Source organism: Solanum lycopersicum, chromosome 5 (genome assembly GCF_036512215.1).
Source record: "Solanum lycopersicum chromosome 5, SLM_r2.1".
NCBI classification, from domain to species: Eukaryota; Viridiplantae; Streptophyta; class Magnoliopsida; order Solanales; family Solanaceae; genus Solanum; species Solanum lycopersicum.
In genome coordinates, this window is record NC_090804.1 from 50,421,904 (window position 1) to 50,493,992 (window position 72,089).

Genomic DNA, 72,089 nt, shown 5'->3' on the forward strand with positions numbered 1-72,089 from the left:
ATTCATTCGGACATGATAAACCCTCATGATTTCGAGGACGCTTGTATGTTATATTCTAGTTTACATAAAGGTTTTAGTTTGTGGAGTACGTTCCACAAGCGTTTCTTTCCCATATTATTTCACACATTGCATTGGTGTTGTTTTGGCAAGTTTACGTTTAATGCTGTGTTAAACTATGCCTTTCATTTGACGATCTTAATAATAGATGGTTGATGGTGAAATCCTATGATTTTATGTTGAATATATTTCATATTAAATAAGTAAATAAAAAGTTTAAATTTTTTGGTAAAATTAACCTAGAAAAAGTAAGGATGACGTAAGTAGGCTTATCTGCGCCCTCTAAGATATCAACGACGCCGATCTCATCTTTGGTATAGACTCCGCTCGTGACAAAGTTTTTATCAGAGAACTAGGTTAAATTAATAGGCTAATAAGTTCACATCAAACATATTGAGTATTTTCCAAGTCACAGTAGTGAAGTACACCACTATCCTGAATTAGAGACTGCATGATGCATAGTTAAAATTCCCTTCTTCTGATCTTATCATGCCTTATCTAATGTCTGATTTCTTGGTATTTAGTGTGTATCTATCATTAACTCTTGAGATTCAGAAAGATGAATACGATGAGAAACGCAGGTGGAGAGATTTGAGATGCAGCTAATGGGGTAAACCAATTTCCTCTCCAAGCTCCAACTAATGGAATGGAGATGTTTGTTTACCAGACTAGGTTGATAGATGAAGAAGTGAGGAATACAGTGGTACAGATGGCCCAAGCCATAAGTTTACAAGCTCAGGCTATTACAACCTAGGTGTAGTAACAAGTTGTTCCCAGTGAGAACCCACCTTAAAGAACCATGGCTAGCAGGTTAAGGAACTTCACAAGGGTGATCCTCCCATTTACACTGGATCTAAGATTGTTGACAATCTCAAAAAGGATTGTAGGGGAGTCTATGCTTCATGATACTATGGACCTTTCCAAGCTTATGGTTCGTGTGCAACAAGTGGACAAAGACAGGAAGAGGAAGCATAATAGGGCAAGGAACATGTCAAGTCAAGCTGAGAAGAATTTTTCAATGAAGAATTATACTTAACCTGGGATAAGTGATATACCGTGGTTTCACGGTATAATGAATACTTTTTCCTTAAGTTTAGTGTGTCCGAAAGTCTTTTTATGCTAGTTTTTATATGAGTTTCTCTTTGTTTTGCAGGAAATCAGTCCAAAGTTGAATGCGGATATTTTGAGTGAAGAAATGCAGAAGAGACAACCTAAGGAGCTGATGACGGTCTGTCGTGCTTGTGACGGTCCGTAGGTGGCAGCGTAGAGAAGCTGGTGAAGGAAGATGGGGAAGTCTGACCAAGTGTGGGGTTACGTAGCTTGTGACGGACTGTGGTGGCTATGACGGTCCGTCCTGCAGATCTTCATGAAGTTCAGAGAAGTGATCCAAGTACCCAGATTCCAAGAGTTGAAGTTTTTTGAAACGAAGACCCTCGATGGACCGTTGTGCCTATGACGGTCCGTCATACTTGCCGTTGAGGGGAATGAAGAGAGCAGCAGAAGAAATTGCTAAGTATGGGACGACGGAGTCCATGACGGTCCGTCGTGACCACGACGGATTGTCGCGAGGTCTGTCGACCCAGCCGCGTTTTGGCAGATTTCCAGCAATTAGAATCCTTGTTTAATTAGGTTTTTATTTTTTATAAATAGTTTGAAAAACCTCGTTTTTGAGGCTAGACTCTGCTAGATTAGACATCATATTATTAAACTTTGTGTATTAGCGTTTTGTTTTGGAGATTCTTACAAGTGATTTTTGGTGATTAATCAAGCAAACTTTCGGACTTTATTCTTTCTCATTGAAGTAAGTACATGAATTCTTATTTAATATATTTGAATATTGTGTTTATGGCTATGAGTAACTAAACTCCATAACTAGGGTTGAGGAACCATAGGCAAATAATGAGATAAACCCTAATTAAAAGAACAATTCTAGAATAGTCTTGCATGTATTAATAATTCTTTCGTTTAGAATTCTTTTTAACGGATGGCCAACATTAGAACTCGTCTTAATGCTACTTACCGGACCAAGGAGGTAGATAATGGGAAAAGAATTATTAACATAGATTTAGTACATACAATTTAATAGGCTAGTATTGATTGGTACGAGGTAATAACTTAGTCAAATATCGAATACGATGCTTAATATGAGGTAAGGATAAGGGTTAGGATAGAAACACACGTAGTCAGACCAAGGTGCGGAGTGAGATTTTGTAGATGCCGGACCATGGATTTAAAAATACATAACTTATAACTTTACATGCAAGATACTAGGAATGAATTTTTATAGTTAGAGTTATCAAGTTATGAACCTATGGGGAACACGTAAACCCTAGTTACATTGATTAATTGATTAAAACCCAACAATAAAAGCTTTTAAGTGTCTCTTTCAAGTTCGTTGTTTATTTTCACTTATTTAGAGATAGAACCCCCCTTTTTTATATTTTTACTTTCCGAGGAAGTTATTGACCAAACGATAGTAATAATAGGTTGAGTTTAAGTCTAGACTATTTTCCTCGTGGGAACAATCCAAACCTCACTAGTTGGGTTATTTACTTGACACGACCGCTTTACTTCTCATTTGAGAAGTAAGTTTGAGTGTATCAAATTTTCGCCGCTGCCGGGGATTTTAGCTTTTAGATTAACTTGAACTTATTACTGTAGTTTAGTTGATTTTTTCTTGATTTTACTTTATTTTATTGTTTTTGATTTCCTTTCAGAACTATCCTCGTTGTATGTCAAATACACGTAGAGGAAGAGAACCATTTTTTCCCTATGATCGTGAGTTAGAGCGTACACTACGCAATATGAATTGAAACTTGGGAATAAATGATGATGATCAAAACCAGAACATCCAAGATCCAGTGGATGTTCATGGTCAGATGTTACCCGACGCTCCGGGTGAACATCAACAGGGGATAAAATCCCCTTCCACAGCCCCAAGCATACTACAGAGGGTATGATAACATAGCAGACTCGGATAGGCCACTTGTCTTGCCCCCCTCTACCCACAGGCCACACTTTTGTGGTAACTAGTAGCCTGATGCAAATGCTCACTGCCAGAGGTTTGATTTCAGGGCTACCTTCTTAGGATCCACATGCCCATATAGCAAAGGTAAGGGCAGTGTGTAAAAGTTGTGTGGGGAGGCCTGATTTTGATCTAGATGTAATAGGTCTCAGAGTGTTTCCTCTCGCACTGACTTAGAGGCTGCTATGTGGTTCACTGAGCTCCAATACAACTCAATCTTCACTTGGAATCAACTAAGGGATGTCTTCTTAGCACGCTACTATCCGGTCTCCAAGAAATTAAACCACAAAGACAGGGTGAACAACTTTGTGGCACTACCAGGAGAGTCAAATAGTAGTTCTTGGGATAGATTCACCTCATTCTTGAGAAGTGTTCCAAATCCCCGTATAGATGATTCATCACTGAAGGAATACTTCTATCGGGGACAGGATGATAACAATAAAGTGGTGTTGGACACTATAGCAGGTGGATCTTATGGAGAATGCCCTTATGCTGAGATTGCAGAAAAACTAGAGAAAATCTCCCGAAATAACAAAGCTTGGAGTACTAGGAAGTCCGATACAGGAAGAAACACCTTCGCAGTGCAGTCCACTCACAACCCAGCCACAGATGATATTCGTGAAGAAATGGCTCAGATGAGAACTGATCGTGGGTTGGTACTAAAACATGTCCCTGGGGGTGCAGAAAAGATTAATGCAGTCAACTACTTGGCTAAACCACCACCTCCAAACGATGAGTGTTATTATGAGAAGGATTCCTATGCAGTAAATGTACAGATGGTGGGCTTCCGACTAAGTTCCCAAGTCTCTAATCAGGAGAATTGGCGCCAAGGTCAAGGGAACCAAGGTTGGAACTATGGTAACTACAATCGTGAGGGTCATTATGTCCGATATAGAAACTACAATCGCGACAACAATTTCAACAGGGGTAACTATGGTAATATAAACGAAAGATATGGACCCTATGTTCCCCTTCAAAATCGTGAAGTTACTCCTAGGGATGGTGGAGGTAGTATGTCGCGAGTTGAGGATATGTTGCATGAAATGATGAGGAGGTTCGATGCTAGTGATGAATAAAGAGTTGAGGAATGATTTAGCGGGTATTGGGCAAAAAGTTGATACACATGCAATATCGATTAAGCAACTTGAGTTACAATTGGCCCAATTATCTGCAACTGTGAACACACGGCAACCGGGCACTCTTCCTAGCTACACTGTCCAAAATCCAAAAAATGATGGACATTGTATGGCAATTACTACTCGAGGTGGCAAGAAAACCATTGACCCACCTATGCAATCTAATGACAATAGGGTGACAAAAGATACTGATAAAGTGGTAAATGTTGATGCTGATTAAGAGGATAACATTGCAAAAGATGTTGAAGTGCCTAAAAAGGTAACTCCTATGCCTAGTGCACCACCCCCATTTCCACAAAGATTATTGAAAAAGACCGAGGATGGCAAATGTCGGCGTTTTATAACAATGTTGAAGCAGCTCTCTATCAATGTCCCTTTGGTAGAAGCTTTAAAACAAATGCCCGGTTACGCCATGTTTATGAATGATCTGGTCACAAAGAAAAGATCGATTTCTTTTGAGGATGATGATAGAATGCAGCATTGTAGTGCTATTGCTACAAGATTGTTGGTCCAAAAGAAAGAAGATCCGGGTGCGTTCACTATTCCTTGTAGAATCAGGATATTACATTTTGTGAAAGCATTATGTGAAATGGGGTCAAGCATAAATCTCATGCCTCTCTCGATTTACAAGAAGTTGGGTTTAGGTGACCCAAAGACCACTGCGATGCGGCTAATGAGGGCTGTTCGTACAGTAAAACGGCCCATAGGGATACTTCATGATGTGCTAGTAAAAGTGGAGTCATTCATATTTCCGGCTGATTTTGTTATTCTTAATTGTGAGGTTGATTTTGAAGTGCCTATTATCAATGGGAGACCATTCCTAGCTACGGGAAGAGCCTTAGTAGACATGGAAATAGGGCAGATGAAATTTCGGTTTAACAATGAGGAAGTGACCTTTAATATTTGTAGGTCCATGAGGTAGAGTGGTGAGCTCCAATCGGTATCTTCTATATCCTACAACATGGGTTAGACATCTGAGACAAAAATAGAAGAATGTCTAGGTGTCGAAGCATTAGCGGCAGTGAAAATGAACTTTGATAGCAATTGCATTGAAGAATGTGAGTCATTAGTCGCGGCTCTTGACTGAGGTGATGTTCGATTTAAACCGAAGAAATTTGAGCTTGATATGAAAAATCGCGAGTCCCCACCCGCGAAACCATCGATAGAGGAGGCTCTAAAAGTTGAATTAAAAGCTCTCCCACCTCATCTTAGGTATGAATTCATAGGAAATTGTGACACTTTACCGGTAACCATTGTATCAGACCTGGATGAACAACAGGTTCAGAGTTTGGTGAAGGTACTAAAAAGGTTCAAAAGAGCTATTGGGTGGACCATTGCGGACATAAGCCGAGTATTGAGCACCAGAGACGCTTGAATCCTCCTATGCAAGAGGTTGTGAAGAAGGAAATCATCTAGTGGTTGGATGCCGGAGTAATCTATCCAATCGCCGATAGTAGTTGGGTATGCCCGGTTCAGTGTGTACCTAAGAAAGGGAGAATGACTGTGGTCCCCAACAAAAATAATGAACTTGTTCTAATGAGACCGGTTACTGGATGGAGGGGGTGTATAGATTACCGTAAAATGAACTCATGGACTGAAAAAGACCATTTTCTGATGCCCTTCATGGATCAGATATTGGATAGACTTGCCAGAAAAGGGTGTTATTGTTTTCTTAATGGGTATTCGGGGTATAATAAGATTTCTATTGCACCAGAAGATCAAGAGAAAACCACTTTCACTTGTCCATATGGGACTTTTGCGTTCAGAAGAATACCGTTTGGATTTTGTAATGCACCTGCTACCTTTCCGAGATGTATAATATCAATATTTTCTGACTTAGTGGAGGATACTATAGAAGTTTCTATGGATGATTTTTCTGTTGTTGGTGATTCATTCGAGCGGTGTTTGACCAATTTATCTAAGGTTCTTAAGAGATGTAAAGACTGCAATTCGGTACTAATCTGGGAAAAGTGTCATTTCATGGTGAAAGAGGGTATTGTGTTGGGTCATCGCATTTCAGAAAAGGGCATAGAGGTTGATCGAGCTAAAGTTGAGGAAATAGAGAGACTTCCCCCGCCGATATCTGTGAAAGGTGTGAGAAGCTTTGTTGGGCATGCAGGTTTTTACCGGAGATTCATCAAAGCATTCAGTAAGATAAATGAAAAGTTAGTGTCTACACCTATCATTATTTCTCCGGATTGGAACAGTCCATTTGAGGTAATGTGCGATGCTAGTGGGGTGGCTCTTTGTGTAGTATTGGGACACAGAAGAAACAAAATCCTTCACCCAATTTACTATGCTTGTAAAGCCCTAAATGAAGCACAGAAGAACTACACAGTGACTGAGCAAGAACTCCTTGCAGTAGTCTTTGCTTTTGAGAAATTTTGCTCCTATTTTCTAGGTACTAGAGTTATAGTGCATACTGACCATTCAGCATTGAGATATTTGATGGTAAAGAAGGATGCGAAACCTAGGCTGATTCGTTGGGTATTACTGCTAAAAGAATTTTACTTTGAAGTGCTGGATAGAAAAGGAACTGAAAATCAAGTTGCTAATCACTTGTCTCGTCCAGAGGATGAAGCTATGAGAGAGTTAGGGGATAAGACTGACATTGATGATACTTTCCCCTATGAACATGTATTGGCTGCTTCACAAGACTTGATTCCATGTTCGCAGATTTTGCGAACTATCTGGCTAGTGATATTGTTCCATCAGACTTGTCCTTTCATCAAAGGAAAAAGTTCATGTATGATGTGAAGTTCTTTTGGGATGAACCATATTTGAATAGGAGTTGTGCCGACGGGCTTATACGGCGTTGTGTGCTAGAATGTGAAATGTTTAGTGTGTTGGAGGCATGCCATTCCTCACCTGTTGGCGGATCTCACAGTGGTACCCAAACCGCTCACAAGATATTACAATGTGGTTACTATTGGCCAACACTTCATCAAGATGCTCATGGGTTTGCTAAAGCATGTGACAAATGTCAACGAGATGGTGGTATTTCAAGAAAGCAAGAGCTCCCTCAAATCCTCATTCTTGTGATTGAGTTATTTGATGTTTGGGGTATTGACTTTATGGGCCCTTTCGTGAGTTCTCATGGAATGAAGGGAAGAGTGTCACTGCATTCTTGAAAGAGAATATAGTCTCTCGTTTTGGCACCCCAAGGGCCATTATTTGTGATGGGGGCTCCCACTTCTGCAACAGATTGTTCAAGGGGTTATTGGAGAAATACGGGGTTCTCCATAATGTGGACACTCCTTACCACCCTCAAACTAGTGGGCAAGTTGAAGTGTCGAATCGGGAAATAAAACAGATATTGTCAAAAACAGTGAATGCTAGTAGAACTGATTGGTCAAAGAGGCATGACGATGCTCTTTGGGCCTACCGGACAACATATAAGACTCTCATAGGCCTGTCTCCATACCAACTTGTATATGGGAATGCTTGTCATCTTTCGGTTGAGTTAGAGCATAAAGCCATGTGGGCTACGAAGAAGTTAAAAAATGGATTGGAGTGAAACTGCAGAGCGACGATTAAATGGTTGAATGAACTCGATGAAATTCGCCTAAAATCCTATGAGAGCTCAGCACTATACAAAGAAAAGATGAAGAAGTACCATGACATCAAAATTGAAAAACGAGAATTTATGGTCGGGGATTTGGTTTTTTTATTCAATTCTAGGTTGCGCTTATTTCCCGGGCAAGCTCAAGTCCAAATGGACTAGTCCTTACATGGTTACCCAACTATTCCCTCATGGAGCAGTTGAGTTGGAAACTAAGAAGGGTGGTGTGGTTCAAGGTGAATGGACAACGCATGAAAATCTATTTCGGGCATGCTGAATTGGCAAATGAAGTGATAGAGGAATACCATCTTGATGAAGTTTGAGTAATCGAGTGTCCCCAGTCGTGCCGCGACATTAAATCAGGCGCTTGTTGGGAGGCAACCCAATACGTATCATCTTTTTAGTAATGGTAGCATTTTTCTATTAATGGGTTTTAAATTTACAGGCACATCACCAGGAAATTCTGCAGAAAATTACTCTGCAGCGGTCACTGACGGACACATCGACGAACCGTTGCACCTGTGACGGATCGTCGTATTCATCCGTCATACCAGGTACGTTTTTTCTATTTTTTTGAAAGTAGGGCACGCATGACGGAACCAACGACGGGTCGTCACAGGTGCGATGGACCGTCGACGGGGAACCATCGCGTCATTATGAGGTATACCCAACCCGACCCGGCTGGACCCTTTTACCAAAATCAGACCGTTTAAACTACCCTCCCCTCCATATTTCACCCCATTACTCTCTTATTTCTCCCATTACTCTCTCTTTTCAACTTCCCCATTCCCTCCCACCATCATTGCCCTCTCACAATTCTCCAAAGCCCTAAAGTGTTATCTACTACTGGAAACTGCTGCTGTGAGTGTCTACCTTGCCACCTATTACTTTTGCATCTGTTTTTCTCTATTTCTAAGGTATGTGTCTCTAATTTATACTCATTTATCTTGTTTTTTTTACTAGTTAGCATTAAGATAAGTTTCTCATAGTATTATGTTTAATTTATACGATTCTGCCTGACCTAGGTTACAAATACTCGAAATTACCATGTTTACCACCCTAGACGTAGGTGCTTTTGCATTGCTAGTTTCCCAGGTAGTTGGGGGAGACACATGTAGGTCCGAAACACCAAAGGTTGATGTGGGTTCATCGAGGATGCTTAGGTTACCTTTCGTTCTGTCTCTGTCATTCAGAACGAGACGCCGATGACGGACTGTCGTAGCCACGATGAACTGTCGTAGGGTCTGTTGCACAAGCCCTAGCACCCCTGTCCTACTAGACATATGTGACGGATCTTCGTCCTCGCAACGGTCCGTCCTGCATAACTCTCATGCTAGACAGAGACCCTGTTTCCAGGGGTCTCTCATTTTTTCCAAGTGTCCTTCCACAGACACATGTGACGGACCGTCATACTCATGACGGTCTGTCCTGCATGACCGTCATAACTGTTAGAGACCCCTCTCCTAAGGGTCTCCATATTTTTTTCCAAGTGTCCTTCAACGGACACATGTGACGTAGCGTCGTACCCACGTCGGTCCGTCTTGCATGACAGTCATAACGGTCAGAGACCCCTCTTTTTAGGGTCTCCATATTTTTTCCTAAAAGTGACCTACGACGGAAATCTACAACGGACCATCGTAACTATGACGGTCCGTCCTGCACACACCGTCATGCTAGTCAGAGACCCTCTTTCAGGGTTCTCTATTTATACAGAGTACAAGTACACCACGACGGACCTCATGACGGTCCGTCATAGTCACGACGAGCCGTCTCACCAGGCCCATCATGTGTCACTGTTTATACAACATTTACATATTATTTTAACTGTTTTATTTCGTATGGTTTCGCTTGTCGTGTTTGCCACTACTCGTACTAATAGTGATCCTTTGTAAGTACTACCTTATATGGCACCCAAGCAAGACCAAACCTATGCACGCGGGTGATCAAAGTCTGTTGCCCCGTCTGAACGCTTGATCATTGGCTCTGATGATGAGCGGGACCCTCATTATGTGCCCCCAGGCACTTCCACACCTTCCCGTGCTGCACGTGCTCCTAGAGCCGCAGCCAAGACGGTGGCGTCCAGCGTAGTCACTGCCTCCCAGTCTGATGAGGAGCGCACACTTACCGGCACACCCTCTGGGTCAGCCACAAATGAGGAAGGAGCGTCTGGCTCCTTAGGAGTATCATGGTTCGAGGAAGCTTCAGGCTCTGCTGAGGTTCCCACACCCGCCACTGCTGCAGTGTCGGCCTCGTCTGATGAGGTTGACAGTTCAGACTCTACATCCGGTGCACCAGCTCAGGTCCCCACACCAGCCTCTGACCAGCAAAACCGGTGGTGTGTCGACGGCCAGTTTCAAGTTTAGTCCAACGGCAAGTTCTTGACTAATAAAGGAGTAATGACTCGGACACGCACCTTGGAGTGGAGGGTACTTACAGGGAGTCTCCCAACGATGCCGGAGATCCACAACCTCTTCACCAAGCATCGCTTAGAGTGGACAGCACGTCCGTTGGGACGACAGCGAGGAAATGGTCCGAGAGTTCTACGCATCCTACGTAGCGACTCTCCGATCACAGATCGATAGGCGGGCTGCTCCTGCTAAACAGGACCCACTGGAGCAGGTTCGAGTCCGGGGCGTGCAGGTTTACATTTCCCTGCCAGCCATCCACCAAGTTCTATACGGCGAGAGTGCAGATGCTACTCGGACCCCCATCACTACCGAGTTTGACTACCGCTGACAGATAGTAAAGGATGGACAGTTCTTGCGTGAGCCAGCACTGAGAGAGACAAGCAAGTGGTAGATGGTCGTGCACCAGTCAGTAGATGGAGAGGGTGCCGATTGGGTCACTGAGCCGAAGGGGGCCATCAAGAAGGACAACCTCACGTTCATAGAAAAGTTCTTATGGCTGATCGTTCATCACTGCCTCTCCCCCACAGCTGCTGATAACATCGTTACCTGGGATCAAGCAGTGTCGATGGCGGCAATGATAGCCGGATTCAAGGTGGACTACGCATGGCTTCTCAAGGCAGTCATGCACGAGAGGGAATTCAAGGTCACTACTACCTACCCCTTCCCGTGAATGATCTTTGCCCTTTGCAGGTCCGCAGGTGTGCCCATATGACATGTAGATCAGCTGAAGACCCCGCAGGGCACTGTTGACGTCGGTCTCATTAGAGACGAGGCCTATGAGTTGGCTCCACGCAGAGGGCCCCGTCCAGAGCTGCCCCAACTTGTTAATGATCTTGCAGATACGGTAGCCCAGGCCCGCACAGCTACACAGGCGTCCACTGACACTACTCCGGTCTATTCTATCCCGGGTAGTAGCACAGCCCCGAGCTCCTTTTGCACAGCCCCTCTACCGGCACTGGTCCCTCTTTCTAGGGTCCAAAAACTAGAGGCACAAATTGCCACTCTTCAGCATCATATCCAGGCGTGGATGCATAAGTCGATCACTGAGTCTGGAGAGCTTCTAGAGCGGAAAATGCAGCAGTTTACAGAGCGGAAGATTGCTGAGGTTAACCAGCGCCTGGACACCTTTGAGTTGAGAGTGTTAGCCCGACCAGCCCCTCCGGTGGATGTGTCGACTCTTCATGCTATAGTCGACTATCTTCGTGTAGACATCGACACGATCCTAGAGGCGAGGGTGCCAGAGTCTGAGGCTCCTTCTGTCGAGCCTGCTGAGGACACCGTGCTGGCAGCCCTGTTTACTACTTCAGAAATTCCACCACCTCCCCCTCGAGAGAGTGCCAAGAGGCGTAGGGGTCGAGCACAGGATGAGGCATGAGCAAGGAGAAAGGAGCGCCGAGAGATGGAGGCTGCGAGGAGAACCTCACTTGCTGAGGGGGAGGCGCACCAGATCAGAGCATCACTGTTAGCGGCTGGGGCGTCTAGCTCCCGCACTATAGATACAGCAGGAGGTACTACTGATGGTGCGATTGTTGCTGAGGACACCACTGAGGGTGTCCAGATTGCAGAGGACGTGGGTTCCGGGGAATCGGACCCACCATGTTGTTGATCGTCGACGCTTTGCGCCACAGGTTTGCTTCACCTACCACTCAAATATTTAGATTTTTTATGCATTGGGGAAAATTGCAAGCTTTTTTTTAGGGGGTGGGGTAAATCGAAAGTGAGTGTTAGGGTGAAGTCTTAGTAGCCCAACTCACTATCCTCTTAGGGGTTTTCTTGCCTGTGTTCTTTTTCCCCAAAAGACTGATTACTTTTTCTGTTGAACCTGTATGTTTATATCTTTTGTACATAGTTTAACTCTGAAGCATGATGGCTAAAATCATATCTTGAGAAAACTGGAAAAATATTGCATGACTAGGCATAGTAACTGATAATTGTGTGGCTCTAAGCATGAAATAGAATTACACCATTGCATTACCCTAAGTCTTTAATTCGAACTAGGTATTTAATAATCTGGTATAGTGATTAGATGTAAAGTGAGTGTGAGGAATTTTGAATAGTCCACTATTGGTAATGATCTAGAACTTGCCTGGTTAGTCCTGCTAAAAGTAAGCTGTAACAGACAATTAGGAAAGGATCATAGGCCCTTATTAAAGATAGCCAATTTCCTAGCCTAAATAAAAGAAACCAAATGAAAGTTATCCTTCTTTGATCCAAGTAATCTGAGCTTAAAATTAGACCTTTCTTTTTCACGCCAATTGATCTTTTCTGGAAACAATATGTTGGCCCTGGTCCCTCCTTGGACATGTGCACCTCATCTTATGCCAAAGCATAAGTTGAGGGTGGCTAATGCATAAAAAACCTTCGTTATCGCCCTGACCTAACTTTGGGTATTGTGTACCTTGACTCATGGCAAAGCCATGAGTTGAGGGTTGCTGTTTTGAGAAATGCTCTGGAAAGTGGGGTTGAAAGAACAAAGAGAGAGAAAGAACAAAGCTAAAGTGACTCAAGAACTCGTTGAAAAAAATGAAAAAAAAGAGAAAAAAAAAGAAAAGAGTCACTTACACAATTGAAGAAAGAAGGGAAAATAGCAAGGTGAAAGAATGGGAGAAAATGGGTGAGATAAAGTGATCAAAAGTGGAAGGTTTAGCCGATATATCAAGGAGGGCAAAAAGTCACTAAAGTATACCTAAATATACCCTACCTGACTCTGAGCCTATGTTACAAGCTAACAAAGTCCTATCGTGATCCTAAGAGTTGTATAGCGAACTTAAGGCAGCGAAAATAAGGGCAAGCTTATGGCATTAAGTATGAATGAGTGTGACTTTGTTCTGAGAGCGAGTGTTGAAAAGTAATCTTTATACTCAAAATGAAATCATTGTGTGAAAAATGAGGATTTTGTTTTGAAGTGAGGACACTAGTTGCAATACCGGAATTGTTAGCACCTCGGTGAGAAATTTAAGAGGATAGGTGTTAGTGCATTGTGAGTCTGTGTCATGTTCTAATCCCACAAAATCAAGCCTAATAGTGATAGCATGCATAGATTTGATTAGATTAATCAGGATTGATAGCCAAATGATTGCAAAGGATAAAACATGAATACTATTGTACAAAGATTGTGTAATGAGTCATAGTGCGTCGCTTGAGGACAGACAACGAATTTAAGTTGAGGGTGTTGATATACCGTGGTTTCACGGTATAATTAAAACTTTTTCCTTAAGTTTTGTGTGTCCGAAAGTCTTTTTATGCTAGTTTTTATATGAGTTTCTCTTTGTTTTGCAGGAAATCTGTCCAAAGTTGAATGCGGAGATTTTGAGTGAAGAAATGCAGAAGAGACCACCTACGGAGCCGATGACGGTCCGTCGTGCTTGTGACGGTCCGTAGGTGACAGCAAAGAGAAGCTGCTGAAGGAAGATGGGGAAGTCTGACCAAGTGTGGGGTTACGTTGCTTGTGACGGTCCATCATGTCTATGATGGTCCGTCCTGCAGGTTCGTCATTAAGTTCAGAGAAGTGATCCCAGTACCCCGATTCCAAGATTTGAAGTGTTTTGAAACAAAGACCCTCGACGGACCGTTGTGCCTATGACGGTCCGTCATACTTGCCGTTGAGGGGAATGAAGAGAGCAGCAGAAGAAATTTCTAAGTATGGAACGATGGAGTCCATGACGATCCGTCGTGACCACGACGGTCCGTCGCGAGGTCCGTCGATCCAGCCGCGTTTTGGCAGATTTCCAGCAATTAGAATCCTTGTTGAAGTAGGTTTTTAGTTTTTATGAATAGTTCGAAAAACCTCGTTTTTGAGGTTAGACTCTGCTAGATAAGACAACATATTATTATACTCTGTGTATTAGTGTTTTGATTAGGAGATTCTTACAAGTGATTTTTGGTGATTAATCAAGACAACTTTCGGACTTTATTCTTTCTCATTGAACTAAGTAAATGAATTCTTATTTAATATATTTGAATATTGTGTTTATGGCTATGAGTAACTAAATTCCATAACAAGGGCTGTGGGAACCATAGGCAAAAATGAGATAAACCCTAATTAAAAGAACAATTCTAGAATAGTGTCTTGCATGTTTTAATAATTCCTTTGTTTAGAAGTCTTTTGAACGGATGGCCAACGTTAGAACTCGCCTTAATGCTACTTTCCGGACCAAGGAGGTAGATAATAGGAAATGAAATATTAACATAGATTTAGTGTATACTATCTAATAGGCTAGTATTGATTGGTACGAGGTAATAACTTAGTCAAATATCGAATATGATGCTTAATATGAGGTAAGGATAAGGGTTAGGATAGCAACACACGTAACCGAACCAAGTTGCGGAGTGAGATTTTCTAGATGACGAACCAAGGATTTAGAAATACATAACTTATCACTTTGCATGCAAGATACTAGGAAAGAATTGTTATAGTTAGAGTTATCAACTTATGAACCTGTGGGGAACACGTAAACCCTAGTTACTTTGATTAATTGATTAAAACCCAACATTAAAAGATGTTAAGTGTGTCTTTCAAGTTCGTTGTTTATTTTCACTTATTTAGTGATAGAACCCCCCTTTTCTATATTTTTACTTTCCAAGGAAGTTATTGACCAAACGATAGTAATAATAGGTTGAGGTTAAGTCTAGACTATTTTCCTCGTGGGAACGATCTCAATCTCACTAGTTGGGTTTTTTACTTGACACGACCGCTTTACTTATCATTGAGAAGTAAGTTTGAGCGTATCAATAAGCTCTGGTTTAATAACGGAATCTCCCACCAAGTTGAGTCAAGTTCATCCAAGGTTCTATTTTCTTCTCAAAGATTGATCTTTGTTCAGGGTACCATCAGTTGAGGGTTAGGGATAAAGATGATACAAAGATGGCCTTTTGTAACCATTACAGTCATTACGAGTTTCTAGTTATGCCATTTGGTCTCCTAATGCACCTGTTGCATTTATCAATCTCATGAAATGAGTCTTCGAAGTGTACTTTGACTCTTTTATCATACTACTCATTGATGACATGCCCATCTACTCTAACACAAAGGCAGAGTATGAACAACATCTGAGACTACCCGTGCAGGTACTTAGACAATATGGGTTGTGTGCCAAATTTAGAAAGGGGAATTCTAGCTTAGATAAGTGAACTTCCTGGGTCATGTTGTGTTCAACAAAAGGGTTGAGATAGACCCCATAAAGATTGAGGCTGTTAAGAACTGGCCAATACCTCTTACTCCCACAGATATACATATATTCTTCGAATGGTCATGTTATTATCGTAGGACCGTGTAAGGTTTTTCTTCCATTTCTGCCCCACACACAACTTTGACGAAGAAAAAAGTCAAGTTTGAATGGGTTAAGGCTTGTGATAAGAGTTTCCAGGAGCTTAAAGACTAACTCACTTCAGCCCTGGTGCTTAGTTTGCCTAAGTTTTGTGAGAATTACGTTGTTTATTGTGATCAATATAGGGTTTGTCTGGGTTGTGTTCTTATGCAAGATAGTAATGGTGCTAGCTTATGCATCCAGACAACTCCAGGTTCATGGAAAGAATTATCCCACTCATGACCAAGAGTTTGCAGCTGTGGTGTTTGCATTGAAAGAGTGGAGGCATTTCTTAATGGAGTGCATGTTGATGTGTTCAAAGAAAAAAAAAGTCTCCAATACGTGTTCACACAGAGGGAGTTGAATCTACATCATTGGAGGTGGTTTGAGCTGTTTAAGGATTATGACATGAATGTCCACTGCCATCTGGGTAAAGCTTATGTTGTAGCTGATGCTTTGAGTAGGATGAGAATGGGAAGTACTGCTCACGTTGAGGATGGGAAGAAGGAGTTGGTGAAAGATGTACACAGACTGGCCAGACATGGTATGCGATTGGTTGACTCTACTAGTGGGGGTGTTTAGTTCATCCTAGTTCTGAATCATCCTTGGTAGTTGAAGTCAAGAAGGGTCAACATCTTTATCTGGGGTTGATGTAGTTGAAGGACTCAATATTGGTAAAGATGTATGAGTCTTTTATTTATCAAGGTGACGGCATACTTAGGTACGAGGACTGGTTGTGTGTACCAGATGTGGATGATTTGCGAACAAAAATTGTTTCAAAGGTCAATGGTTAGAAATATTCTATACATCCAGGTTCCACAAAGATTTTCATTACCTTAAGCAGATCTATTGGTGGAATGGCATTAAGAAGTACTTTGTTGAATATGTGGCCAAATGTCCTAATAGTCAACAGGTTAAGATAGAACATCTTAAGCCTTGATTTCTTAGTCAGATGATCGAGGTTCCGACTTGGAAATGGGAGGCCATTAATATAGAATTCGTGGTTGGTCTTCCGAAGACTAAGAGAAAACAGGACTCCATATGGGTTATTGTGGATAGGATAACTATGTCTACCCACTTTATCCCTGGAAAGTCTACTTACAGCACCGAGGATTATGTAAGACTATACATTGATTAAATTTTGAGATGGCATGGGATTCCTTTGTCTATTATTTCAGATAAAAGAGCTAAGTTCACTTTACATTTCTGTGGATCCTTCCAAAAGAACTTAGGCACACATGTGAACATTAGTAATACCTTTCATCCTCAGACTGATGGGCAGGCAGAGCGCACCATTCATATATTGGAGGACATGTTGAGAGCGTGTGTGATTGACTTCAAAGGATGTTGGAACAACCATCTGCCTTTGATAGAATTCTCTTATAATAAAAGTTATCATTCAATCATTAGTATGGCACCATTTGAGACACTATATGGTAGAGGGTGTAGGTCTCTAGTTGGGTAGATCGAGGTTAGATAGTCATCTATTTTGGATCCAGAGATCATTCATGAGGCTTTAAAGAAGGCCAGGGTGATTAGAAACAGGTTAACTACTGCTTATTGTTTGCAGAACTCATATGCAGACAAGAGAAAACAGACCATAGTGTTTTATGTTGGTGACCAGGTCTATTAAAAAATATCACCTATGAAGGGGGTGATGAGGTTTGATAGGAAGGGGATGTTGAGCCTGAGATATGTTAAGCCATATAACATCCTACGGCTTGTGGGTGTGGTAGACTATGAGTTAGCATTGCCTGCTGAACTAGCTTCTATTAATCCATTCTTTCATGTATCTATGTTAAATAATGTCCTATGTGATCCGGCATCGATTCTACTTATTAAGGTTTGGGGTTGATGAAGACTTGTCCTATGAGGAGGTACCTGTTGAGATTTTAGACAGACAGGACAAGCGGCTGACAAACAAGGCGGTTTCCACAGTGAAGATATTATGGAGGAACCATCTTGTTAAGGGTTCTACGTGGGAGGGAGAGGCCGATATGAAATCATGATATCCTTATATTTTTAGTCTCTAAGGTTAGACTTCCTACTCTTAAGTCAAAGATTCCTTATGTCTCAATTTTTTGTTACTATTACTTCACTGGGCATAGTGATTATGTTTCGATATGACTAACGTTGTGCTAGATTATAAAAAGTGTCATTCGGGAACGAATGTTCCTAAGGGGGGATAATGTAACTACCCTAAAGATGGACATGTTAAGTAATGCTTAATCTATCTTGAATGCCTATGATTAGACCGGGTTCACACGAATTGATGCGCATAGAACCATACCTCTGAACCATTGCGACACCCAAGCCAACTAACTCGTGGAGTTAGTTATGCTTGGAAACGTTAGGTCCTTCAAAGTAGGGTTCGCGAATATGAAGATTTAATCTTATGAGTCTTTACCGGACTTAAAAATGGGAAACCTTAAGTTAGGATGGACTAGGTGTAAAATTGTCTTTTTCCAGGAGAAGGGTAGTATCATAATTATTTAATTAATAAGGTGGAGGGACATTTTGGGTAGAAAGGGCCAAAATTTTTCATTGAGTAAAATCTTACTCCACTCGGGTTCGAACATATGTGGGAGCAAAGATTTAACTTGATTATTTATATTGGTAAACTAATTTAATAAATTAATATTTAAATTTTTATTTACGAAAAAGAAAAATTAGCTTATTATTATTAATTAACCAATTAATGGGGCGGTTTTGGTCGGGTCAACCCAGAGCCACCCGTTTTCCCGATAAGACGTCACGGGTTCGATCCAAGATGGAAGCGACGCCCAAGTGAACTAAAGTGGGGTTTAGAATCTGATATTTTTATGTGAATAATGTTCCTTTAACGTGTAATGAAATTAAATCATATTTTACAATTTAACAAAATCTTATTTTTGAAAAAGTCTAAAACTAAACTCCTAATCCAAAGGAACCTTTCACTTCTCACGTCTATCTTCTAACTTTCATGACAAAACCTTTTTCTCTTCACGTTCTATCTGCTAAAAAAGTATAAGAAGAGAAAACACTACCAGAAGTTCTTCACGCTTGAAGAAATTACAAAAAAATTATTTAAACAAGCTAACCAAAAACGTGAAGCAAAGAGTAAGATTTCCGTCAAGTTTTGTTGAATTTGCGGGATTTGGACGTGTGTTTGGAGAGCGTATTGGGCAGGAAGTTTGAATGATGAACAACAATAAAGTAAGGTAAGCTTTTCTTTTTTGGACTCTTTCTCCAAGAGAATTTCCTTTCCACGAATTCAACAAATTTTTGAACTAGAGTTTTTCCCGTTCATGTCGAGTTTCTTGTCCCTAGTATCCTTTTGATTTCAATTTGAAATAGGTTAGAGATAATGTTGTTTGTATGTTTGATGTTAATTTATATATGGAGAGTGATTTTCATGATAATGTGTTCAGAATTGTAAGCATGTTAATATATGTCAACCGAAAGTATGTGAAAAGAGATGTTTGTGCAAATGTTTATGTAAATAATGATGTAGGAAAAGTGATGTAACGTTTCTGGATTTAATGGTAATTCTTTTCTTAATAAAGACATGAAAATTATTTACTTAAATATGCACCAAATTATTCATGAAACGTCCTAAGATCTAATATACAAATGATGATAAGAAAGAGGTGAAATGAACAAATTTCTAAAACTTTGTAGGTTGGGTTCGGCCAATTAAAGTGGTATAAAATTCAATGAAAAATGAATGTAAAACAATTTAAATCACTAAGTATTGAACACAAGACATCATTACATCAAAGCTACAAAAAAAAATCAACAAAATATTGAAAAAAATGTATTGTAGGTCATTGGGAATTGTACCCATGACCTTACCCAAAAAAATGATCTTTTAAAAAAATGGATTGGAGGCCAACTTTTGAAAAAATGAACTTCGTTTAAAAATATTTTAAAATGTGAGGTACGTGGAGATTGTACACATGACCTCACCAAATGAAAGTTTCATAAATATTTTGATACAAAAATTTAAGGAAAAATAGATGTGGTGAGTGGGGATTGAACCCACAACCTTTTGAATGGACGAGGGAGTTAGCAGCAAAATAAAGGAGAAAAATAAATGTCGATAGTGGGGATTGAACCCACAACCTATTGGATAAGTGAGAAAGTGAAGATATGAGTTAAAAGAAAAATAATTAGCTTGTAAGGGATTGAACTCACAACCTCCTTGATTTAAACAAAAAATGAGAGAAGAAAATGAAAGGTAATATTATGGGGTTGATGGGGATCGAACTAGGGTCCCCCAAATCTGAAAAAATGCAATTAATCAAGTTTAAAATAAGATTAAGTGTTGTCTAACAAATTGAAAATTTGTTTACGTTGCCCAATTCCATATAGACACATAAGTCATACGTAAATAAATATTTAATGAATGCTTCCTCTAAAGAACAATATCAATATCTTGTCATATCTACAAAATGCAAAAGTCTTGTACCATATAATCTTGGGAAAGTATGAATCACATAGACAAACTATGAATGAAGCCTCATGTTTTGTATATGTGGACTCATAAGTCTAGCATACCTTTTATAGTTAATGAGCGTAAGATGTATGTGACAAAATGATGTAACCCTAGAAGGGTTAATTACGAGTATGAAATATACTAAATGGCCAAGTGCATTGGCATATATGAAATGACCATTCACGTGAAGGGGTGAGCAATTATGAAAAGAAAATGTGTTAAAGTTAATGAATGAGGTGAAAATATGATAAGAGGCTAATCTTAAAGATGAGAGTAATCTTAAATGAGCCTAAGTAAATAATACAAAAACGTACTCACCTTTGAGAGTGTAAAGCGAATGAAGAGACTAGTCCCTATGAACACTTTAATGAAAGTATTGTAGTTAATGCATACATAATACTAATGATGAGATGAGAAATCATCTTTTTAGATATGATGTCCTCATGCTAGAAGTCATCTTCCATGATGTATGAGTTGAATGTAATGGAACTTTATACTGAGTACCAATAGGGTAGATATGAGCGATGATGCCTTTCTTTATGCTGAGTAACAATAGGGATCTAGCATGATTCAATTCCCTATATACGCTAGCATGTTTTGTTTCACTTAGGTTGGTGATTCCACCACTTTTTGGTGTGGGGATTATACACTGGATTTCACAATGCTCACATGATCTATGTCGGTTAAGGTTCATGTTCCAAAAGAAAGAATGAGGCCAGCCTCAACGAATGAACATAATGAAATACATGATACCGAAGGTGTTAGGATAGGATAATCACAATGTGAGCTAGACTTAAGTAATGACACTAGTATAACTTGTTGTTGCACTAGTATATGAACGAATGAAATATGAAGTACGTATGAATGAATGAAGCAGACTCTGTGTTTGCTAAAGAAGGCACCCTAGTTGTGGTCCCATATGTTGAGCCCTTATTTATGGATGTCCTAATGTTAAATCCATGATTCCAAGGTCTCATGGCATATGAAAGAATGATATGAACTATGTGATATGATATGTGCAATATGTTATGTAGTGTTTGCAAAATGATAAGTATGATGATGCATGTTACTCTCATGGCATGACTTTCCTAATAGAAATTTGGCAAGTAATTGACTTGCTTTCCATGATCCATATAGTTAGGAAAGAGCACTTATTAATCATGTATTTCCTTGGTGTGTTCTTGCATATACCCATACTTAATACAAGTGTGTACTAATCCTATATAACTCTACATTTTTAGGTGTAGGCAAAGGAGAAATTAGAGGTTATAGGTCGACAGTGAAGCTATTTGGTCATGGAGCGTTCACCGTACTTGGTTGGGCCTCATTCTTTTGAGTAAGCTTTCAATTATATTCTAGCTGACATATAGGTTTAACTTAGTGTAATACATTCCAATAGTTTTTAATTCCCATATTATTTGAGACATTGTGCTGGTGCCGTTTTGGCAAGTTCACGTTTAATAAAGTATTGGACTATTCCTTTCATTTGATTATCTGAATATTAGATGGTTGATGGTGAAACCCTATGATTTTAAGTAGATTATGTTACATATGAAATAAATAAATAAAATGGTCAAATTTTCCGCTAAAATGAATCAAGATGAAGTAACGATCACGTAGGTGTAACGACCTGTTTAGTCGTTTTGAGCAGCAGACTTTATTTCTGGAAAAACTGGCAGAAGCAACGGACCCCACGACGGACCGTCATGGGCACGACGGACCGTCGCAGGGTCTCGTTTCAAAACACTTAGAAAATCTGAAATTGGGTACTGAAAATCGACTCTCTGAACTTCGTAACGGAATGGCCGGACGGACCGTCACAGGCGTGACGGACCGTCACAGGCGTGACGGACCGTCACAGATAATTCAGTGGAAACTGAGTCTCTGACCCTTGCGACGACCTGCAGGACGGACCGTCGCAGGCACGACGGCCCGTCACAGGTTGCGCAAATCCCACTCAGAATCGGATTTCTGGTTAAGTTTTAAGGGACGTTTTTGACTATTCTTGCCTTAATTATAAAGTTAGAGGGTTAAGGTTAATAAGTCTAATTACTTGTTGGTTAAAAGAGGTAACCCTAAGTTAATTAGTGGGGTATTATTGCCATCTTTTATTCTTAATTATATACTAATTAGGGTAAAAGAAAGAGGGTTTGAATAAGAAAATAGAAAGAACAAGGAGGGAGAGAGAGAAACGATCGAGAGAAGGGGAAAGCACCAAGCTTTGAGGATTAATTTGCTTGATTTAAATTCTTCGGTGGAGGTAGGTTATGATTTTCATGCTTCATAAGTAAACTCTTAATAGAGAATGATATGTATTGGTAGTATTGCAAACCCTACTATATGCTTAATTGTATGTTTGCATGAATATGATTATGTGATTGTGATAAGATAAGCATGATGAAAATATTGAATCCCAAATCTTGAAAAGAAACTTTATTATACATTATTAATGATGATGCCTTGGTATAGAAGAAGGCTTGATGAATTAAAGTAATGAGATTGATGATGCCTTGGTATAGAAGAAGGCTTGATGAATTAAAGTAATGGGATTGAGGATGTCTTGGTATAGAGAAGGCTTGATGATTTACAGAATGATATTAGTGGATCGGAGTGTCACGTTCCGACACAGAGATTTAGTGGATCAGAGTTTCACGTTCCGACACATAGACTTAGTGGATCGGAGTGTCACGTTCCGACACATAGATTTAATGGATCGGAGTGTCACGTACCGACACATGTAGGGGATCGTAGTGTCACGTTCCGACATATGTAGGGGATCGGAGTGTCATGTACCGACACATGTAGGGGATCGGAGTGTCACGTTCCGACACATGTAGGGGATCGGAGTGTCACGTACCGACACATGTAGGGGATCGGAGTGTCACGTTCCGACACATGTAGGGGATCGGAGTGTCACGTTCCGACACATAGAATTACGGGATCGGAGTGTCACGTACCGACACATAGTAGTAGGGGATCGGAGTGTCACGCACCGACACAAGAGGAGGAAAGATAATGAATCTTGAAAGATGATAATATACTAAACTTAATAAACTTAATTCCCAAATGAGTATGGTGTTGAGGCTTGAGCCCTCATGGATGAATTTGATGGTACTTATTGATGATTATAGTACTTGTTGTTGCTACATGTTGAGTTTTATAGTTTATTTACGATAATATTTGATATATACTATTTTCTATTTTGAGTTGGCTGATGATATCTACTCAGTACCCGTGCTTTGTACTGACCCCTACTTTTATTGTTTTCTTCTTGTTTAATTGTGGAGTGCAGCAAACGTGCCGTCATTTTCGACTCAACAGTAATTCAAGCCAGTCTTCGTCACACCGGATCTTCAGGGTGAGCTAACGCTTCTAGCTTGGATTGGATCTTCTCCTTCATGTCTTGATGCCTTGAACTTCCGGCATGACTAGCTTCTTATGTATTTTTAGCTTCTTAGAAACTCTTAGAATTAGTAGTTTAAAGTAGATGTTCTTGTGATGATGACTTCCAGGTTTTGGGGATAATAGATGTTGAATATTGATAGTTATTGAATTGGCTTTTATTAATGAGTTTAAGTCTTCCGCATTACTTTCTGTTTATATTATATTGAAATGTTAAGGTTTAGATATGTTGGTTCGCTCACATAGGAGGGTAAGTGTGGGTGCCAGTCGCAACCCGGTTTGGGTCGTGACAAACTTGGTATCAGAGCATTAGGTTCGTTGGTCTCATCACACAAGAACAGGTCTAGTAGAGTCTTAAGGAACGGTAGGGGGACGCCTTTACTTTTCCTTGAGAGGCTATAAGACTTTAGGAAAAATTTCACTCTTTCATTCTTTCTTTCGTGCTATTACTTGAGTCCAATTGGTATCTAGGCGATACGAATTGGTATCTGACCATCTTCACTCTCTTTCGCAGATGGTTAGAACTAGAGCAACGACTACGTCAACACCAACACCGGCCAGACAAGAAACAACTGAGCCAGCCACTGTGGCTGTGGCTCAAGGAAGAACAGCGGCAAGGGGCCGTGGTGGAGGTCGTGGGAGGACGTCCTCTAGGGGAAGAGGACGAGCACCTAGCCCATCTGATACTAGGGCAGTGACTCCTCCACCGACTGAGGAAGTAATAAGAGAAGGGGAGGATGGGGAAACTTAACAAGTGCAGAATGAGGGATTGCCACCCCAACCTACCCCAGAGATGATCAATCAGGTTCTGGCTTATCTTAGCGGGTTATCTGATCAGGGCCAGACACCCCCAGTGTTTTCTGCACCAGCACCTCAGGCTCCGGAGGTACAACATGCGGCTACTATGGCTCCCCGCATGGATGTTCCATTGAAAATAAGCACATTTCCTCGTCTGACTACAGGGCCTGTAATGACAAGTGATCAGCATGAACTTTTTCAGTAAGTTCTTGAAATTGAAACCTCCGGTCTTCAAGGGTGCTGAATCGGAGGATGTTTATGATTTTCTGGTTGACTGTCACGAGCTACTACACAAGATGGGTATAGTAGAACGGTTTGATGTGGAGTTTGTGACTTATCAGTTTCAAGGGAACGCCAAAATGTGGTGGCGGTCACATATTGAGTGTCAACCAATAGAGGCACCACCTATGACTTGGGCCTCGTTCTCTAGCTTGTTTATGGAGAAGTATATCCCCCGGACTTTGAGGGATAGGAAAAGGGATGAGTTCCTGAGCCTAGAGCAAGGTAGGATGTCGGTTAATGCTTATGAGGCTAAGTTCCGTGCACTATCCAGATATGCCACTCAACTCTGTTTCAGTCCTCAAGAGCGGATTCGCCGGTTTGTGAAGGGGTTGAGGTCAGAATTGCGGATTTCGGCCTTACAGGTAGCGGCAACGGCAAAATCCTTCCAAGAAGTGGTAGACTTTGTGATAGAAGTGGAAGGAGTGAAGCCAGACGACTTCACCACAACATCGACATCAAAAAGGCTTCGAAAGGGAGGTGAGTTTAATGGTTCTTACACTAGAGGACAGGGTTCGGGAAGTTACTCAGTCCGACCAATTCAGTCTTCACTACAGAGTGTAGTTGGGGGACCACCTCAGACCGGTCAACACTTCTCCGAGGGGCCTATGATTTACTCCAGAGAATGTTATGGATGATTTTGATGTGATTCTGGGTATGACTTGGCTTTCTCCGCAATTTGCAATCTTGGATTGTAATGCTAAAACGGTGACGTTAGCCAAGCCTGGGATAGACCCGTTAGTGTGGGAGGGTGACTACACTTCCAATCCGGTCCGCATCGTCTCCTTTCTTCGTGCTAAGAAAATGATTAGTAAAGGGTGTTTAGCTTTCTTGGCACATCTCAAGGATGACACTACCCAAGTACCTTCGATTGAGTCGGTTTCAGTAGTTCGTGAGTTTCTGGATGTGTTCCCTGCAGATCTTCCTGGTATGCCACCGGATAGGGATATTGACTTCTGTATTGATCTTGAACCCGGTACTCGCCCCATTTCTATACCCCCTTATAGAATGGCTCCCGCGGAGTTAAGAGAGTTAAAGGCACAACTTCAAGAGTTATTGAACAAAGGCTTCATTAGACCAAGTGCATCCCCTTGGGGTGCTCCGGTTTTATTTGTAAAGAAGAAGGATGGGAGTTTTCGAATGTGTATAGACTACAGACAACTAAACAAGGTAACCATAAAGAACAAGTATCCTCTTCCCCGCATTGATGACATGTTCGATCAGTTACAAGGTGCTTGTGTCTTCTCTAAGATTGACTTGAGATCCGGTTATCATCAATTGAAAATACGGGCAACGGATGTGCCAAATACTGCTTTTCGAACGAGGTATGGGCATTACGAATCTGTAGTGATGTCCTTTGGTCTTACGAATGCCCCTGCTGCGTTCATGAGCTTGATGAACGTGATTTTTAAGCCATATTTGGACCTCTTCGTGATCGTATTTATTGATGATATATTAGTATACTCAAAGAGCAAGAAGGAACATGAAGAGCATTTGAGAATGGTATTGGAAATGTTGAGGGAGAAAAAGCTTTATGCCAAGTTCTCTAAGTGTGAGTTTTGGCTAGATGCAGTGTCCTTCTTGGGGCACGTGGTTTCTAAGGATGGAGTGATGGTGGATCCTTCTAAGATTGAGACAGTGAAGAACTGGGTGAGACCTACTAATGTGTCAGAAATAAGGAGCTTTGTCGGGTTAGCTAGCTACTACCGTCGATTTGTCAAGGGATTCTCTTCTATTGCTTCCCAATTGACGAACTTGACTAAGCAGAATGTTCCATTTGTATGGTCGGACGAATGTGTGGAAAGCTTTCAAAAGCTCAAGACTTTGTTGACTACCGCACCTATCCTTACCTTGCCAGTAGAGGGTAAGAACTTCATTGTTTATTGTGATGCATCCTATTCGGGTTTGGGTGCAGTACTAATGCAAGAGAAGAGTGTGATTGCTTATGCTTCAAGGCAACTTAAGGGGCATGAACGTAACTATCCGACCCACGATTTGGAATTGGCCGCGGTAGTGTTTGCATTAAAACAATGGAGACACTATTTATATGGGGTTAAGTGTGAGGTCTACACGGATCATCGTAGCCTTCAGTATGTCTTTACTCTGAAAGATTTGAACTTGAGATAGAGAAGATGGATGGAACTACTGAAGGACTACGACATCACCATTTTGTATCATCCGGGGAAGGCGAATGTTGTGGCGGATGCTTTAAGTAGAAAAGCGGGAAGCATGGGAAGTCTAGCTCACTTGCAAGCCTCTAGACGCCCATTAGCTAGAGTGGTTCAGACTCTAGCTAACGACTTGATGAGATTAGAAGTAAATGAGAAGGGAGGATTGTTGGCTTGTGTGGAGTCAAGATCTTCTTTTCTTGACAAAATTAAGGGAAAACAGTTTGATGATGAGAAACTAAGAAGAATTCAAGATAAAGTATTGCGAGGGGAGGCTAAGGAAGCACAAATCGATGAGGAAGGTGTTTTGAGAATCAAGGGAAGGGTATGTGTACCCCGCGTCGATGATTTGATCAACACTATTCTGACAGAGGCTCATAGTTCAAGGTATTCTATACATCCGGGTGCAACCAAGATGTATCGTGACCTAAAACAACACTTTTGGTGGAGTAGAATGAAGCGTGACATTGTGGATTTTATTGCCAAATGTCCAAACTGCCAACAAGTAAAGTATGAACACCAAAGGCCCGGAGGAACACTTCAGAGAATGCCCATTCAGGAATGGAAGTGGGAAAGAATTGCAATGGATTTTGTGGTTGGTCTTCCGAAGACAATGGGTAAGTATGACTCCATTTGGGTGATTGTTGATAGGTTAACTAAATCTGCTCATTTCATTCCGGTCAAGGTGACTTACAATGCAGAAAAGTTAGCCAAACTTTACATCTCGGAAGTGGTGCGATTGCATGGGGTTCCACTATCCATCATATCAGATAGAGGTACACAGTTTACTTCTATGTTTTGGAAAACATTGCATGCGGAATTGGGTACTAGGTTGGACCTTAGTACTGCGTTCCATCCTCAGACCGATGGTCAGTCTGAGAGAACGATTCAAGTGTTGGAAGATATGCTTCGTGCATGTGTGATAGAGTTTGGTGGCCATTGGGATAGCTTCTTACCCTTAGCGGAGTTTTCATACAATAATAGCTATCACTCGAGCATTGATATGGCCCCATTTGAAGCATTGTATGGGAGGAGATGTAGGTCTCCCATTGGTTGGTTTGATTCGTTCGAGGTTAGACCTTGGGGTACTGATCTCTTGAGGGATTCGATGGAAAAAGTGAAGTCTATTCAAGAAAAGCTTCTAGCGGCGCAAAGTAGACAAAAAGAATATGCAGATCGAAAGGTTAGAGATTTAGAGTTCATGGAGGGTGAACAAGTCTTGTTGAAATTTTCACCAATGAAAGGGGTCATGCGATTTGGAAAAAGGGGTAAACTAAGTCCAAGGTACATTGAACCATTTGAAGTACTTAAGCGAGTAGGAGAGGTGGCTTATGAGTTAGCCTTGCCTCCAGGGCTGTCCGAAGTGCATCCGGTATTCCATGTGTCTATGTTGAAAAGATATCATGGGGATGGAAGTTACATTATCCGTTGGGATTCAATTTTGCTTGATGAGAACTTGTCTTATGAGGAGGAGCCTGTTGCTATTTTAGATAGAGAAGTTCGCAAGTTGAGGTCAAGAGAGATTGTATCCATCAAGGTGCAATGGAAGAATCGACCGGTTGAAGAAGCCACTTGGGAGAAGGAGGCAGATATGCAAGAAAGATACCCACATCTGTTTAAAGATTCAGGTACTCCTTCCCGCCCTTGTTTTTCTTCTTGTGATCGTTCGGGGACGAATGATGGGTAAATTGGTATCTATTGTAATGACCTGTTTAGTCGTTTTGAGCAGCAGACTTTATTTCTGGAAAAACTGGCAGAAGCGACGGACCCCACGACGGACCGTCATGGGCACGACGGACCGTCGCAGGGTCTCGTTTCAAAACACTTAGAAAATCTGAAATTGGGTACTGAAAATCGACTCCCTGAACTTCGTAACGGAATGGCAGGACGGACCGTCACAGATAATTCAGTGGAAACTGAGTCTCTGACCCTTGCGACGACCTGCAAGACGGACCGTCGCAGGCACGACGGCCCGTCACAGGTTGCGCAAATCCCAGGCAGAATCGGATTTCTGGTTAAGTTTTAAGGGACGTTTTTGACTATTCTTGCCTTAATTATAAAGTTAGAGGGTTAAGGTTAATAAGTCTAATTACTTGGGGGTTAAAAGAGGTAACCCTAAGTTAATTAGTGGGGTATTATTGCCATCTTTTATTCTTAATTATATACTAATTAGGGTAAAAGAAAGAGGGTTTGAATAAGAAAATAGAAAGAACAAGGAGGGAGAGAGAGAAACGATCGAGAGAAGGGGAAAGCACCAAGCTTTGAGGATTAACTTGCTGGATTTCAATTCTTCGGTGGAGGTAGGTTATGGTTTTCATGCTTCATAAGTAAACTCTTAATAGAGAATGATATGTATTGGTAGTATTGTAAACCCTACTATATGCTTAATTGTATGTTTGCATAAATATGATTATGTGATTGTGATAAGATAAGCATGATGAAAATATTGAATCCCAAATCTTGAAAAGAAACTTTAATATACATTATTAATGATGATGCATTGGTATAGAAGAAGGCTTGATGAATTAAAGTAATGAGATTGATGATGCCTTGGTATAGAAGAAGGCTTGATGAATTAAAGTAATGGGATTGAGGATGTCTTGGTATAGAGAAGGCTTGATGATTTACAGAATGATATTAGTGGATCGGAGTGTCACGTTCCGACACATAGATTTAGTGGATCGGAGTGTCACGTTCCGACATATAGACTTAGTGGATCGGAGTGTCACGTTCCGACACATAGATTTAGTGGATCGGAGTGTCACGTACCGACACATGTAGGGGATCGGAGTGTCACGTTCCGATACATGTAGGGGATCGGAGTGTCACGTACCGACACATGTAGGGGATCGGAGTGTCACGTTCCGACACATGTAGGGGATCGGAGTGTCACGTACCGACACATGTAGGGGATCGGAGTGTCACGTTCTGACACATGTAGGGGATCGGAGTGTCACGTTCCGACACATAGAATTAGGGGATCGGAGTGTCATGTACCGACATATAGTAGTAGGGGATCGGAGTGTCATGCACCGATACAAGAGGAGGAAAGATAATGAATCTTGAAAGATGATAATATACTCAACTTAATAAACTTAATTCCCAAATGAGTATGGTGTTGAGGCTTGAGCCCTCATGGATGAATTTGATGGTACTTATTGATGATTATAGTACTTGTTGTTGCTACATGTTGAGTTTTATAGTTTATTTACGATAATATTTGATATATACTGTTTTCTATTTTGAGTTGGCCGATCATATCTACTCAGTACCCGTGCTTTGTACTGACCCCTACTTTTATTGTTTTCTTCTTGTTTAATTGTGGAGTGCAGCAAACGTGCCGTCATTTTCGACTCAACAGTAATTCAAGCCAGTCTTCGTCACACCGGATCTTCAGGGTGAGCTAACGCTTCTAGCTTGGACTGGATCTTCTCCTTCATGTCTTGATGCCTTGAACTTCCGGCATGGACTAGCTTCTTATGTATTTTTAGCTTCTTAGAAACCCTTAGAATTAGTAGTTTAAAGTAGATGTTCTTGTGATGATGACTTCCAGGTTTTGGGGATAATAGATGTTGAATATTGATAGTTATTGAATTGGCTTTTATTAATGAGTTTAAGTCTTCCGCATTACTTTCTGTTTATATTATATTGAAATGTTAAGGTTTAGATTGGTTGGTTCGCTCACATAAGAGGGTAAGTGTGGGTGCCAGTCGCAACCCGGTTTGGGTCGTGACAGTAGGTAGGCTTGTCTACGACCTCTGAGAGGTCAACGATGCCAGTCTCGTATGTGTCTAGACTCCGGTCGTGACAGTATTCTATTAGCCAATGATATAACTTAGACACATCCAATGTAGGAACATGGTTAATGAATATGATAGGAATACTTTGTAATCTTAGTCTAATTCTTTCGCTAGAACTACTTCCCTTACCATACTCACTAGGTGCTATCCTTCTTTCGCATAGAGCAATTCTCATTAAACTCATATAAATGGGTTCCATATAAAATTCATAACCCAATAAGATTTACCCTACCAAGGAGTTACCATACAATGGTGACAAGAATCTCATGATGACTTTCCCAAGGATTAATATTATGTCGTTCTAGATAATTAATCTTAACTCCATCGTTCCTTTACTTTGATGGATACCATTACGACTTTCTACTTCAATATTCATAACGTCACCACTACGTTCAAGGTTTTCACATAAAATACACTCTTACTTCATTTAAGGTCACATGTCATTCATACATTCAAGACTAAGAGAATTTAGCATCCTAAGTAGAAACATCATATAATCACTTTCATACATTCATCAAGCAAGGGAAAAAAGTCAACCAAGATAAGACACCGCATACTTCACTTTAACTTGCAATACATGCCATTCTAGAAACACAAAGAAATAACTGTTATCATCCTCAATTCCTCCTATATACTTTCATATAAACATAACAATTACAATCATAGAATCATATAGTAAAGTAGGAATAACATTCATCAACCCTAAGGCTATACACACAAAGCCACATTCATAGTCTTACTTGATCACCTACATAAAATCAATAGAACACATATACTTTCACATTACTTATCATGTAGATAGATATCATCATAATTCACATAATGAACTATACAATTATTTATATTACTTCAAGTATTTTGCCAACAAGGCCATGATCATCATATAACGTAAAATAACGCCGACAAGGACATATCAATTGCAAGTAAAGCACATAACAACACCACCATAAGTGGACCATACCACTAAAAATATAATTGAAGTATAATTAACATAAAAATAAATTAAATATGGTAGATTAAATCACAACATCCTCAATACCTCATTCCAATGTTAAATCATCACATTCTTTATCACAAGGCCCTTACCCATGACCATAACCAACAATTCAACATAATTATAACAATATTCATGAACTGGGTCAAATTACTACATATTAATAAATCCAAAACAACCTACATATCAATTTATTACAATTATTACATCATTATACATCCCATAAAAATATACACCATAATTCATCAACATTAGATAAATATCAAGTAACCCATAATTTAGTCAAAAAGTAGTGTTCATCCAATTCATTGCTTAATAGGTTGTTTAGGTTAAAATAATCAATTCAAAAACAATATAATACATAATTAAAGTTTGAAATAAGTTGACGCAAGAACCCAAGGTAGAATCATGAAATTGGGAGAATTAAACTTTGAAAACTTTAGAAACCTTCTATAGAGTTGTCTCCTTGATGAAGAGAGTTTCAAGGAAAAAAATCCATACCTCAATGATGATAATTATTCACTTGATGAATAATCCACTTAACTCACAAATTCAAGATATTCCTTGACATTGAACTTCAATGGAGTCTTAAGGAATTTCAAAGGGATTTTGGGGTTTTGATTTGGATGAATGAAATATTGCAAGTGTTAAACACTAATATATATACATTTAAAATGCCCAAAAGGCAAATAAATAACATCCAATAATAATATTTGGAAGTGAGATGAAATTACAAGTTCACCCCTCAACTTACAGTGAACCTGCGCATAACACAATTTCATAGATGAAAGGGCCAATGACGACCCGTCACTTGACCTACAGACCTTATTGACGGTCTGTGGTCTGGGAATAAGGAATGTCCTTGGTCTGTCCTTTCCCCAATATATGTCTCAAATGAGGATACCCAACAACCGGGGTGTCGATTGAACCACTGGGCGTCGACTGCCTCCGTGGTTTGGGCTGTCTTGGGCAGCATTTCCACCAACTTCGGCTCTTACCTCAAGGACCCTTGGATGAGCCTTGGGGATGTTTTCCCGGACAATTCTAACCCAAACATGATCTTATATTATTTTAGGACCTCTCACATGAATTTCATCAAATATGAACATGTAGAACTCCATGAAACATGCCTAGACACACAAGGTCATTTCAAGACACATATTTCGAACGCCATGGACGTTCTTGGACGTTTGACCTCAAAACTTCACGAAAATTGACACACTACCTATATACATAATTGTAACTAATATAAGGACCTTATAACCTCATGAATACCAAATAAGCACATAGAACAACATATTGGAAAGATAGGTGACTTAGTCGTCGAAGGTCTTAGTCGTCCCTTGATAGAACCACATATTGGACACATAGGTGACTTAGTCGTCGAACGTCTTAGTCGTACCTTTAATTTTTACTTCCAATGCACCTAAAATTTTAGACACTGGCTCAAACAATCTCCTAGACCTATTTTGGACCTTATACCATCACTACAAACATGTTAGACTTTAGTTTACCTAAGTCATTTTCGGGGTATTACACCTTAAACTTTAACTAATGAGCTAACCCATATATTAATTAATATGAAATAATTAAAAATGTTCAGAAATTCAGGCCCTCAGAGACGAGACCTCGACCGATGGTCAATCTATGGGTCGACGACTCCTGCTCCCTTCCGTGTTGCACTTCATCGATAAGTTGAGAGATTGGTCCAAATGAACCATTAGCCAAAATGGATAAGTGTTTTTAAAAATATGGCATGCATTCCCCGTCTATCAAACTATGATCCATCCTTCCTCTTTGTAGGTAAAGACTGCCCAGGCAGCGTTGACCCCAAAATGCAACAGTCCTCCGCAAGGCACCTTGAATGGTTTTGGAGGATTCGTGAGCGGACGTTTCACCCATGAATCATCTTTAATACATGTTAGACACCCTCTCACCAATGTTCATTGTTTTACGACTTTTAGAAGCTAGTAAAATAGTATAAGACACGCTAGTACCTCATTGAACTAGTTTCCGGACGTCATGAACGTTCTTGCATGTTTTAGTTTGTAGACTTCCTTAATAACTTATAATCATAAAAATTGACCTAAAAATAGTGTCTACACATTATGATACTTATGTTAGGATCTAGAACACGTCTTGGATTTTTGATGTGTTACAAAGAGATTGTCCCATGTTAAATGTTCAAGGAAGGGAGGGAAAAGAAGTCCCTCCTAGTGATTCAAATGTCGATGCTCCAAAGAAGAACTGCTTCTATTCTCTTTAATCCTAAGTTGACCAGGATATCTTTTCAGATGTTTTGACCGTTATGTTAAAAATCATTCCTAGTGATGTATATTTGTTGTTAAACCCGGTGTATTTTTACACCATTTGTGGCTATGAAATTAAAAATACTCCCCGATGTGTTTGAAGAACCTTTTTCTTTGTCTACCTTGACCCGTGACTCGGTAGTGGAAAAAAGAGTATATAGGTTTTTTTTTCAGTTTCATTTTCCCATAAATTACCATGGTGTTATTAGTCGAGTTAGACATATTAAATTTTGATCTGATTTTTGTATGGATTGATTACATGCATGTTATGTCTAATTTCATAATAGGACTTGGATAGTAAAGGTCGAATTTCTAAATAAGTCTATTTTAGAGTGGAATGGGGGAAATTAAATCCCTAAAGTAAATGTTTTTCTTGTCTCAAAGATGGGAAAATGTTCCCTAAGGGGTGTATCTACCATATTGTTATGGTTATGGATGTTGAGTCCGAATCCCCTTTCTTAGATTCGGTCACTGTGGTGAGGAAGTTTACTGAAGCCTTTCAAAATGAATTTCCCGACATTCCTCCCAAATGTGAAATAAATTTATGCATTCATCTCTTGCCGGGTAAACCACGTATATACATTCCTCCTTATAGAATGTCTCTAATAAAGTTGAAAGAGTTCAAGAAGACACTCAAGAATTCGTTAGACAAAGGCTTTATTTAACCAAGTATCTATCCATGGGGTTCTCCAGTATTGTTTCTTAGAAAGATGGATGGGTTTCTTGGAACGTGTATCAACTATCATCAATAAAACAAAGTGACCATAAAGAATAAGTATCCCCTTGCAAGAATTGATGACAGATTTGATAAACTTCAAGAGAATAACTACTTGTCACGATCAGAGTCTAGAGCCTAAACGTGTTTGGCGTCGTTGACTTCTTAGAGGTCGCATACAAGCCTACCTACGTCATTCTTACTTTGTCTAGGTTATTTTTAGCGGAAAATTTCAAACTCTTTTTTCTTAACATACATTCTAAACATTCTATTAGATTCATAATTATTCACCATCAACCATCTAAGACTAAGATCATCAAATGAAATAAATATTTTAATTTAGCATTAATGTCTACATGCAAAAATTGAACAAATACAATGTATGAACAATAGAGGAAAGAAACGCTAGTGGAACATCCTCCACTAGATCAATCCTATCACTAAGCTAGAATATAATGGGAAAGCATCCTTTAAAGTATGATGTCTTAAAATGTCCGGATGAATGCTCCACGTCAGGATAGTTTCATCGCCAACCTATAGCTCTAGCGTCCACCTCTGCCTGCACCTAAAATTATAGAGTTTTTATAGGGTTAGTATACGCTTGTACTAAGTATGGGTATATGCAAGCACACACCAAGGACATGAATGAGTAAGAATAGCTCTTTCCTAACAACTTGATTATGAAATGTAACGTCAGTGGACTTGCCAAATTGGTATAAGGAAAGTTAGTGAGATTTCAAAATTTGGATTAGGAAAGTAATTCCATGAGAGTAACATGCATCATCATACTTATTATATTGCACACAACACATAACATCTTGCATATAACATATAACATATTGCATATAGCACGTAACATTTTTCATATCATTCGTTCATATGCCATAAGACCTTGGAATCATGGACTTGACATCAAGACTTCACAAAAAAAAAAGCTCAACATATGGGAACTCAACTAGGGATCCTTCTTAAGAAAACATAGAGTCTGCTTCATTCTTTCATACGTACTTCATTTCATATCATTCATAGTCTAGTATAAATACTAGCTATACCTAGGATGTAGTTTAAGACTTTCATCGGGTTTGCAATGAAATGATCAAGAATGACTTAGTGTCATTACCTAAAAGTCTATCTCACCTCTTGATTATCCTATCCTATCACCTTTAGTATCATTCATTTTATTATCTTCATCATTGAGGTTTGCCTCATTCATTCATGGGGAACTTTATCTTTAACTGACATAGATCATGTCACCATCATCAAATCCAATGTCTCCTCCACATCGAAAATAGGTGGAATCACAGGCAAAAGTTATCCAAAACATGCTAGTGTACATGATAATTTCACCCCGCCAGATAGCTATATTGGCAGTATAGGTTTGCAGACTTGGACATATAAGGAGACTCATACCTAGCATGTCGGACAGTCTCATCTCATAAAGTTACATGGATAGTCCATCTATTGGTGAAATGGCATGAACAAGGATATAGTGGGTTTTGTAAACAAATGTCCAAATTGTGAACAAGTTAAGGCCGAACACCTATGAGTGGAAAGTTTATCTAAAAATATAGATATTCCAATTAGTAAGTGGGGGGATGTGAACAGGGACTTTATAGTGGGCTTGCCTCATACAATGAGGATACATGATCTATTTGGGTCATTGTGGATAGAGTGATGAAGTCCTCCCACTATATTCCCGTCAAAGTTTCATTTTCGATAGAAGACTATGCCAAGTTGTTGGAGATAGTGAAGTTGCATGGAGTTCCTCTATCTACTATTTCAAGTTTGGGTACTCAATTTACATCAAATATATGTAAGGCATTCCAAATAAGGGTTGGTACTAAGGTCAAGATTACCACGACCTTTAAGCCTCGAGGAGGGTCAAGAGGAAAGCAAACGTCAAGATTAGCATGACCTTTAAGCCTCGAGTAGGGTCAAGAGGAAAGCACCATTCAACCCCTCAAAATGATGTTGAAGAGGAATGCACCATTCAAACCTTATAGACTTCAAGGGTAATTAGGATGACCACCTTTCATTGATAGAATTTACACACAACAATAATCATTGTCATGGACTCTTTTTAAATGATTCTACTGAGTGAGGTGTATCTCTCATTAGTTTGTTTGAAGTAGGTATAATTTCTCTAATCGGTCCAAAACTAGTTATTAGGCCATTGAAGATGTCCATAAGTCAAAAAAGTCGTATTCCAATGTTACAAAAGGGATCTAGAATATGAAATTAATGATTGTTTATACTTCAAAATCACACCCATTTGGAAAGGAAATAAAAGAACCTTTATAGACTCTATTAACCACCACTGATCACCCATCGCGGTATTAACCGTAAAAAGTTTGTCTAATATGTCAGGTAGTATATCAAACTTCATGGCTACAAGAGGGGTCACAAATGACAATGTACCTCCCATTTCCAACAAAGCATATAAAGGAAAATAATTTTAACATACCGATGACCACGTCCAGTGAGCTCTCTTGATCACTTTAGGATTGGAGAGCATAAAAGCGATTCTTCTTAGGAGCATCTTGATTTGGGGCACATGCTTGAGTATGAGAATTCTTCCTTCCTTGAGTCTTCATCATAGCAATATGTCTTCATGTGACCACTATTGCCACAACCATAGAAATAACCCATGCCAACTAGGCACTTACCATCATGTCTCTAATCATATTTCGCACAAAGAGGCTTTTCAACGTAAGATCTTCCACCTTTCCCCTCTTGGGGCTTGGGAGTACGCACGTTACTCTTGTTGACTGTTGGAGAATTAGAAGAGCCTTTATTGGAAAACCTCTTCTTGAATCTTGACTTGTCTTGAACCTCAAATCTGGTCTTAGAAGAAATCACCTCTAATGCTCCAAGAATCAACAAATTTGTTCAACTTAGACCTAGAATCCGCAGCCATAAATGGAGCATGCTTTCATAGTTGAGTGAACTTAAGTTTATTGACCTTCAAGCTCATACTACCTTGATGAAGATTGATGAATTCTTTCATTTTCCACTCCCTTAATTCCAAGGGAAAGAACCTATCAAGGAAAGCCATCTTGAAAGCCTCCTAAGTAATCCGACCTTCTCTAACCGGCATCTCTTCTTTCCATTACTCATACCATACTTGATCCACATCTTTGAGTCCTTCTATTGAGACGATAACCCCATAGCATCTAAAACATTGAACACTTCATCAATGAACCATCGGTGGGTCTCCTCCACCTTAGAACCAAAGAAAGTAGGGGGATTCATCTTTGTGAAATGCCTAATCCTTGAAGCGGTAGTGCTATCATTGTTATTAACTAGAACCATAGCATCCCTTGAATCTTTGGTAGCCCACACTTGAGTCAATCTATGAATAGCCAACGTAAACTCAACATTAGACATATCCGCTTCTCCAATAGGAACTTGAGGATTTTGAGGATCTTGAGGGGGAACCGCCTCATTAAAATTCTCCTCTTCGGTCCGTCGAGCATTGTTCCAACTTGTACTCATTGCCTATTAGATTAAAAAGGGATTAGAAGAAAAGATCTAAATAGAGTTATGACTCTTAGGCACAACTAAGGAATAACAAGAGAGTGAACATTCCTAAGCATCACATAGTCTCTCATTCATAAGTTTGGCCCGCCTCACAATTATGAGTAAGATACTGCATAGACGTTGTTTAGTGAGACATCAACCCTAATATTAATCAACATAAATCTCTGATGCCAAGTTTGTTACGACCCAATGTACCCCCTAGGCGTAAGCGGCATCGTTGTCCTCTAAGATGACTAAGAAAAGCCTCTTAGTACTTGGCATCACATATCATAGGTCAAAAACGCGGATAAATTTAAAATTTTGCATGTATACGTAATGAGGTTTGCATACACCTCTCATTTAGGAAGCATACACAGGCTTCTCACTTAACATTTAACAACAACATAATTTAATAGTTCGTCTCACATTTAACCATCTGCAAAATTAATCCCAATAGTTTGGGAATAGTCCTTAGTATATTACAATATGTTATATAGGCTTCAATGAAGTTTCAACATGAGAATGAAATATTTGTCTCAAAACATAGGTAAAACTAATAAGGCTTGATAAGTAATTCAATCCTCAGAACTCATGAGGACTCAGCATTACACTTAGGAATGAGCCAAGTCTAATCCTTCAATGAACCCGAATCTCCTCAATGGATCGAACCTGAAATGTTTGGGTGAAAAGGAAGAAATATTTGTTAGTACAAAACATATGTAATAAGTATTACTCCTATGAACAAAAGGCATCAGTGCATGAGAAAAATACAATTTAGTCAAAGCCATGCTTTCGATGAATTTAACTTACCATTCATATATAAGAAGGATAATAAGTCTACTCAACATAATAACAACACAAAAAGTATGTCACCCAAGTAATACATGTGCAATGCAAAAGATAGTACCCCATAATCCCATCCAAGGCTATGTATCACATTAAGCAAACCACTTCATACCGAGAACATAATTTCATAACCTCAATAGTTACTCATATCTTATTAACATAACCATAATCATAATCATAATGATTATCATTACGAACACTACTACAACCATCCCTTAGGATCCCATATGTGCAATGAGTAAGACAAGTCTCATACCCTTCTTCACCCTATCTAGTAGCCTTCAAGGCAATCCTAATGAGTGTTCACATGCATACATATTCATTAATTTTATTTTAGCTAAAAATTTGCTATAACTGACATGAGACCATTTGAGCTACATGGAATCCGTTGTTCCACTGCTACACCTAAAAGTGAGGGTTAAAACCTGCCTAAGGTGTAACCATTCGTACATAGCTATTTAGGTGGATCCATTAAGCTAGACTCCTATGTGGGAATTTAGTTAAGGGTCAAGGAGATTGTTTTCTAGAAACCTTGACATACTAACATGAAGGTTTCAATCTTATGAGTCAACACATATTGTGGGAATCCAGACTTACTAAACATGACGTACTTTTTAAACGTGAGACCTCCATCTCATTTACATACCCTTTCGGTGCTAAAAAATTATTACCTTTACTAATCATCATACTCTTTATACAAGATCACATCAGTCTCCTCTAGACTCCTACATGAATATCTTATCATAATATCTCATAGGTATTCATAAGTGAGAATTACCCTTTCACTACAGAAACTACATACAAGTGATTAAATCTTTCACTTAACACTCTATTTATTCATGAGAAACTACCTCCAATCAAATAATATTTATATCATAACATACATAAATAATTCATTTGTAATTGAATGCCCTATGGTTAAGGATAAGCAATTTCTAGCATCAACATCACTACCACATATTAGATATAGGAGCATTACTATCCAATTAACTCGTAATTCACAATTGAATCAAAGAAGAACTAATCAACATACCTCTTTGTCCCTTCAAAGAACCGTCTTACTTCCATTACCAAGAAATCATAACCAATTACATAAACAAGGTATATCAAAGAAGCAACTGCATAATTAACCACAATGTAATCCATCTACACATTCATAATTTTCACAATTCACAATATTAATTTAAGGTTTTTATGAAAAATGGGGGAAAGACATGCGTCTAGGGAAATATCATAGGAAATCATCAATTAAGCATCAATATCTACTTAAAAAAACTTGATTCATCACAATTAACCACAGTTGACTAATACTTACGTTTTTCAATAAAAGAGCTATGTGTAGAAGAAAAACCCTTGTTATAGGGCCTTCATTTGAGTGTTAGAATTGACCTAAAACTTACCTAAGAATTTATATAGTCACCCATTAAATTATCCAAAAGACCTCTCACTTAAATTTGTTTAATTAAGAAGTCCAAACACCCAAAATAAGACTTTTACAATATCTAGGAAGTAGGTGTGCGTCAAGACGCTATTTAGCCAATTTATTTTAAAATTTTGAGCTTAGGCAGTAGGCAACGGGTTAAACACACATCATGAGTCAAACTTCATATTTCCATGTGAAGGCTGCGGAATGCGTAGAAGCCAACAGAATCTTCCTGGGCGCAAGATGCCTTGGCAGCTTGATCACCCAACTTTGGGTCCTCCCGAAGGACCGTTTCAGTGGTCCTTGGGGTGTCGTGACTGTACATTTTTACTTTCTATACTACATTATACCTATTAAAAGTATTTTTACATGATTTTTACTTCATATGACCTTCCAAAACCTTCACAAAACATAGGCACGTCAACCAATTCAATTTATCTAGTTTTCAAACGTCAAGACCTTTCTTTTATACCATGGCTCCAATACTTCTCAAACAAGTTATTTACACTATTTTAGGTGTAAATTAATCATCATAATACATATGATTTTCTATTATAGGTAATGGAATTTTTGAGGTGTGTTAGAGGAAGGTGATAAAGTGTATCTAAAACTTTTGCCTATGAAAGGGGTTGTTAGATTTGTGAAGAAAGGGAAGTTGATTCCTATTTATGTGTGCACCTACGAAATATTTCAAAGGTTTTGTAATGTTGCCTATGATTTGAAGCTCCTTAGTTATTTGATTCTGGTTCATCCGATGTTCCATGTTTATATGCTTAAGAAGTGTATCGGTGTCCCGAGTCCATTCTTCCTATTAAGAGTCTTGGTGTGAAGGATAAAATCTCCTTTGAGGAGGTTAAAGTTCAAATACTTTATAGACATGTAAAGAAGTTATGGAACAAAGAGGTGGCTTCTATAAAGGTGTTATTGAAGAACCACCTAGTTGAGGCTGCAACATGGGAGGGCGAGGCTGACATGAAGTCTTATTATCCTCATCTACTTTATAACTAAGGTTAGTTATTCCTCTTAATAATGAAACTAATAACTAAAAAAATCAGGTTTCTTTGATTTTTGATAAAGTTTTGCAAAAATGTGCATTCGTGGTGTCATTACAGTGAAGTGTGTTTTTGACTTCAAAATTCGGAAATTCATCTTTGTTTGAGTTACGTAGTGCATTTTGATATGATGAGTATTTAAGAAATGATATTGAAAATGTTGATAAGTTGTCTTTTGGCATAATTTGCTCATATATGGTATGTTTAGCTTCCTATTTATGTGATGTTTTATTCTTATAAGTGGTAATTGAAATTTTGAATTGCTTTGTGTAAATTTCATTATTTATGTTGTAACTCATGTTTTCATGTATTTTTGTTTGTTGCGATGCTAGTCTTGAGAGTATTGCTTCCTTTTAGAAGATTTTTGAGTCATTTGGGAACCAATATTCCTAAGGGGGTTACGATAATTTAATACTTCGAAAGTCTATGACTTGTAGAGCGTAACATAAGGGTCAAAAGGTTCAGAAACTGTTTTAAGGTCAATTTTAATGAATATATGTCATTTATATAGTCTACGAATCAAAATGTCAAAGAACGTCCATGACATCTTGGAAATTGACTATATCACTAGTTTTTGTAGTCGAAATTGATGAATTTTGGTGGAAGGGTGTCTAACCTATCTTAGGGTTGATTCATAGTAAAAAGTTCCGGATGCAAATTCCTAAGGCTCCTTGAGGAGGACCCTGGAATTTTGGGGTCAAAGGATGCCCAAGGCAGTGTCCACCAACGTATGCAATCCATGATCCATTTTCTAATCAACTGGGTGTGGGCTGCTTCTGTCGATAGACCCTTAGAAAAAAAATTTTAATCGTGCAAATGGATAGTCTCTGAACTTATTGACGAGTGTTCATCACAGAGGTGAATAGGGCCCGTCAATGGACACACGATCCATCGATTGTGGTATGTTCTTTGGAGCCAATGTTTTGATGTACATTTCCATTTTAATAGTTTGATTAGTTAGGAGGTTAATTAGGGTATAGGGGAGGTATAATTACGTTAATTAAAAAACTATATAAAGACCCTAACCTAATTAGACTAACCTAAGATCTCATAATTAGCAAACACCCAAACTTTGTTCCTTCTCTCTTCTCTCTCTCTCCCATGTTGAAGAACTCCATAGAAGGTCAAATTCAAAAGAGGTATAGGGATGCATTAACAAAAGTTTCTCCATCAATATTTATCACACAATAAGGTATGGAATTTCATTCACCTTTGGGACTTATTTCCCCAAAGGGTTCCGTCAAATTTTTTTAAAAAAATATGAAATTTAAGTGCGTCGTCTCCAATCTCGAAACTGATCTTGTGAATTTATTTTTTTATGATTTATTTTGGATATTATAAATATATAAGCATGTATAATAACTCAATTTTGTTTATTTATTGATGGATTGGTCTACTTTGTAGAAAGCTACATTTATGTTTTGTTTTACTTTAGCAGGTAAACCACCTTCCATCGGTCTAAGGTTTTAAAACAACGAATTCCACACTTAGATCCTGTGGTCTAAGTTGGTTGAGGAAAGTGTTCCCTAAAAGAATAAATTAAGAAAGTATAAACCAACTAAGGTAACTTAAGAGGTTCGACTTAACTTGGGTAGGGATATGGGACTCTACCTTTGTCTTCCACTAGTTTGCCTTGAAGTAAGCTTTAAAAGGTTGTTCCTATATATTAATATGCTTATTATTGTAAATGTTATGTATATGATGATCTTGCACATTGATGATATTGCATGATGATTGGTCTCACTTTTGAACATGTGTTGGTCTCTATTTCTAAAGTATAATGATATGTACTCCAAAATGATATGTTAGGTTTTGTTGGATATAAGTGATGGTTCTTTTTGGTTTTACTTGATCTACTAAGGTTATGGAGCTTTTTTAGGTCATTGCACTTGTTGAAGTAATGAGGGTTCATGGGTAATTGTCTTTCTTTGGTTATGCTGTAATCAATTCTTATTCATGCTTGTGGATATTATAACTTGATGATAGAGTTGCTTTGACTATGTGTTCAATTATATGATATGCATGTTGACTTGAGAAGACATAGAATTCGTATGGTCTTCTTGAATGTGCATAAGTCTTTTCATAGTAAATTGCATACTTTAATGAATTGTCTCTTTTTTGCATGATTTCATGATGTGTGCATATGGTGTCATACATAGTACAATTGGCGTACTAATCCCATTTTCTCCCTTTTCCCTGGCATTTTATGTTTTGATCGTTAAAGGGCTTTAAGATTACTTTGAACAAGACTTGGAATTCTCAATCACCAAAGTTGGGTAGGTCCTCAATATCCGAGAGAAATTCCAATATCAAGCTAATGAAGTTGTTCTAGTTTAAAGAATTTTATGTTCTTTCCATTTCATTTGAGTACGAAACATTGTATAGCCTATATGTGGCTTTACTACATTGATGCATGAGATAGGCCAAAATTTTATAATCTTGTTAGATGTTTATAATATGAGACATCAATTTGAGATGATGTTATATTTAATATATCTATGTGAAATAAAAGTAGAAGACTATGTAATCTTCCTATACAAAGGGTCTATGTATACTTGTTATACATATTATGTGTATATAGAGGCATATGTAAACCTCAATTTAGAAGTAATAAAAAGTTTTTAATTTTCCGTATTCTGGTCTATGAATGTAATGATATAAGGAAAGAGTCTAGTATTAGTTCTCAAAAAGGACGAAGACGCCGGTTATGTCTAAGGGGTGCTTCCCGAATGTGAAACTCGTTAAGGAGGCTTGTGGATTTGCCTTGCCCATGGAAAAATGGTCACCATAAATCTAGATACTTCCTGAACTTTACGGAAGAAACCACGGATTCGTTCATAAATAAGCATTTCAAAAAATAAGCTTGTGGCACAAAGTGGAAAGGCTACTTCCTCATTGCCCACTTGTGATCTTGATCACAACTTGTGAATCCCATCTTGGTTATGCCTTGACCTTGTGATCTTGTGGCACAAATTTCTTAGCCACTTCCTTAACTTCATGAGTAAGACAATGGATCGTGGCCCCTACCATGGCTCGTGAAGGTTGCTCATAAAACGTGATTTATGTCATGTAAGACCCCAAACATGACTAAGCTGATGATAGAGCATAACATGGTTTTCATGATGGTATAATGTCTTAAATTTGTTATTAATATGGGTTTGAGGCAGTGTCTAAAATTTTAGGTGCATTGGATGTGAAACGTCAAGCGATGACCAAGACGTTGGACGATTAAGTCACCTATGTAGTCATATATGGTTTTATGTGTTTATGTGTAATTTATTAGGTTATAAGGTCCTTAGATGAGTTATTATGGTGTATACAAAAAGTGTGTCATGAGAGTTCAAGGTGAAGATGGTTCTTCTATGGAGTTTCTTCTTCAATTATCATTGGGCTCTTCAAATAAGATATGTGATTTTTTATATAAGGCTTGCTATCACATTAGAGACAAATTCAGAGATGATTTTCACAAATTTCAAAAATATGAAAAGTTCAATTTCTACTTCAAGTTTGGATTCTTGCATGAAAGGTTGTCAAACATAAAGATATGATATTATTGATGGATAATTGATGTTTTCCAATGAAATTCTCCATGAAACCTGGAACTTCAAAATCTCTCAATTTGACAAAAATATGGGTTATGAGATCATGCTTTGATATTAATGAATTCAAGTGCAAATTGTTATGGGCTTTTGATTCATGTATAAATTATGATTAATTGGTTTATAGGTTGTTTAAATTTGATTAATTGAGTAATGTATATTCTTAGATCTATTGAATTTTCGTCTTATTGAATTTATATTTAATTAAAGCTTGTGAATTCTAGTGTAGTTTTCTATTGGCTATTGATTGGTGTAATATTTGTATTGAATTGATGTCAAATTGTTCTTAGATTATTAATCATATATTATATTTACCTAGTTTCATTGAGTATTATTGTTTATGTATTGAATTGATGTTCATTACCATGGGTCCTAAGGGCCTTATGGTATCAAATTGGATGGTTAACTTGGTAATCGAATTGGTAAGATGAATTGTGGGTATGATTCCCTAATTCCCTTTATTTTGTGCTTATTAGTCTTTAGTTATGATGTTATTTTTATGGTCCACTAATGGTTGTGGAGCTATGTGAATTGATGTGGTTTTGTATGCGTTACTTTATACAATATGATGATCATGGATTTTTTGGTATGACTTGAAGTATTTTAATGATTTATGTAGTTGATTTATGTAAAGTATGAACATATATATCTATATGTGAAGTAATGTGAAGGTATATTTTTATCCTATGTATGTTTCGAGATCATGTAGACTTTGAATATGTGCTTGTATGTGTAGTCTTAGGGTGATGGATGGTTGTTCCTACTTGACTAGATGAGTCTATGATGGTTATATTGATGATGATATGTTAGTGAATACGATGACTTAAAGATGATAATTGTTATTCTTAAGTGACTTAAAGAATGACATGTGATATGTGTACGTGAAGTATGTTGTGTCTTCTCTTGGTTCACTTGTGTCCCTTACTTGATGCATGTATGAATGTGAATATGATATATCTTGACTTTGGATGCTAAATCCTCTTTGTTTTGAATGTATGAATGACATGTGAGCTTGCTTGATGTTAAGAGGGTCTTTTATGTGAAACCTTGAACCTAGTTGTAAGGTTATCAATGTTGAAGTTTAAAGTCGTAATGATATCCTTCAAGTAAAGGAATTATAGACATAAGGTTGATTGTTTGGATCGAAAACATATCAAACCTTAGGAAAGTCATGATGAGCTTCTTGTCGCCATTGGAAGGTAGCCTTAGAGGTCCTCTTTAGTAGGGTGAATGTAATTGGGTTATGAACTTGGTATGGAACCCTTTTATATAAACCTTTAATAAAAATTACTCTATAAGAACAAAGGCTAGCACTGAGTTAGTATGGTAAATGATGTAGTATTATTGAAAGGATGAGAATAGAATACAAAGCACGCCCATCATATTCCTTAACTATGTCTCTACATAGGTTGTGTCCATGTTCTACCTTTGGAAAGTAGAACACCCTCATCGGAGTAGGTACGAACTCTTGATTCCATGTTTTTCTACCATGGTATGTGTCGGTTATAGCCTATTCTCATCATATGGGATACCTACTAGCATTAGAGATATTTTATGAAGTTTAGGTGGTGGTATGGGACGCTATCTAAACATTGCAAAGTAGGCTTTGAAGGTTCTATTTGGAGTCCCTAGGTCTTGTCCAATACCATAATTGAATGTCCTTATGTGATACATGAGTCTTAAATGAACTAATGAATGTAATGATTTAAGTCAAGAAGGCATGTTAAATAAAGAAGTACTTATCTAGAGTAGTTAAGGGTTGTCTAGTTAAGGTGTGAAGGGGTCATATAAATGATCATTTCTTATCTTACCTAGATAAGTCTTAGGAATGACTCTAGTTATAGAGGATGGTTGATTAAATAGAAATGATACAAACTTAGGTAGTCTAAAAGATTTCTTAAGTAACTCATGTTTTTATATGTATGCTAATGTATTAAGTGAGAATAATTCTATCTTAGATAGTCTTTAGGATCTCTTATATGTGTGTGTAAGGGATTGTATGGACAATCGCTTTACAACTAACTCAAGTGAAACTTAGAATCACTTTTTGTAGGAGGATCTCATGTTCATTTATTTGATGTCTTGTAAACTTATGTTGATCTCATTATGGGTGGTCATAAGGATAATTTCAGTGTGCCAAGAGAAGGTGTATGGGAGGTCTCTTTTTGTCATATGTAAGTGAGTCTTAGAATAGCTTATAGTGAGAGAATTATATGTCAAAAGGGTGTGCAAAGTGAAACTAGGAAACTTCACTCTAACAATGAAGAAGTTCAGTGTAGAATGAAGTAAGTTCATTGTAATATTTCTTCAAATGTGACTTTTTGCTTAAATATTTTATTATGTGTTTATAAGTTGTTAAATATTGTTCTTATTCTTATAGTATGTTGTTTTAATCCAAATTTGTGAAAAGCATTATTTATTAAATGTCCCTTTTTCTTGGTTTTTTGCATTGCTTTAATACTTCGTTAATCTAATGTGCTAACTATTTTTTTCCCTTGTTGACTAATGTGTAGGGAATTCGAAGTCTTTTTGTGCCATGGAGGATGATTAGGCTTTTAAGGGTTGAAGTTGAAGTATTGGTTAGTCTTCATCGATTCGAGCAGAATATCCACACATGTTCTCTTATGTTTTAGTCTTATTTTATTGTCTTGTATGGGATTAGTCCCTAGTGTTGTATACTCTAATGTTTAGATGGTTCAAGGAGATGTAGTAAAGGTTTAGTGTTTTAAATGAAAGTCTTTCACTTGTGTAATGATAATGAAAAGAGTTCTTCGTATGTGTAGAAAGTTTTAAATTCTTACTCATTTCAGTATGTTTATTATGCAATGAATGGTACGAGTGGCTTAGATGAGACTTCTTGAACTTTTATTTTCCGTGTGGTGACACAACTAAACTCTAACTTGTAGGGTGTACTTGTGGGTAGTGAAAAGCCTGGTGTGAGAGCATAGGTTTACGGATTGTCTTAGTTGTCTCATGAATCACATATAGTAGGGTCTTGTTTAAAACGTGAAGCGCGCCACATTATGAATAGGAGGCTATTGGGTTCTATGAAAAGTTTCACTTCTTCATTCATCTAATCGTGCCTAAGAGCATTGTCTATGGTGACTTTCACTTGTTTCTGTTATGTGTTGGTCCGTTGATGGTGATATGATGAAGATTGGGTTGAGGTAGAGAAAAAATGAGATGTGACTTGTTAAATGATGTGCAAAAGGTGGTGTTTTTGACCTTGGGTTTTTTTAATTTACCTTTTGAAGGGTAGTTAAGTTGGAAAAGAATGGTAAGGTGTATTGTTAGAAATGTGAAGGAAAGGTAGTTGAGATAGTTTAATGTTGTTTAAGACCCAAACCTTAGGAAAGAGGGTGTTGATATTTGAAAGAGTAAAGGTGAGTTCTCCTAGTAAAGGGAATGTAATGGTTGGATGACGAGAACTTTGAGAATGTTTAGTCTTTATGAGGTACACCTTTGTAATAAAATGTTAGTAAGGTTTAAGGTTCCTTAAGAGAGTTTCTTGTAGTAGATGTGATGTTGACCTTAGAATGGGTTTCTCCTAAGTGGAGGAGTATGGTGAAGAGTATGGTTGTTGGGAGTGAGATACCCTTTACTTTTATTTATGTGTTTGTTCAAGCCTAAAACAAAGAGTTCATAGTTACAATATTACGTAGGAGTCTTTTGGGAAAGACGATTTGCAAACATTCTCCTTATGATATGCATGTTTTGGTTGAAGTTTTGTTGAATTGAAACATGCGTTTTCATGCATGATATATTCCACATGGTTCATGTGTATCTAGTGTACGTTGCTAATTTTTTCATGAAGAAGAATAGTGAGCACGTATAAAATGATTATATGAGATTGATTTGGTGAGAATTTATAAGGAATTTCATAAGTGTTGCATTGTTAAAGTGTGAAGCATGATCACTGTAAAGAGTGCCTGCTCATTGTGACATTTTTTTTAAAATTACTTAATTCATTCTTTGGTCAAAAATTTTTATAATATGGTTATAATTGATGTATATGAGCATTATATTTAATATAAAAAGATTATCTGCTGTTTGGAATGAAGCATGTGAGTTTTGTACCATAATGAGTTATAGAATGTTTTCTAGTTTGTTGTTGTGTTGTGATTCTCTTAACTGTGTGAAATTGATGTTTCTCCTTGATTTTGTGCTGTATAATGTGTTTTATGGTATTGTCATGAGTTTCTAATTGAATCTCTTTACTTGGAAGTGTTCGCAGAGTGACAAGTATCATTTGAGGACGAATGTAGTCCAAATGGGGAAGAATGTAAGACCCCGAAAATGACCTAGGTGAGGCTAGAGCCTAAATTTTTTTAAACATTTATAAGGTCCTAAAGTGGGTTATAATGTGGGTTTGAGGCAGTGTATAAGAGTTTAGGTGCATTGGTAGTCAAATGTCAAGGGACGACCAAGATGTTCAACGACTAAGTCACCTACGTGCCTCATATAGGATTTTATGTGTGTATGTGTTATTCATGAGGTTATAAGGTCGTTAAATTATTTATTGTTGTTTATATAGGAATTTTGTTAAGTTTTTTTATATTTGGAGGTCATATGTCCAAGAACGTCCATGACGTTTGAAAGGTTTGCTTTGAAATGACCTTGCATGCCTATGTATGTTTCATTGAGTTTTACGTGTTAGTTTTTGACTAAATTAATGTGGTAGGTCCTAAAATATAATACTAACATATTTGGGTTGGAAACACCTGGGTGCGACTCTATGTACGACCCATAAGGGGCCCTAGAAGGTGGACCCCAACTTTGAGCTCAACACTGCAGGGAGTGGCCATCGACTGAACCAAAAGATCGCCATTCGACAAGGAGACGGCCGGTCTATGGGTGGTGAATATGGATCCACTTGTCCTTAATGTCGAGGATTTGCAGGTGCAACCAACGATACCCCATCAACGGGATATCTTGTAAATGTATGTTGATCTCATTATGGGTGATCTTAAGGATCTTTTAGGTGTGCCTAGAGATGGTGTATAAGTGTTATCTCTTTGTCTTACTTAAGTGAGTTTTATGGTAGCTTTTATTGAGGGAATAATATGTCAAAAGGGTGTGCAAAGTGAAGCTAGGGAACTTCATTGTAACAGTGAAGAAGTTCACTGTAGCGTGAAGTAAGTTCACTGTAATATTTCTTTAAAATGTGACTATTTGCTTAACTTATTTATTATGTGTTTCTAAGTTGTTAAATGTTGTTTTTATGTTTATAGTATCATGTTACAATCGAAATTCATGGAAAATATTTTATTTATTGAATGTCATTTTTCATGGTTTTTGCATGGCTTCCATACTTAGTTCATCTAATATGCTAACACCTTCTTTTCCCTTTTTGTCTAATGTGTAGGGAATTAGAATTCTTGATGGGTCATGGAGGATGGATAGGATTCTAAGGGTTGAAGATGAAGTATTGGTGAGTCCTCATCGATTTGAGGACAATATCCATACGTGTTATCTTATGTCTTAGTCTTTATTTTGTCGTCTTGTATAGGATTAGTCGTTAGATGGTTCAACGAGATGTAGTAAAGGTTAAATTTTTTAAATGAATGTCTTCCGCTTCTGCAATTATGGAAAGAGTTCTTTGTGTGTAAAAAAGTTAAAAATTATTACTTATTTTAGTATATTTATTATTCAATGAATGGTACGAGTGTCTTAGATGAGACTTCTTGAAGTCTTATTTGCCGTGTGGCGACACAAGGACACTCTAACTTCTAGGGTAGACTTGTGGGTAGTGACAAGTTTGGTATGGGAGCATAGCTTTAGGGAGTGTTTAGTTGACTCATGTGCCACATCTAGTAGGGTCTTGTTTATAATGTGAACCGCGCAACAATATTAATAGGATGATATTGGTTTCTTGGAAAAGTTTTACTTCTTCATTCATCTAATCGTGCCTAAGAGCTTTTTATATGGTGACTTTGTATCTGTGAGGGTCCATTTTCCTGTACGTTTGTAAGTTGGTTTTAACTAACTAATAAAAGGATTTGGTGGTTATTTAAGGATTAAGGGAAGACAACTTAACTTAATTAACACCCTTATAAAGACCCCAACGCCAGACTAATTACAACTCTCAAAACAAAACGCCTTTCCTTCTCTCTTCTTTTCTCTCTTTTGGAAGAAACCATTTAAGACAGGCTAGGGGAGGGATTTGGGGGGTTTAAAGGGGTGATTTCACAATCAATTCTACATTTAACATAGAGGTATGAGATCTAATTAACCTTCAATACCTCTTTCCTGAAAGGGTTCATTTTCATGTGGGTCTTTTTCAATCTAAAAAGTTATGTTATGAATTTTTTGGTTTAACTTTTCTATTGGATAATATGCATTGATTAACATTTATCCTAAACGAATTATGATATATCTTGATGGTTTGGTCTAGTTTGTAGAAGATGACCCTTAATTCTTAACCCTAGGTTTGATTTTGATATGAATTAGATTGTATTTGGTTCAATTAACTTGGTTTTTGATTGAATTACCATTACATGATGTTGTTACACAAATCATGAACAAGTTAGAGTAAATTGTAATCTTTCAGTCTAGTTCTTGAGAAGAGTATCTAGGTTAGGAAGTGAATTGACCTAAGTATCTTGTCTTATGCAATGATCTAGTTTTGAATTTTGTTGTAGTGATTATTATATTCTTGTTATCATGTTTGGGTTGAATTAAGGGTTTATGGTGTGACCTTGTTGATAAACTATGAAGGAGTCTTGGTAAGTCTTAATATTTGTATCCTTTACTTCAAATTGTCATTAATTATGATTTAGTCATAATGTTGTGTTGGAGTATGCCTTGTATTACGATTGATAGGTTAGTATGATCTTGAATTGAAATGTCTTGATTATGATTGTGAGGTTGTTTAATATGTAAATGTTATAAGGATGGTGATGATTACCAATGTGCCTTATTATAATAAAAATTAAAATGAGCTAACCTCAGTTACGTGAATTGTAATGAAAGGACTATACTGATACAATTCTTATTGATCTATGATGATGATTTTATACAAGTTTTTGATTGAATGAACTACAATACATTATGATTATTAATAGAGACATTAAAGACATTTCGATAAAGGGACATAGATTAACACCGAATGAACTTGACAATGGAAGGTGATGACTTCCCATGGAGGAAGATTCACCCAATAGTTCTAAACATGTTGTTGACTCTCCAAAGAGTGATACGCATCCAGTGGATTATGATGAGAGGAGGTCCCCATTTTCAAGTGGTATGTAGAGGGACACTTAGTTCTTGAACTATGTTGCCCCCATAGGAAGACTAGCTAGTGGATCAACCTAGAAAGTTATGTTTTTGTTTTGTTTTACTTTGGATGGTAGACCACCTTCCATCGGTGCAACGTAAAACAACACCGGATACCACACTTAGTTCTTGTGGTCTATGTAGGTTAAGGCAAGTGTTTCCTAAATTAAAAAGAACAAATAAAGATAAACTCACTAAGGTGACATGAGAGGTTTAACTTAACAGGTTTGGGTATGGGTCTCTACCTATTTATTGCTAGTTTTTCTTAATAGAAGATTTAGAAGGTTGATGTTATGTATGTACATGATAATGAATGCAAAAGATGATAGTATAAGGACTTTACATGTAAATGATATTATATAATGATTGGTATTCTTATGAACATGTCGTTGGTCTATGTTGTTAAAATTAAGATTTTTTCCTTAAAATGTTATGTTATGTGAAGTTGAATATTAGCAATGATTTTTGTTGGGTCACTTAATTGAGTAAGGTTATGGGGATTTTCTTGGTTATTGCACTTGTTGACTTTATAAGGATTCACGGGTAGTAGTCTTACCTTATTATGATATGATGAACTAATATCCATGCTTGTGATGTAATTACTTTATGGTAGGGTTATATTGGATTATGGGTTAAACTATGTTGACAAGTATGTTATTTGCTATGACTTTATGAACATGCCTTGTTGAGTTGTACGTTTTCCTTGGTGACGTGTAAAGCCTTTAAAAAAATAAAGTAGCATTTTTTTAAAAGAATATCCCTTTTAGAATGATTTGATCTTATACGTGCATATGGTCTAACATTTTGTAAAAGTGGCATACTAACCCCATTTCTTCCATTTGCCCAACATTTTAGGTTTCGATCGTTGAGGTGTTTTGGAAGGCGACTTGAAGAAGACTTTGATTCTTTGATCATCCAAGTAAGGTAGGTCCTAATTTTCCAAGAGTGATGCCAATATCGAGCTTATGTTGTTTTTTTATTTATAAGACTCTTATATTCTATCTCCTTTCACTTGAGTACGGATTGTGTAAAGCCTATATGTGGATCTATTTACATTGATATATTGTCTATGCCGAAATTGCTAATCGTTTTAGATGGTTATGAGATGAGACAATTATTGAAGAATATGTTCTATCTTGTATATATAACTATGTGCAGTAAGAGTAAAAGGTTATGTAACCTTTCTATATGAAGGGTCATGTATACTTGATATATATATATATATATATATATATAGTATGTGTATGTAGAGGTCTATGTAAACCTCCAAATAGAAGTAATGAAAAATTTTAAATTTCTGCTAAATTTGACCTATGAATGTAATGATGTAAACAAACAGGCTAGTCATAGTCCTCAAAGAGGACAATGATGCCGGTTAAATCTAGGGGGTAAACACGAATGTGACAAACTTTGTATCAGATAAGGAGGTTGAATTATCTTTGATTCAATGTCATTCTCAATCACGTCTATGTAAGTTCGTATTCATAATTGTGAAGTGCGCCACACTTATGGATAGGAACGTACGTGATACTTAGGAAACTCGCATTTTCTTGGAAATCCAATATTGTGCTATTAGAGTATACTTATAGTGTGATTTTGTATCTAATCCTATTATTGTGGTTGTAGGGAAATGGACAATCGAAGGAATTTGGCACGGAGGCTTGAAGAGGAGATTGCCAATGCGGGAGCTCCACCCCGTGGTGGTCAAGTTCCTCCTCTTGAAAAAGGGGGGAATGATGACTAAGCTCTGGTCAATCATCCACCTTTGACAGATGGTGACATAAGGGTTGTCCTTATCCAGTTTTCTCAAGACGCCAAGCTATGAAGGCCCAATATATGACGACCCAAGCTAACCGAGAGGTTGTACCCCGTCCTCATCAATAAGTTACAACTATGGCCTCTCGTCTAAGGGATTTCACTTTGATTAATACTCCTACATTCTATGGTTCTAAGGTTGAAGAAGTCCCCCAAGAGTTCATTGATGAAGTCTACATGATACTCTTGGCCATGGGTCTGTATACTAGTGAGAAGGCTGAGTTATCAACTTATCAACTCAAGGATGTAAATCAAGTATGGTATGTCCAATTGATTGATAATATGCCATTAGAGGGTGGTCTAGTGACTTGCGAGATCTTCAATATGGATTTTTACTTGATCGATTCTTTCCTAGGGAGATGAGAGAAAGTAAACTGGTGGAGTTCATCAACCTTCACCAATGAGGTATGAGTAATCATGAATACTCTTTGAAATTCAATAAATTGTAAAAATATAATCCTTCTTTGGTTTCCGATCCTAGAAGTGAAATGATACTCTTTGTGACAGGTGTGTTGGAGCATGAGTAGTGTAATTCGGTTATGCTACGTGACAACATGAACATTTCTCGGCTTATGGTGCATGCCAAACATGTGAATGAAGCAAGGCCTAAGAGGAAGAGTAGGCTTGAGATACAACACAAGCCTAGATTTAAGAAGCGAGTTTCTAATAAAGTTCCATCAAAGATCCCTAACTAAATCGAGATCCCAAAAGGCTAGGAGTGGAAACTCACCATATGAGAATCCTACATGTGCCAAGTGAGGAAAAGGTCATTTATGGGAATGCTTGGCTTGAACGGGAAATTGTTTTTTTTGTGGCAAGGGTGGCCACAAGGTTAGAGATTGCTCTAATATAAATGTGAAAGAAAAGGGTGGTCAAGTTCAAGCAAGTGTTTCAAATGAGGCTCCAAATAAAAACCACTTCTGTGCTCTCTGCTCTGTCAAGAGACTTCTCCCAATAAGGTTATCGGTAAGTTTAAAGTCTTCGTCTTCTATATTGATGTATATTGATTAATTTACCCTTGTGACACTTTATTATTTGTCACCCCTCTAGTAGCTAAAAAGTTCAATATTTTACCCAATATTTCATATGAACCGTTTATATTGTCTACTCCGGTGGGTGAGTCGGTTGTTGTAAAAAAGGTGTATAGAAATTGTCCTATAATGTTGTCCAATAGTGTTTAATATGTTGAACTAGTACAACTTTATATGATTGATTTTGATATTACGGCTTTGTTGCATGCTTGATTTGCCTCTACTGATTGTACAACAAGGGTGGTTAAGTTTAACTTTTCAAATGAACCCATTGTAGAGTGGACTGGGGGAAATTTTAATCCTAAAGATCGTATCCTCTCTTTTCTAAAAGCATGAAAATGGTCTATAAAGGTTGTGTATACCATATTGTATGAGTCCAAGATATAGACCCTGAATATTCCTTCCATTGAGACGGTCCTTGTAGAAAGTGACTTTCAAGAGGTCTTTCCTAATGAACTTCATGGTATTCCTCCCAAAAGGGAAATTGATTTTAGTATAAATTTGCTACCGGATACAAATTCCATTCCAATTCCTCCTTAACATATTGCTCAGGCAGAAGTGAAAGTGTTGAAGACTCAACTCAAACATTTACTAGACAAAGGATTTATTAGACCTATTTTTTTTCTTGGGGTGCTTTGGTTTTGTTTGTGAAGAAGAAGGATGGGTCCTTAAGAATGTGTATTGATTACCACCAACTCAATAACGTCACAATCCATAACAAGTATACTCTCCCTTGGATTGACGACTTGTTTGATCAACTCCTAGGGGCAAGCACATTTGTAAGATTGACTAGAGGTCAGGGTTTCACCAACTTAGGGTGAAAGGTGAGAATATACCAAAGATGACATTTTAGACTAGATATGGTCATTATGAGTTCTTAGTGATGTCCTTTGGTCTCACGAATTCCCCAACAGCATTTATGGATATCATGAAAAGGGTGTTTCAAATTTAGCTAGATTCATTTGTCATTGTCTTCATTGGTGACATCTTGGTTCATTCGAAAAATGGGGGTTATCACATGCATTTGAGGGTGGTGTTGCATGTACTTAACATTTTCTATGTATTTCAAATGTCATTTTTTGTTGAGGCCGGTGAAATTTCTTGGTCATATCATCTCTAGTGATGAAGTTGAGGTTGACCCAAGGAAAATAGAAGCGGTGAAAAATTGGCCTTGACCTTTGACTCAGACCGACATTAGGAGTTTCGTGGGTTTAGCGATTTATTATCAGAGGTTTGTGGATGTTTTTGTATCTATTGAATCTCCCTTGACTATATTTACCCAAAAATTTAAGAAATTTGAGTTGTCGGAGGCATGTGAGAGAAGTTTTCAAATGTTAAAAGATACGCTCACTTCCGCTACAGTGTTGACTTTACCGGAGGGTACAAATGATTTTGTTGTTTATTGTGACGCATCCTGTATGGGTTTAGGGTGTGTTCTTATGCAACATTGAAAGGTGATAGCCAATGCTTCTAGGAAACTTATGATTCATAAGAGATACTATCCAACTCATGACCTCAAATTACCGGCCGTGGTATTTGCCTTGAATATATGGAGGCATTACTTGTACGGTTTCCATGTTAATGTCTATACTGACCATAAGAGTCTCCAGTATGTATTTACCCATAAGGAGTTGATCCTCTGATAAAGAAGATGGTTAGAATGAAGCCAAAAGGGTTGCGGATGCTCTAAGTTGTATGAATATAGGTAGTGTGTAACACATAGATGAAGCCAAGAAATACCTAGTGAAGGATGTTCATAGGTTGTCTAGGTTGGGTGTAAGGTTGGAAGATTCTCCGAATGGTGGTTTAATGGTTCATAATAATTATTATTCATCATGTGTCGTTGAGGTGAAGTCCAAACAACAGCTTGATAAATCATTGATGGAGTTGAAGGTCCTTGGCAAGATTAAAGAGGCATTCTCATTTGAGGGGGATCATATTTTGAGGTACCAAGGAAGATTGTGTGTTCCCAAAGTTCCATGAGGAAGACCACGTGTCCTGCTACACTATTCATCCGTGTTCGACCAATATGTACCATGAACTTAGGAAAATATATTGGTGGGATGGTTTAAAGAAGGACATAGCGGAGTTTGTTGATAAATGTTTAAATTGCGAAAAAATGAAAGCCGAACATCAAAAGTTAGGTGGCTCACTACAAGAAATCAAAGTTCCTACTTTGAAGTGGGAAGACATCAATATGGATTTTTTAGTGGGTTTACCTCAGACTCAAAGGCAACATGACTCCATATGGCTTGTTGTGGATAGGTTGACCAAGTCCACTCACTTTTTTCCCGTCAAGTCTACTTATTCGACAGAAGATTATGCTAGAATCTTCAAAGATGACATTGCGTGTCGCCAAGGAATTCTATTATCTATCATATCGAATCGAGGTGAACAATTCACATCTATGTTTTGCTGGTCATTACAAGAATGGTTGGGTACTAAGGTGAAGTTTCGTACAGATGGTCAAAGCGGAGGTTACTATTCAAACCCTTGAGGATATGGTTAGGGCTAGTATTATTGATTTCCAGGGAAATTGGGATAAGCATTTGACCTTGGTGGAGTTTGATTATAATAATAGTTTTCATTCATCTATTTCCATGGCTATCTATGAAGCCTTGTACGGTAGGAGGTGTAGGTCTCCTGATAGATGGTTTGAAGTGGGTGAGCCTTTGATTCTTTGTCCCTCTTTGATTTATAAGACTTTAGAAAAAGTTCATATCATCAGGAACCGGTTGCAAGCGGCCTATTGTCCGCAAAAGTCTTATGCCGGTCATAGGAAAAGGTCTTTGGAGTTTGAACAAGGTGATAAGGTGTATTTGAAAATCTCACATATGTAAGTGGTGATTACATTTGGAAATAAAGGGAAGTTGAGTTTTCTTTATGTAGGTCCATATGAAATCTTGCAAAAGGTTTGTAAGGTTGCCTATGAATTTAAACTTCCTAGTGAATTTATTTCGGTTCATCCTGTTTTCCATGTTTCCATGCATAAGAAGAGTATTGGTGATCCTGAATCTATTCTTCCTATTGACTTTCTTTGTTTGAAGGATAACCTCTCTTATGAGGATGTCTCGGTTAAAATTCTTGATAGGCAAGTCAAGAAGTAAAGAAATAAAGAGGTGGATTCAGTAAAGGTGTTATGGAAGAATCACCTAGTTGAGGGTGCAACATGAGAGGCCGAGGCGACATGATGTACCATCATACTTATCTATTTAATAACTAAGGTTGTTTGTTCTTTCTAATAATGAAATTAATGACTAAAAATTAAAATTGTTTTGATGTTGGTAAAGTGTTGCAAAATGTGCTTTTTTTAATAGCGTTACAATGAATTACAGTGAAGTAGTACATTTGAACTTGAAATTTTGCTCTTTAGCTTGTTTGAGTTATCTTGTACTTTTTGATATTGTGGGTCTTTATGAAATGATATGTAGCATGTTTGTATGTCAAACTTTGACATAATTAACTCATAATGGTATGTTGAGCTCTTGTTGTTGTGAGAAGGATACTTATCATAATGTAATGTTTAGCTTTATGTGTGGTAATTAAAGTTTTGAATTGCCTTGTGTAAGAAATATGGTTTATGTTGTTTTGTATATTTTTTTGGTAGGTCTTCTAGTCTTGATTCTGTTCCCTCTCTCTAAAGATTTTTAGTGTAATTTGGGGACGAATGTTCCTAATGCGGAATAATGCAATGCTTCAAAAATCCAAGACAAGTCTTCAAGCCTAAATTAAGTTTCATAAGGTCTATACACTGTTTTAAGGCATATTTTAATGTTTATAAGTCATTTAGGACGTCTAGAAACCAAACATACAAGAATGTCCATTATTTCGAACATTAGTTCTAGGAGGTACTAGCGTGCCTAAGCCTATTTTACTAGATTTTAGGAGTAGGAAAATGGTGAAAATTTGTTGAAGGGTGTCTAACATGTCTTTAAGTTAACCCATTATTTAAACGTATAGGTACGACTCTCCAAGGACAAACCAAGGGCCCTTGAGAAGGACCCTTGCAGGTTGGTGTCAACACAGCCTGGGCAGTGTGTAACCATGAGATAGAGTTGACGATCCGTGTGTGGATTGATGGGGTGTCGTTTCCAACCATCAAAAAACACCTAGATAAATCCTTAAATGACCGTAATTGCATAGTCTATGATAAGAACGATGAATATGCAACACGATAGGACACATAGACTGCTGACTCACTCACGGGCTGTCAATCGGGGTCTTGTTTGTGAGGGTCCATTTTCCTGCACATTTTTTAAAGTGGTTTTAAACAATTAATTAAAGAGTTTGGTGGTTTTTTAGCAATTAAGGGAATTGTAATTAACTTAATTAACCCACCATATAAAGACCCCAACCTAATTAGTCTAATTACAACTCTCAAAACAAAATCTCTTCCTTCTCTCTTCTTTCTCTCTCTATTGGAAGAGATCATTCAAGAAAATCTAGGGGAGGGATTTGGGGGCATAAAAGGAATTATTTCACCATCAATTCTTCATTAAACATTGAGGTATGAGATATAATTCAATTTTGACACCTCTTTCCTCAAAATGTTCATTCAAAGTATTTTCAAAAGTTTGGTTTTCATGTGGTTCTTTCTGAATCTTGAAAATTTTGTTATGAATTGTTTGGTTTATATTTTATATTGGATAATATGTGTTGATTAACATGTATTCTAACCTAATTAGTATATATCTTTATTGTTTTGTCTAGTTTGTAGAAGATGACCCTTAACCCTTAACCCTAGGTTTGACTTTGATATGAATTACGTTGTATTTGGTTCAATTAACTTGGTGATTTATTGAATTACCATTAGATGTTTTTGTTACATTAATATGAAAAATTTAGAGTAAATTGTAGTCTTTCATGGTAGTTCTTTAGAAGAGATCTAGCTTAAGAAGTAATTGACCTAACTATCTTGTCTTAAGCTATGATCTCGTAGTGAATTGTGATTTAGTGATTCTTCTAGTCTTGTTATCATGTTGATAGATGGTATGATGTTAAATTGAAATGTCTTGATTATGATTGTGAGGTTTATTAAGATATAAATGTTATAAGGATGGTGATGATTACCAATGTGCCTTATTATGAATAAAAATATAAACGTGCTAACCTCACTTATGTGAATTGTGATTAAAGGACTGTACTCATACAATTCTTATTAAGCTATGATGATGATGATTATACAAGGGTTAGACCATGTGACCTACAATAAGATATAATGATTAATAAACACATTATGTTGATGGATCATAGAGTTAAGAGTTCCAGTACGTGACGAAAAGTTCTAAGTGTGGATCCAAGAAAAGGGATCCACGGATCGTAGGTCAACATCTGGTCCGTACTGCACACCTATCATTTGTATATGAAAGTTGAAGGTTCTAGTCTCTGTGGAAAAATTCTATGTGTCAAGCTATGGAAGTTATCTATAGATCGTAGGCTTATCCACGCTCCATAGGTTAACCTCGTCGATGTTAACAATATGTTGAATTAATGTATAAATATATTTTTTATAACAATTTTCAAACATAAATCTAACCTAGGTCAACGATACTATAACAGATACTTTATTAAACGATAAAGCAAAATCTATGCAACTACGTCTATTAAATGTTTAAGATTAAACAATACGGCAATAACGTTTTAAACTCATGACATGTTTGTGAGAAATTGAAGTGCTTCTTCGAGAACATACTTGCAAGAGAAATCTTTTAGTAATATTATATCAGAAGTAATACTTTAACAGTAAAACAAAAATTAATCGAATTCTATCTATACCAATGTAAAATCAATATGTTTGGGATGATTTTAATATATCTATTTTTACTATACGTTATATAATACCCAAGAAATTGACTTGATATATTTTTTTAAAAAAACCGACCAAATTGTTCTATTGACACTCCTAGGTCTAAGTTCCCAAGATTGTATTTAAATCATATTTTCCAACAATGTTTTAGTCAAAAATACTTTTTACTCATTTCTTTTTCTAAAAAATACCCTTTGTTTAACAATTTTTACTCACTTATTGTCATTGACCCAAAATATGAGGTTATGATGACACACATCCCCATAAGCCCAAAATACTTTGTATGTCGAAAGAAATAATACATATAAAACTGCCAAAGGGAATTCAGGCCATAACTAATAGCAAACAACAAAAAAAATTTCTAAAATCCAAGTTTCTTAAAGGAAATTAAAGTTTGTAAATGATATATTTAGGAAGACTAATGGTTCTCCCAAAAGAACAATCTCACTACAATTTTAATGAGAGAAAAATCTCTAGATTTGATTAGTAGTTAAAATGACTATCCTAACTAAGATATACATCAAAAGGATAACAGGAGTAATGGTGATTATAAACCACATGTACTCAATATATTAGGCCAACTGAGTAAATGCAACTAAGAAGACTTAAAAAAGAAACAACGAAACACTTCCAGTTACATGCGAACACATCCGATTCAATTAGTACAAACAATTTATATAATAACGGTGTGAATAAAGTGTAAACAAAAGGGGTATATATAATACTAAAATAAACATATAGTCAAGTTACACAACACACGAAGTTGGCTAATGCGATGCAATAAGATGATGGAATGATGTGGATGGAACAAGGTTGTAGAACAATTTCTCGTGAACACCTTGCCGAGGTTTATATTTCAAATAAAGACTCATGGAGGAATCGTAGTCCATATACAATTTTTTTAAACTTAATATCTCATCAAACTTCTACCTAGCTCATGATCAAGGAGATAAGTAAGATATCACATTGTTTTTCTAAAAATGATAGTATTTCTCTACTTTCTCATATTCCCATGAATAATGATATTCCAAATGAGGATAAATGCATTAAAATACATATAACACAAATATATAATTATTTCATCAACGATATTGAATATCATATAATTCTCAAACTCAACAAGTCATGAAACCTAACCTCAAATGATGGGGGATAGTGGAGGAAACCATTTGACATATGTTTTTACCATTTACACAAAAAAATTCATTTAATGATATATTAAAAATCAACCAAGCTTTGGATTTGAATATCAAGTATAATGATAAGAGAAAAACTCCCTCACTTAGGCAATAACTCAAGTATCACAGCTTTTCAGTAACAATTAATGGCATCACTCAAGATTCTACACATGCTAAGCATCACAAATATGCATCACATAAAAAAATAAGAAGATCAACTCTTACTAACCTCTATAACTCATATATATTAATTTCACAATTTACTTCCTTAGAAAGATCACTTACTAATCCCAGTCTAAAATAGAGATAGTCAAACCTACCTCAAAGGTCAAAATTTCACTCGAACAAATCTAGCGGAGAACTTATGTAATGACCCCTTCATGTCATTGTAGAAATTGCAATGGGGAAAGAAATGGGCCCAAAATAATTTTTAAATGTGACATGAAAAATTGTAGCCTAATCCATATTTCAACGAAATCAAAGTCATGTGAGGTGTAGGGAAATCTTTTAATGTAATGGGTATCTAACATGATTATATAAATTAAACATTAATAAACCCGTACGACTTTACAAAATCGAATTTGGACGAGTCGAACTACCAAAACACAACTTAGCGTGAAAGGGTAGTTTTTGAAGGTCATGGGTTGAAGCTATTTTGTGAAATGGGGGTACCGAACTCAATTTCCTACTCTCTGTCTTAATTTAAAAAGCCAGGATAGGGCCTATGTGGTATGATGGGGTCTGTCGTAGCGGCTCAATCGCGAATTAAGTCTGTCAAACTTCAAAAAATATTATTTTTTTACAAACTTCAGTCTTAAGAGTTAGGAAATATCCAGGATGATCGCACTTTTCCATAAATTTTTTTGGTAAAAGTAAATATTTTACTCTCCTAATCCGTTTTGTTATCTATAGAACATAGATTCTTGTTTAATTATTATTGGGGGAGGGTTGTGGACTGGATTCGATGGAGGGAAAAAGTTTTACATGCACTTGAGGTTCATGGGTTTTGTCATGGACTTTTGGGTTTTCTTAATCCAAATAATAATAACTTAATTTATTGATCATTGTATTGAATTGTTGTTTTTGACCACGAACAAGTGAAAAGAATCTATAAAGGAAGATATAAGTGCCTTAGGGGGAAAATCAGGATGGTTTCGAGGTAGGTCGTGGTTGGATTTCGTATTTGTATTATGAATATTTGTAATTGCATCATGCTAAATCATGTACGTGAATAGACTCCTATTGAACAAACCTAATGAAATGTGTATGAATAAATAAATGTACTCTATAATTCAACACTTACTTGTATGATCATGAGTGTGATTGTTATTATGGTTGTGTTGAATGAATCGGGTGTCATGTTCCAATACACTAATTGGGATCATGTGTCATGTTTCATCTGTTACACTGAAGTGGGTGTAATATTCTACCACATAAGTTAAGCGAGTTTGACGTTTTCACACACTAATTTGTATCAAGTGTCACGTTCTAACACACTAACATATTGGGTATAGGTTCCATGAGAGGACCATTGAGTTTTTATATCTATTTGTATTGAGAATGTGTTATTTTAAACTTCTTTCTGAAATGATAAAAAATGTGTACATATGTTATTTACAGGTCATATTTACTATTTTGTGATTGCTTATATATTTTTCGCTTACTAAATTAGTCGTGTTATTATACTAGTACACTACGGTTGTGTACTATTACTGGACTTTATCTTTATTTGTTGAGAATAGGGCATCTTTAGGTGGCTACTGATAGACCTCAGCGAGGATAAGTGATTGAGAACAGATTTCAAGGGTGAGCTAGTTATTTCAGGTTTGCCATGGAGTCCTTTATTTTGCTTAGTCCATTTTCTTCAAACTTACACTAGTACTTTGAAATTTGTTGATTTAGATTCAAGGTTACCATGCCCATTTTAGTCTCATCATTGTTAAATTTTTGGCACAGTTTTGAAAGTTTCTATGGGTTGTTTTCAGCATATGTTTTATGGTTGTTTGTCAAATTTTTGACGTTATTCAACTCCATTTTCTTTATAAACTTAAACCCTCTTCCATATCTTTATATAAAAATATTTTCATTAAATTGTACATTATGTTGTAGTAATGGTTTTCCGTTGGAGGTTTAGTGTAAGTGGCAATCAATAATGTTTGGGTCATGAAAGTGTTTCTATTAGATCCCTAGGTTTGTTGATCTAGCTTAACCAAAATGAGCTAGCAGTCTGGCAAAATGGTACGAAGATATTTGTACTTTTCTTTGAGAGGCTATAGGAAGTTAAGAGATATCTCTGTTTCTCTGGTCTTCTTTCGTCTAAAAACATGATTCTGATTCGTATGTGGTAATAAAAATTAGAATCTTATCTCCTTCACTCTTCTATCTATTGATGGTTAATACTCTCTTAAGCAACATCAGGCTTGTACATGACACCAATGAGACAATTGAGAAGTCCGCAGCAGGAGGTCATGGTCGAGGCAGGTATAAAGAAAAAGCAAGGCGTAGAGGCTGAGGAAGGGTAGAACTCTCTACGGGTGGAGCTCATCTGGGTTAGAATGCTCGCAGAAAAAAGGTTCCTCCTGCGCATCACAATGTGGTAGAAGTGACAGTAAAGGTCTAGAAATAGAAGGTTTTGGACAAGACAAAGAGTTACATATTGAGACTTGATGAATTCCTCCCTTAGACCCAATGTTAGCTCAATTGGTTATGATTTTTCTTAAGGGTTTATTTGGTCCTAGAGTTATTCTCATAGTCAAGGTAACTCAAACTCCCGCCAACCCCCTATTGCTTTTATTGTCCCCAAGGTGGGTAGAACTTAGGCATTGATGCTTTTTTCAGTCCCCTATTGCGTCATGTGATCACTGGTAATGAGCATGAATTGTTTATTATGTTTTTTGAATAGAAGTCCTTTATGTTTCATGGTTCTGAGAGTGAGGATGCCTATGAGTTAATTTTGGACTATTATTGACAGGCGACAAATGTTAGGTATTGTACATCAGCATTAGGGTAGAGTTAGTGACCTTCTTACTTTAAGGTGAGGCTACATAGTAGTGGAGGGACTATGTGGAATGCAAATTTTCAATTTTCCCCCAATACTTGGACATAGTTCAGGCTCTTCATTTTGGAAAATTAAGTACCTCAGACTTTGACGGATCGCAAGAAGGATGAGTTTGTGTATTCTAAGCAGGGTGGTATGTCTTAAGCTTCTTATAAGGCTAACTTTCACACGTTTTATATATATGTTACTCAATTTGTGACTATTGTGGGGGAAAAGATTAGTTTATTTGTCAAGGTAATAAGCCTCACACATCAGGTATTTTTTTTTCTTATGACTTGCGCAAGAAAGATCTCTGGTGAGGTGAACAACTTTGTGAAAAAATTATAGGGAGCTAGATGTGCTTATTAGGAACGAGTTTGGATAAGAAATCCAAGAGAACGTATATATTTAAGGATTCCTACTCCAAAGGTTTAGGTAGGCCGAATCTTCTAGTTTGGCTGATTTAGTCAGCCATGACTGCTTCCATAGTTAGTTAGTCGGGAATGCCACAACAAAATTTTATTAAGACAATCACGGAGTTGTATCTGCAGGTAGTGGTAGACCATATTTTGATAGAAATTTCTATAATTGTGGCAAACCTAGGCACGTAAAGAGAGATTGTTTCAAATTGTACATGTTGGAATATGCACAGCAGCAGACTAGAGTAGTGGTATTCACAAACAATGATAATAATGGAAGAGGATGTTAACAAGGTAGGAAAAGAGGAAATTAGTGAGGACGTAGAGGTCAGGGTAATGGTAATACAGGCAGAGGACCAATGGAACAAGGTAAAGAGGTCATCCATCAAGAAGATAGGTCTCAATTTTATGCGTTTTCGGGCAAGAGCGAGGGAGACATATGACCGAATTACTATTGTTTTGTTTGATCTAGGTTCTACTTTTTGATACATGTCAGTTAAGTTTACGTTGAGATTTGATCTTGTTTGTGATGTAATTGATGCCCCCATCCATGTTTCTACCCTAGTTGGAGAGTCTTTCATACTCATCCATCTTTATCGTGTGTATCATCTTATGTTTTTGCATTTTTAAGCTTGAGCTTATTTGGTTATTTTAGACATAACTGACTTTAACATAATTTTAGGCATGACTTGATTGTCCCCCTATTATGCTGTTCTTAATATTAATACTGAGTATGTTACTCTAGAGATCCCGGGTAGGGAAAACTTACAGTGGGAAGAGGTGTACTAGCCTAAGCCATTTAAGATTATATCCTCTACTTTGGTAGGAAACTGGTGGGCTGCGTTTTTGTCATATTTGGGTCATATTTGGAATATTGAGATTGACTCCTCCTCTATTGAGTCGATAATTATGGTGTCATTATTTAGAGAAGTGTTTCATACTACTTTTCTTTGTATGCCTCCGGATAGAGACATAGATATATGTATTGATTTTTACCCTGGTATCCACCCTATCTCCAATCCTCCTTATGCCATGGCTCCGATAGAGTTAAATAGAAAGGCCCTGATTCTGGAACTTGTTGATAAATATTTCATTCGTCCTAGTGTTTCCAGTGGGGTGATGCTATGTTGTTTTTTTATGAAAAACAATGGTAGTATGAGGATGAGCATAGACTACCTGCAGTTAAATATTGTCACCATTTTAAATAAGTATATGTTGCCTCAAATATTTTATCCTTTTGACCAGTTGAAAGATCCATCCATTTTCTCTAAGATTGACTTGAGGTCTTGTTGCCATCAATAAAAGATTATTCTAGAGGATGTATCAAATATGACATTAAGAACCTTTATGGGCTCTATGAGTTTCTAATGATGTCATTTGGATTGACAAATATGTTTGCAACGTTCATGATCTTGATGAATGGTGTGTTAAAACCACTATGTATTTGCTTGCCAACCATCTTCATATTGTTTGGGGTGTTCTTGGGAGACAAAAGTTGTATGCTAAATACTCTAAGTGTGAGTTCTAGATAACTTAAGTTATCTTTTGGGGGAATGTAGTTTCCAATGAAGAGTTAATTGTATATCCCCAAAAGATTAAAGAGGTTAACAATTGGATTTGGCCCAGATCTATGAGTGAAGTTAGAAGTTTTTAGGGCTCGCTACCTATTGTCATAGGTTTGTGAAGAATTTGTCTTCTATCGCCCCACACTTGACAAGGTTAACAAAAAAGAAGGTACCTTTCTAGTGTATTGAAAAATGTGAAGAGAGCTTTCAAAAGCTCAAAATTCTCTTGATCACCACACCTTTTTTGGCACTACCGGTTGAAGGTAGAGAATTTATTTTTTATTGTGATGGATTACATTTGGGTGTGGGTGTTGTGTAGTTGTAGGATAATAATGACATAAACTAATCCTTGCTATAATTGAAGTACATCAGAGACTTACATGATGCATAATTTGGAGTTGGCGGCGGTAGTGTTTGCTCTTAACATTTGGCAGCATAACCTATATGGTGTCAAATGTGAGTTATTCACTAATCATCGTAGACTGCAACACTTATTCAATCAAAAAGACCTAAATATATGAAAGCTAAGATAGATAGAGTTACGTAAGATTATCATGTCACCATTTAATATCATTTAGGTAAGGCTAATGTGGTGGCAGACGCTTTAAGCTAAAAGACAATAAATATGGGTAGTCTATCTTGATTATGTTTATTCATGCGACCTTTACCAAAAGAGATTCGAACATTGGAGGCTAAGTCGATGCAGTAGGGATTCTCAGAGAAAGGTAGTGTTGGTTAGACCCAGATTCATTAAGGAAATTAAGACCAAACAGTTTGAGATGAGAATTGGAATGAGCTTTGAAAAAGATAGTGTATGGTAAGGCACAAAATATAGTTCTTGATTCATAAGATGTTGACAAAATATCATGGTTCGAGTTATTCCATTCATCCGGGTGTGCCCAAGATGAACTTGGATTTAAAGTGACTTTATTTGTGGCCTGGCATGAAGAAATACATAGATTATTTTGTGGATAAGAGCTAAAACTGTCAGAAGATAATGTATGAGCATCAAAGACCTGTAAGTTTACTTTAGACAATGCCAATTCAGATTAAAAAGGGAAAGGATAGCAATTGATATTGTGGTTGGTCTCCTCGAGACTTTGGTGAAGTTTAATTATATTTGCGTAGTGGTTGATAGATTGACAAAGGAATCCTATTTTTTTCAAATCAGAACATACTATAATGCGCAAAATTTGGCTAAGCTATATAAGAAGGAGATAGTGAGAATTCATGGGGGGCCCTTTTTATCATCTCAGGCTGTTGTATACGATTCACACCCATGTTTTAAGGGAAATTGCATGATGAGTTTGGAACTCAACTCACTTTTATTATAGTTTTGCATACATTGATGGATGGAAGATCATAGAGAACAATTCAAGTGTTAGAGGACATGTTAAGTGCATGTATTATTGACTTTAGAGGGCATTAGGATAAGTTCCTACTGTGCTGTGAGTTCTCATAAAGTTGTTTTAGATCACCCATGGAGTGGTTTGAGACTTGATATGTGAAACCTTTGGGTTTTGACTTGGTGAAGGTTGTTTAGGATACGGTAAGAAGCATCCAATCTAAGCTTTAAGCAGCCAAATGTCGACAAAAAAGTATTCAGAACATAAGGTAAGAGACATGGCATTTCAGACTGTTGACAGAGTTTTTTTTCCTATGTCACCCATGAAATAGGTGATGAGATTCTACAAGAAAGGCAAGCTTACTCTTCTATACATTGTACCTTCAAAAATTCACTCTGGGATAAGTGGTGGGTAAATTTTTATCTATTTTAATAAAGAAAAGACAATTTGAGAAATAATTGGGGCCGCCAAACTTTTGAGTAGTGACTTGAAAAAATGTAGCCTAGTCTAAATTTTGATGAAATCTGAGTTAAGTGAGTTCTAGCGAAATATGGTAATTAATGGGGGATATAACAATGGTTTTTTTCACATTAGTAGATATCTAAGTCGTTAAGTAGCCCGTACGACTTTACGGAATATAATTAGGTGAGTAAAACTCTAGAAATGATCTTAGACTGAAATTGTAGTTTTTGAATATCATGGGTTGGAAGTTTGTAGTGAAATGGGGGGTTGAAACTCAAATTCCGACTCATTGTATGATTTTAAGCCACCATAGTGGGGCCTCTAAGGCGGGATGGGGTCTACTATGGCGGCTCAGTCATTAATTAAATAAGGGGAAACCCCCAAAAATGTTATATTTTAGTAAACATTGTTCTTAAGAGTTAGGAGATGACACGAGATGAGTTCTTGTATGTTTTCCACGACTTTTTGTTCTAAAGGTAATGATTTTACTTTTGTAAGTTGTTTTTTTGATCTGTTAAACTTAGATTCTTGGGAATTATTATTGGTGGAGGGTTTTGGACTAAATTTGATGGTGGGATAAAGTCCTATATGCACCATAAGATCAGGGGTTTCATCTTACGATATTTCATTGTTATAATCAGGGTAATTATACCTTAATTTATTAATTCTTTTATAAAATTAATTTTTTAGACCACGAAAAAGCGAAAAGAATCCAAAAAGAGAAGATATAACTGCCTTAGAGGGGTTCAAGCTTTGTTTTGATGCATGTAATGATTTGATTTTATGTTTGTGTGATGTATGTCGGTAATCTTCATTGTAATGCATGCGTGCATGTGAATAAAGTACTATTTATCAAAACAAATAAAATGACTATGAATGAACAAATGTACGCCATTATTCGACACTTAATTGTATGATTATGAGTATGTATATTATAAGTGTGATTGTGAATGTGGCTATGTTGAATCTATCGAGTGTCATGTTCTGACATACTAACTGGGACTAGGTGTCATGTTTTGTATTACAGCCCCACAATTTCTATGTTAAGCCCAAACCATACTTAAATTTGTCTAAAGTCATACTGAGTGACTCGTATTTTTCTTATGTGTTAAGGTATATCAGTAAATGTGCAAACGATTTTGAATATTAATTGAGGTCATTAGGAAACCCTTACGGAAAGTAGAGTCGAAATTTTCCTTATCAATTAAGTTTTGACATAAGATTTACTTGGGTAAACTTCAAATGACGATATATCTTTAAATATAAAAACCCACGTGAGCCATAACCTATGAAATTAGAGGTATTTAAATCGTCTTTCAAACTCCACCAATTTCGTACCAATACAATTTTCGAGTAAAAAGTTATGACTATTTTAGTGACTTGTATACTACATTTCCATTTCAACCACGGGAAAATATTTTAAAAAGTTAATTTTCCTCTCCTTGTTACACTAGGAATACCTAAAAACGGATTTCACAAATCCTATAAAGCCCTAAATTATTCTATCTCCATCTTTTAAGCCATCGTTCTCTTCTCTCTAAAACCTTAGGGCAAAATGTTAAGGAAAAAAATCAAAGTAGAAGACTCCAATAAAAAAAATTCAAGATTTGTCAAGATTTTCCTAATAAGGTATAGGAGTTTTTTATCTATGGCTAGCTATCACCTTAGAGACAATTTCAAAGTGATTTCAATGTTCATGAAAAAGTCCAAATTTTAATCTAAGTAATGGTTTATTGCATGAAAAATTTTCAAACAATGAGACATGATGTTATTGATGTATAATTGATGTTTTCCAATAAAAATCTTCATTTACCCTTGATCTTCTCAAATCTCTGAATTTTGTGATAAAGTGGGTTAGTTGCATATGATCTAATGATAATAAAATTGAGTTCAGTTTAACTTGTAATGTTAATTTCTATTATGAATTATTTTATTATATTATGAATTTTTGGAGATGTTAAAGAATGGTGATCTTCGCTATTCGAAAAAGGTAAGTTGACATAATTCGCTTAGCTAATGTAGAATTGGTATAGAATTGTTCTTGATTGGCATGGTCCACTTATAGTGGTGGTTGTTATGTGTTGAATATGTTATTATCATGACCTTGTCAGCATTATTATGTAAATTGTAATAGTATCATGTTAGGGCATAATATGAAGGTATAATGTGAAAATGTTCATGTGAAGTCATGTGATCTATGTAGAAGATGTTAAAGCTTATTTGAATATGTAAAGTGAAGTTATGATGTGATATATGTGTGATCTTGTATAATGTAAAGTTATGAAGTGAAGCATTGTAACACTTTAAAAATCTAAGACGTGTTCTAGAGCCTAACATGAGTTTCGTAAGATTTACACACTGTTTTAAGGTCTATTTTAAGGAATACAAGTCATTTAATAAATCTAGAAGCCAAAATGTCCAAGAACGTCTAACTTCCGAAAACTACTTCTAGGATGTGCTAGCGTGCCTTAGCCTATTTGACTAGCTTTTAGTAGTCCAAAAAATAATGAAAATTTGTGGAAGGGTGTATTGTCCGTCGATCGAGGTCTTGTCTGTGAGGGATTCATTTGCTGTATGTTTTAAATTAATTCATTTAATTAGTTGGATTATTTAAGAGTTTAATTATGGGTTATGGGAGGTCTAATTAAGTTATTTAACCACCCATATAAAGCCCCTAATCTAATTAGACTAACCTAAGCTATCATAATTTCCCAAACCCAAAACTCTCTTCCTTCTCTCTTCTTTCTCTCTCCCAAAGAAACCCCATTGAATCCCAAGCTAGAAGTGGGTTGAGGGGAGGAAAAGGGTAGAATTTCTCCACCAATCTTGATCAATTAGAAAGATATGGACTTTTTTTTTTACCTTTGGGACCTCTTTCCTCAAAGGGTTCCATCAAATTGATCTCAAAAGTTGGGTTTTCAAGTGGGTTTTCATACAATAAACAATTGACATTGTGAATTGATTTGTTATGATTTATTTTGGATATTATAAATAGAATAGTATGTTTTGTAACTCAATTATGTTCTATCTTGATTAATTGGTCTAGTTTGTACAAAATGACCTATTCCAGCTTAACACTAGGTTGTGATCTTTATATGAATTGGGTTATATTGGTTCAGTTGAATTTATTATTGATTGAATTGATACTAGATGATGTTATTGTATCAATAATGGATAAATTAAGATGATTTATGGTACTATTATGTTAGTTCTTGAGTAATTAATTTAGGGAATGAAGTATATTATGCAATTGACCTAGGTCTCTTATCTTAAACTATGA